At 41.7% G+C, this 60,948-nt stretch overlaps 3 protein-coding genes across 13 annotated transcripts; 2 read left to right on the top strand and 1 right to left on the bottom strand.

Annotated features, from left to right (window-relative positions):
• The first annotated feature begins 3,364 nt into the window (after window positions 1-3,364).
• Window positions 3,365-11,062, top strand: CDCA4 (cell division cycle associated 4). Of its 2 annotated transcripts, XM_030452632.1 has the most exons (3): window positions 3,365-3,452; window positions 7,130-7,210; window positions 9,096-11,062. In XM_030452632.1, exons 2-3 carry the CDS (start codon window positions 7,172-7,174, stop codon window positions 9,849-9,851), a joined length of 795 nt encoding a protein of 264 aa, XP_030308492.1. In that variant the 5' UTR covers window positions 3,365-3,452; window positions 7,130-7,171; the 3' UTR covers window positions 9,852-11,062. The 2 variants fall into 2 exon arrangements, with proteins under 2 accessions (XP_030308492.1, XP_008499286.1); XM_008501064.2 differs by lacking the exon at window positions 3,365-3,452 and having other exon boundaries at window positions 7,128-7,210.
• A 7,657-nt stretch (window positions 11,063-18,719) lies between these two features.
• LOC103535045 (SERTA domain-containing protein 2-like) lies at window positions 18,720-33,486 on the top strand. 9 transcript variants are annotated; one of them, XM_030452201.1, is made up of 6 exons: window positions 18,746-18,899; window positions 20,778-20,834; window positions 21,569-21,686; window positions 21,897-22,015; window positions 28,436-28,522; window positions 29,856-33,486. In XM_030452201.1, the coding sequence occupies exons 5-6, from the start codon at window positions 28,506-28,508 to the stop codon at window positions 30,709-30,711; spliced, it is 873 nt and encodes a 290-aa protein (XP_030308061.1). In that variant the 5' UTR covers window positions 18,746-18,899; window positions 20,778-20,834; window positions 21,569-21,686; window positions 21,897-22,015; window positions 28,436-28,505; the 3' UTR covers window positions 30,712-33,486. The 9 variants fall into 9 exon arrangements, with proteins under 9 accessions (XP_030308066.1, XP_030308061.1, XP_030308058.1 ...); XM_030452198.1 differs by having other exon boundaries at window positions 21,532-21,686; XM_030452197.1 differs by having other exon boundaries at window positions 20,778-20,876; window positions 21,532-21,686.
• Window positions 33,487-38,198: 4,712 nt separating this feature from the next.
• CLBA1 (clathrin binding box of aftiphilin containing 1) lies at window positions 38,199-48,030 on the bottom strand. 2 transcript variants are annotated; one of them, XM_030452308.1, is made up of 6 exons: window positions 47,950-48,030; window positions 46,129-46,750; window positions 42,650-42,798; window positions 41,069-41,198; window positions 39,794-39,901; window positions 38,199-38,381 (listed from the first exon to the last, which is right to left on the bottom strand). In XM_030452308.1, the coding sequence occupies exons 2-6, from the start codon at window positions 46,537-46,539 to the stop codon at window positions 38,214-38,216; spliced, it is 966 nt and encodes a 321-aa protein (XP_030308168.1). In that variant the 5' UTR covers window positions 46,540-46,750; window positions 47,950-48,030; the 3' UTR covers window positions 38,199-38,213. The 2 variants fall into 2 exon arrangements, with proteins under 2 accessions (XP_030308168.1, XP_030308169.1); XM_030452309.1 differs by lacking the exon at window positions 47,950-48,030 and adding an exon at window positions 47,447-47,615.
• Window positions 48,031-60,948: the final 12,918 nt, after the last annotated feature.

Below are 60,948 nucleotides of genomic sequence, written 5' to 3'. Positions count from 1 at the left end.
ACAACAACACCACAGTTTCAGCCCTGCTCCCAGCCACTGAGTTCCAATTAACTTCTGTGGTTTTATAAACACTGTCCAACCCTACAGCAGCCTTCCTGTCACAGCCGATGTGTGAAAGCCTGGCCAGCTCAGCAGGGGCTGAGCAGCTCTGAGAATGGAGCAGCAAAGCTCCCGAGGCATCAAGCACAGCCCAGTACAGCCTTGCTCGGGAAGGGAAGGAAGGGGGCTGGGAAGGAGCGAGTGGTGGCTGATTTCCAAGGAGCGTGGCACGCAGGTCACACACCACCCGGTACCAGCCACAGCCAGAGGAAGAGGCAGGCTGGGCTTCCAAGAGAGAGGGCAGGCTGTGGGATGGGGAGAGCTGGAGGACAGCGTGGCTCCCACAGCTGCTGCTGCTCCACCATGGGGGAGGCTGTGTGGCCACAGCCCCTCTGCACATGCAGCTCTCATGGGGATGAAGCCAAACCCATCCTTCATCCATGGGGAGAGCAAGCAAACCCCTGCCCGGCCAAGGGAAGGGGCTCAGCTCTCCTACTCTGAGGCAGGGGCTCCATCTCAAATAGAACCCCACCATGTGCCAAGGATGGATCTGCACCTTGGAGCAGCTGAAGGCGGTGAAGCGATGCCTGCTCCTAGTAAACCACCCCTGTACTTGCTGCTTTCACAAATAAAAGGATCCCATTCACCACTCCTTGGCTTTTATAAAGGCTGCCACTGCCCACTGCTTTTAAATCCCCTCAGGACTGCCACTCACTGAAGATTTTGCCAAGTGCCAGTACCGGCCCATCTTCACAGGAGACCCTTGCTGGGCTGGGAGCTTCATTTTCTTCCCCATCACCCATATTGGTCATTGCATCAGCAAGCAGGTTGCTCTGCAGGATCTCGCTGGCTACAATGCCTCTCAATTGTTTAGAAGCTTTGAGTACAGATTCTAAATCTCCTTCCCGTTTAAGGTCTCCTGCCATGTCTGACCACTGAATCTCCCCCTCCCTCCCCTTTTTTTTTTTCCTTTTGTATGCAGTTACTGTCTTCATTTCAGTTTCCCCCACCAGGCTGCATTGCAGACGTTTCTTTCCAGTTCCACTCAGTGCTTTGTCTCTAGACCTTCTACTTGTTAGCCCTCGGTTCTGCTTTTACTTGCAGATTGTCTTAGCTGCAAAAGTTTCATGGGCCGAGACAGCTTTCTCATTATATAAATATCTGTTTTGGAAATTACCAGTTTTTCACCTTTCTTTTCAACTCTGTTGTTAAAATGTCATTTACTGAAACAAGTAGGAGGATGAAACACTTCAGCATGTAGCTAAAATTTTATTCTCTTTATCACATTGTGGTTACAATTCAATGAAATTCTCTACTACTCTATTTTAGTCCTGAGTTTGTTTACTTTCTGTTAAATTCTTTCAGCTGTACCGTTTTACATAGGTCTGTCCAGACTTTTCCATTTTGACTTTTCAAGTTTTGTTTCTCACACGTGAGAGGTTTTTTCTTGAGAACAATCAAATGTTGTAATACCTTGAAGAAACATTGATAATTCATCAGCATTTCAAATATGACAGTGCTTAGAACCTTTCAGTATTTTTCTTTCAGTGGCTGAATCAGAAATACAGATTATGCAGGTTTTTAAGCCATCAGACATCCTCTCATTTCACTGGAGAATTTATAGGGGGAAAAAAGACCCCACAAACAAAAATGTCAAGACCTTCTAATGGTATCTAAAGGAAAAGAAAAAAAAAAGGAGAGAGGACCAATGTACTTTACCCTATAGATGATGCTATCAGTAGAAAGAACAATCCTGCAGGGAACAGGGGAATAGCACTCACACTGCCTCGAAAGATAAGTCTAGAGAGGCTCAAAGGTTATTGCAGGATTTATTGTGGGATTACCTATTTCAATTCTTTAAAACAAAACAGTAAGTCACCAATATCAAGCTAAATTAAGGACGAAAATATCTATTTGAAGCATTTTTCTTTCAAAATTTTTACTTGTATTTTTGCACCCGGATGTAATAAACACGGTGTAAGAATGGGAAAATAAAAAAAAAAAAATAAAATAAAAACGGGGAAAATACTGAACTTGGTAACCAGTCTTGTCCCAGAGGCTCATCTTGCTATGCTATGGCAACGTTACTTCCTACTGCTTTCTCCTATCAAGCGACAACTCGGTTGTTTACAGCCTTTCCAACTCAGCCTCAAGCCCAGCTGATTCCTTCCCTCCCCCCCCCCGCTCCCTAGCCCACCCTTTCTCTATTTTCTTTCTCTCCCCCTCCCCGCAGCAGATCCTCCCCTCGCCCAAGCCGCAGGATGGAGGCAGCAGCTGCTGTGGCCCTGCGGCTCCCTCCCGGCAGCCGCAACCAGGACAAGCCCGGCTCCCCCCCCTCCTCCTTCTGGATGCTTTGGAGGCAGCCGGCACGTAGCTGCAAGACCGGGAAAGCGACGAGAAACGTTTCATCGGCCTAAGTACTTGCAGATGTGCAGCAGCAGCGAGTTGGGAGTCATGGCAGCGTTTAAAGTTTTGGGGTTTTTTGGTTTGGTTTTAGTCGGTGTATTTTTTACACTCAGCAGGGCGCTTGGAGCTTTTTGGAACAGAGGCTTCCCGAGGAGAGGGGAGGGAAGCTTCACTCCTTCCCTCCCCTCCACCCCAAGGAAGCGGCTTCCCCGGCCTCTGACTCCGCGGCCTGTGGCTGGGAGGCCAGGCCCAAACAGGAAATGCCAGAGGCCTTGCTAATGGAGTCATGGGGCCTGGCACCCCCCGCGGGGCGGCAGCGCCGGGGGGGCGAGGGTGGGAAGCGGCTGCTAGGGCGGGCCGGCAGCGGGTGGCGCCGGGGGCTCCCGGGCCCTGAAGGAAGCGGCTGCCGACAGCAGAGAGCGGCTGGGCCCTGCGGGGGAGGCTGCGCGGCGCGGCGCGACCTCGGGGTAGGAGGGCCCCCCCCCCGCCTTGAGGCTCCCTGAGAGCCTCGCAGGCAGCAGCGGAGCCAGGTCTGAACCTGTTCCCGCTGGAGCCGGTGGCCGGGAGCCCAAACGCGCCGTGGGGCTTTGCCCGCCGTTTGAAATCAAGGCCCCGCCTCACCCCCGCCTCCGCATCTCGGCAGCCTCTCAGGGCTGAGGGGAAGGGCTCGGGCGCCATGGCAACCCCGCAGCCTCCCGGGGGCGGTGCCTTGGGGCGGGAGAGCCCAGGCGCCATGGCAACCGCATCGCCAATCACAGCGGCGAGCGGCTTCTGCGTGGTCTGGTGACAGCCAATAGCGGCCGCCGCTGCTCTACAGGAGGGGCGGGGCGGGGAGGCGGGGAGGAAGTGAGTTCCTTTGTGGGCCCTGACAATAAGATGGCGGGCGGAGGAAGGCGGGGCCGCTCTGTACGGTTAGTCCCGCCCCCTCCCTTAAGCGCGGAGCGGTCGGTGAGGGGAGAGTGGGGGATTCTCCGCTGGCAGGCGGCGACGGCAACAGCGGGGAGGAGGTAAGTCGACCCGGGTTGGGCTGGGCTGGGCTTGGTCGGGCGCGGCGCGGCGTGAGGTCCCGGGCTCGCCCGCCTTCCCCTGGGGCTCCGCGTGGCGCCCGGGCGGGCGGGGGGGCAGCCGGTGTCGGCAGAGCCCGCGGAGGAGGGAGCGGATTCAAAATGGCGGCGGGCCGTTTGCCGGGAGCGCGGGACGAGGAGCAACTGCTGCCTGGGGCCGTTCGCGGTGCGGGGGGCCGGTCTTGGCGGGTTCAGGAGGCACATTTCCCCGTCGGCGCCGGGCGCCCAGCTCCTCCTCTCAGTCTTTTCCGTAGCCGCGTACTCTCTCATCCCTCGCTTCTCCGCCCCCAAGCTCCCATCCAGCGCTGCAGCACCCACCGCCGGCGTGCCGTGCTTGGGGACCTCCCCCGGTTCCCGCATCGCGTCTCACCCCCACCTCGGCCCCCGCCGGGCTCCCTCCTTTCCTCCCTCCCCAGCCTGCCTACGCTGGGTTCGCTCCCCGCCCCGGCCGCGCCCGCCGGTCACGCCTTCCCCCGCCGCTCAGCTGCTCCGGCGTCTGCCTTTCCACGAGCCTTCTGCTCCTCTGTCTTCACCCCTGCCCTGGGCCTGAGGCTGCCCTGCTCCTCAGCCTGCCTTTAGCGGGAGTTGGTTCCCATTCCCGAAGCCCTCGCGTCCTGGAGAGTCGCCTGCCAGACCCCTTCTCTCGGCGAGTGTACCAGACAGTGCTTTATAGGTGCCTTTGTTCCGGTTCGAATAGCAGTGGTTGGTCCAGCAGCGTTCTGGTGTGTCTGCATTCCACCTTACAACTCAAAACCAATGCATGCATGCATGCCTGAAGAAGAGTACCTGGCTTTACATCTTGCCAATGTTACATATAGCTCTTATTTCTTCCCACAGTTGTTGTAAAGGATAATTTTGGACCGGGGATGGGTTTAGAGTGGTAGAGCTGAGGGTCAGTGCCTTCCCATGCTAACCATCATCACTATTCTCATGGCTGTACAAGAAGGAAAAACCACCTGGCTTCAGTGGACCTCCAGCACTGGCCTGACTAGTTCTTGTCTGCTTTCTCCTAAAGATTGAGTTCTGAAATCTCCTGTTTTCTCTGTTATCCTAACTCTAAAGAAGTGATGTTTCCCCTTAAGTATATTTTTGGCAGCATATTGTTACATGAATCTGAACTGAGCTGGATTCTGGAATGTGTAAGTTGATGCTCTAGTAAGAATTGGATCAAATTTCAAGCACCTTATTTTTAAAGCAGACTGGATATTTGTCAATCCCAAAAGGAAGACTTTTAAGGAATTGCATAATACTGTGCTACATTAGTGAAAAGAAAAAACAAAACAAACAAAAAAACAAAACAAACAAACAAAAAACCCTAGACCACCCAAGCTCACATAAACCTTTTTTTTGCATACTGTATTGTGCTACGATAGATAGTGTCTTCTTGACAGCATTCTTTGTACAGCTATTTCAAACAGCAGTTAACTTTAGCACACTAAGTTTGTGCCCTTGACACTCAGCAGTATAAGAAGGGAGATTATATAGCTAGTCTGGATATTGCTTCTTGGACAGACAGATGCTGCTTGAATTTATAAAGGTAATACTGAACACCTTGTTTCTAAAACAGCGCCATCAGTCTTGCTGTTGTGTACTGAGAGGTTTTGCACACTAGCAGATTCATTTTTTAGTATGTTAATATGTAAATCAATAGAGAAACATACTTTGAACTAATTAGGTTTTAATTTAGTGTTCTCTTGATGATGCTTGTTGGAGGTAGTGCAGGGAAGGCTGGGGAAGGTTGTTTATTTGCAAAGTTTTGATTGCATCTGATAAATGGCTATGAGGTTAATATTTTCTTTTTACTGAGAACTTGCGTTCTAACACACACTTGTATGCCAGTTAGTAGAATCTGAGGAAATAATTGTTGTGATGGGCATATGCTTTGAAGTTTATGCTAATGATTTGTTTATTGATCCAGGAAAGAACCTGAAGTCCCATGCAGCAGATCTTGCACATTATTATATTGTATAGGAAACCTGTTTTCTTCTTAAGTATGTTAATAGATAACAGACTGGATGTGATAACAGCTTTTTTAACAAAAAATTGACTTCTCATCACCTGTATCAGCCTGATCTTGTGGGAGACAGATAGCTAAAACCTCTGCCTCTAGGTTGCCAGCCAAAACAGCACCAGGAAATATTTTAATTTGTTGTTCTTGTGACTGCATCATCTTACTTGTAGTTGTGGAATTTTGTTTGATTGGACTTCTGAAACATTTATGTCTTTGCCAACTACCCTAAACTAAAAGCACATCTAATAGCAAGAAAGGAATTCACGTAGTTACCATATGCAGGCTCTGGAATAGATGGCTCTTTATTTATAGATTGTTTTGAATCTCAGGGAATAAGAACTTCTGAACTTTAATAGCATCTCAAGGTGTTTGAGAGAAACAAATACTTAATTGGTTTGATATTGTGGTGTCTCACTGGAATTGTAGTTCATATGCCTCATAACCCTGTCTTGAAGGTTGATGTGAGCTCATTCTGTAAAAGAGAATGAGATTATGAATTAACTGAAATACAGTTTCCACTACATGACAGGCTAAATATTTATGGATCCAGTAAAGAGACTTTGGCTTTATAGAGTGTTCAAGGTGGGTTTTAGGTTGTGGTATTTTAGCAAGTGTGCAGCTTCCTGTGAGCAACATGTTTTCTGCCTCCACCCTCTCTTTAAGTCCTGTGTAAGTCATCTCCTTCCACCCTAATTTTGAAAGCAAGCACTCTTCAAAAATTTTTCATGACTAGCCACAGTAGAAAACAAAAATGGATGCATCCTTTTTATATGTTTCTTTTCTAAGTATGTGCTTCAGTTGCAGACACTGAACTGTCTTGCACTGTGCAGACATGTCTAGAAAAGTATCTGAATTGTTTACATATTTTATCATGCAAGTTTTTTGTAGCCTGTTGAAATGGAGCACTTTTGTTTGTTTCAGGAATTAAAGGAATTCTTGCCTGTGTTTAGTAGTTGTATTTAAGTATATCAAATCTTACTTTGCCTTAAATGTGTTTTTAAAACTTAGCCTTTATAATTAGAGTGATTTAATTACTGTTATTGCTTTCATTATTGTAATCTTGCAAAACAAATGTTAGTCATAAAGTTTCTGAGCTAGTAAAGGAGATTTCTCTAGTTTTTCTATGTTTCAGTTTTCTGTTTGTGCCTGCTTACTCTTTTTCTGTAGATGACACAGAGATACATGGTTTTGTACATTGAAGGTGAAAATTATGGTCTTGTGTTAAAAGTAATGAGGGCTTGCTTTCAGTATGCTTTTGTGTGCAATTTTTCAGATGGTCACTAATGATTTTGTTTGTTCTTTCAATGGCAAAGGTGTAAGGATATGGGAGAGGCTGGTCCAAAGGTTGGGTAATAATAGCCTAGAACTTGGACTTAAACTGGCAGTTTTCTTCTCCTGCCAGAGATTTTATGTGTTGGGCAAATCACCTTTGTGCTCTAGCTGTAAACTGGGTTTAATAGTACTATTCAAGTTTGCAGTGGTGTGGTAGAGGATACAGATACTGAAGCAACTGACAAATTATAGAGGTGTATAATTTTCTGAAATGGGAAACGATTTTGTTGTGCATCTCCTGAACTTGGCTGACATCTTGCTTCCCCGTACTTGGCAGGTGATGCCCTAAGTGTTGCTGTATGGACTCTTGCTCAGTAGCATGGGAGAAGAGGAAGGACTGCACCAAACACAATTACTGGTTGGTCATTTTTTCCTTAAATCAAACTGTAATCTAGTATTCTGTGTAGTCTCAGGAGCATGGGGACAAAGAACTGGACATCAGGATTAACAAAAACTCCAGTAAAAGCTGTGGAAGGTTTATCTTTAAGAATCCATGAATGTTTTTTTCCTCTGCTTCTACACACCCTAGTCAAGTTTTCTGCCGAGTTCAGTTTTTCTGTTGATGTGCCACAGAAGGCACAATCGAGCAGAAATTCGGGCTGTTTGACAGTATGTCAGGTTACTGGAGAAAATTTTCAAAGAAGCTTCCAAGCCTTTTAATATATTGGTAATCCATGGATAGTTTTTAAGAAGTCTATGAAAAATTACCGTAAGACTAAGTTAGTATGTTCTATATTATAATCTCTGCCTTACAATTTCCAAAGAGCTTTGTACCTTTTGTGCAGTCTTTACAAAGAATTGGCAAATAAAAAAAAGTTAATTCATAGATGTATTCAGCAGTGTAAGAAGTGTTGTACAGAGTCAGACCAAGTGTTTATCTAGCTGCTGTGCTATCTCCAGGTTTTCAGAGAAGATAAGTGTGTAATGTATTTTGAAAGGAACAATGTTGCACTTCGATGGATTTTTAGTGACTCTGAAAAAGCTGAGAGAGCTCTTAAAATATATGGAACATTCTGTAGCAACCAGAAAAGCAAGGTAGAAGTTGGGGCTTACCAAGGGAAATGGAAAATTATATGGAAAGACACAGTGATAGTATTTTGTATTTATCAGCTTTTAGTTGAAAAACATAGTTTCGTTTAGGTTACTATCCTAAAGAAAGTCCCCAGATGCTGGGCAAACAGGTATTCTAAGGACAGAAGACTTGGAAGGGGCATAACAAAGGTACAGAAATTCAAAGAACAGGTACTAGCTTTAATTTGCAGCCTGATTTTTGTAAGACTAAAAGAAGTGACACCCACTAAATTAAAAAAAACAGAAGTATTTCAAGATATCAGCTGCAATATTTGCACTGTGTTCTGTTGTCAAAATTAGAGCAATTCAGAAGAGAAAAGGCCAAGTACTTGAAAGGCATACATTGGAAAATTCAGCGAGTGATTTATAGATGCAAATAAGAAGCCTGGATGCACCCCACTTATTTTTAGCTGGTGAAACTAAACTGGGAATATGGAAAACTTGCTTTCAACTGGGAAAAAAGTACAGAAGCCCATACAGAGTATGACTACTTATTGGACTTGCACAGTTTGTATTAGAATCACACAGTTCTGTTACTCATCTGAGCAAAGGAACTGGAAAGATTGCGTTAGGCACTTCAGTTGGATGTCTTAAGTTGTATGGAGCAGATGTACATCTTTTTCTCCCTATAGCCAAAATAAGCTAACCTTTTCAAGTATGCTGCCCATAGTGGTTTTTTCATGTTACTCTGTTAGACATGTTGATGTTCTGGAGGGGTCAAATATTGTGCCAGGTTGTATTTTTATTTCCAAAACTAGAGATTGAGTATGCTAGCAGAAACTCAGGAGGAGTGAGGAGAAACTGCCTCTCCAGTAGGTGAAGTACAGCTGTTGAGATGTTTGCTTCAGTACAAAGCAGTGGCTCCTGACTTCCATCAAGTATGGAGCTTAATGGGAGCCAGGAGCTGGGAGCCCCTGCCTCTCTCCAATGCCAGGACTCGTGGACCTGCTCACCCCTGGTTCCCAAGTGCCATCTTTGGGAGCCAGTCCATATGTTCCTGACCCGTGTTGTACCAGACTGGCCATGCTATAACCTGGTATGACAATTCTGATGTTCCTCTCTTAAAATAAGTTGGTGTTTAAAGTTTTCGGTTTCATTTTTTTAGTCTTTTTTTTCCACCTTCCTCTTGAGCTGTAGGGTTGTACAAGAATTTTTATGTTTTTTTTTAACAGGACACAATGTTTGTGCGAGGATTAAAAAGAAAATGTTTTGATGGCGAAGAAGATATTGAAGGAACTCTGGCTGGTATTAAGGCTATTCCTTCATATAATCTTCAGCGGCAGTCACTTTTAGATATGTCCTTGGTTAAACTTCAGCTGTGCCACATGCTGGTTGAACCAAACCTTTGTCGTTCAGTACTTATAGCGAACACGGTACGGCAGATCCAAGAGGAAATGACTCAAGATGGGACTTGGCAGATGGTTAACACACAAAGTACAGGGCAGGCTTCCCTGGATCGTCTTGTTTCAACAGATATCCTCTGTCGTTCATCTAGGGAACAAGCTGAGGGAAAGCTTGTTCCAGACTATAGTACTTTCAATAAAGACTTTGAGAGTGACCAAGCACAAGATAGTTCAGAAACTATGTCAACAGCCTCTTCAGTGCAAGCTCCGAGAAACCTGCAGAGCAATGTGTGGGAAATGGAGAACCCTCAAGAAAATAAAGGAAGCTTTCAAAAATCATTAGATCAAATATTTGAAACACTGGAGAATAAAAGTCCTAATTCTGTTGAAGATCTCTTTTCAGAAGTTGACAATTCTTACTATGATCTTGATACTATGCTAACAGGCATGATGAGCAACTCAAAAATGGGACACTGTGATGGACTTGAAACGTTTTCTTCTCCAACAACTACAACTTCTAGCTCTAATTGTAAATCTGATCTTAATGAGCTTGATCACATTGTGGAAATCCTTGTTGAATCCTGAAACTCCTTGTGCAGGAGAGAAGGATCTGTTAGTGGGAGGAAAAGACTCAAGAAAGCTGTTTCCACAGTTTGTTCTATCAAATCTGCACGTGTATTTTATAAATATCTATATATCATATAGATATATATTTTAAAAAAGCACTTCATATTGCAAAATAGTGTTAACTCTTAAAGTTAACCTGCAACTTGTAGTGTAATCAATTTATTGTCCATTGAACTGTAAGTACATATGGTAAATGGTTTTGAGCTTGTCCAAGGCTCAAAAACAAAAACCAAAATTTGGTTCCTTTTGCCAATTTTTTTTTTAGTCTTTCATGGAGGATATGCTCAGAGAGAGACAGTGAGAGTCTCTTGTCTTTTCTTACACTTCTCCCAGTATAATGGTAATAAAGGAGAGAAGTTTGATAACTGGTTTCCTATTTTCCTCCAATTTCCACTTTGTTACACTGCAACTCCTACCACATCTGCTGCTTGTGTTCTAAGTCGCTACATGGCTCTTAAAGAGCAGTATGCAATAGTTCCTGTTATTCTAGCTAGCTTATTCTGGTTTTTGCTACAATTTTTACTTCAAAAGTAGTTTTTAAATGTTTATTGGTGTTTAGATTTTTTTCAGGTATTTTCTTAAAATATATTTTTACTACAGATATTATGTCAGCTGCTAACTTAGTAACTTTTGATCATATCTGCAGTTGATGTATTTTTGGAAAGATTTTCAAAAAGGGATGTTTTTTTACTGTGAGCTACCCCATGTAGTTCAGTAAAGTGTATGTAAATGTAAATACACAATTTTATACTTTACATTAAAATGTAAGAGCTGTTTTCATGGTTCTGTTTTATAGAGTAGTAATTTACTAAATTGAGAATTGTATGGTTATGCTTGTCATACCCCATATATCAGAGTATCATTAGAGGAAGAGCTTTGATCCAGCTAGATACAATTACAGACCATATTTTTGTTAACTACAAACCTAAATTACATAGGTTTTTATTTATGTGTATTTATATGTAAATGTAGTCAAGTGAGTTGTTTTATCACTGAAGTCAACCATCAAATATTTGTTTATTTGATATAACTATCTTGCACTAATTACTACAAAAAGTGTTATTAGCGGCCTTTACATCTCAGCTGGTATGTCATGATGTCTTGTCATAATTAATATGCTCCACTCTTACCAAGGGTTTCCTCTTGGCTTTTTTTAATAACAAAAGATACTGCAATGTGGGGTGGTGTTCCTTTCTTCAAGTACTCACGATTGATTGAGAGTGTGTATATTTACATTAAGTTTATTCCTATGAGATTTTGGGGGGGAAGGGATAGATCAAATACATTGTATAAATTTGGTATAAAAATGGCAAATATTTATCTTCACCAGGTGCTACTGGGTAAATGCCCTGATCTACCATGAAGGTAAAAACAGGGGGGAAAGATTGAGTGGATTCTGGAATGTGTCAGCTTTGGTTGTGCCAGGGGAAGAATCTGCCAGTAGCTCTGTTGGTGTCTGTAGACCTGAGCCACACAAGTGACTAAACATGAAGGGAGTACATTCCTGCACCTACAGACTTTGCCTTCCCATAAGTGACCTTACCTATATGCACTGTCCTTTTCAAATTCTCAAATCCCTAAAAGGGGGAGGATGGTAGGAGGGGGGTATTCAGGACATTCCTGGGTCACCTCGATAAAATGAGACCATTGAGCTTACCACTTCAACAAGTGCTGTAGAAATACCTGGTTTGTGAAAAAATTTCCAACTTCATAGTTGGATGAATGCATCTTTCCTCAGTCACATGGAGCCTTGCAGTGAATTTGAGAACATTCTTTTTATTAAGAATACAAATATTGTATTGGACATGAGATAATCCATAGTTACTGTATGTAGTAGTTAAACATGTCTTCCTGAATTAAAGTTTGATTAATAACTTTATATTAAATTATGAAATACCATACAGGTACTTCCAAGTTCAGTCTTCTGTATAATACAGCTGGACCAAACATACAAGCCCATGCTGTGTGTCTCTATAATCAGTAGAGACATCACTCATTGCTGAAAGGTGTTGCAGTAGTATAGCCTGCTTCAGGAGGGTACAAATGTGAACTGATGTGAACTGCCATATCTCACAGTGGCATGACAGTCTTACTTGGCAGCTGTTGTTGCAATATCAGAGATTCTTCCTGCAGAATTGTAAATCCACAGGAAATCTTTCTTGATGCTTTTGTGTGTGTGAATAGATTCACTGAATTGGACAGCAGGTGCCTTAGGGTAAAGCAGAAAGCCAGGCCATTCCAGAGTTTTACAAAGGGTACATCAGCATTGAGTTGAATAGCTAAATTCTTTCTGATCCTATGGGAAAGTTCCCCAAAACTGCTATGGAACTGTGGTTCAAACCACAGATTTGAATTATGGGTATTCCTCTCTGCCTCTTGTTCCTTCATTTTCACTAAATGCACTTTTGCATGTGAAGATATTTTAAAAGATGCTTTCCTCTCCCTCCTTAGTGCACATCAGTCTCCATGTTACAGGTAGGAATTATATACTTTGTTCATAACTCTTAAACTATATGTCAAGTGTACAGCTGTAAACACATCTGTGTTGGTTTAAGAAGCATCTATCTGGGTGTATTCCTTTACCGAGGGAGCTATGCCTAGTGGGTGCTTGGCTTAACAGGAAAGGCACAAGGTACGTACATGTTTATGAGGTTAAGCATTGAAACAGAAGTATATATCCCAGTTTATTATCTTCCTAAAACTTCTGTCTCATCCAGTGTGCTTTTACATGCCTGGTATCTTTGCTCAGTTCCTCAGCAGGTGTAAGAATTTGTGTTGCTGCAACTTGCCCAGTCTCTGTACAGAACTGCTGTGTGCCTAGAGCTGCTCTGACTTTGCAAGCACCAGTCAGTGAAAATCAGCTTCTCTCCCTACGTTATTGGGGTGTCTTAGTCTAATTCAGCTGCTTGTTTGCGGTAGCTTCACTTATCCTGTTAAAAAAACAAAAAAACACAAAAAGCCCCACAAACCTTATTTTCTAAATTGCACTGTCATTTCTCTGCTAGTCCAAAGAGGTCTTAGTTAAATAAACATCACTCAAAGGTGTTAATACAGTATATTTTCCCTCTTTGTATTCCTCTAAGATACTGAGAGACATCAGAAATTACAGGGTGCCTGTAAAATGAATGAATTTTAAATTACTTACTTTGTGAATTGTTAGTACAAATGGCAAGAGATGTTATTTGCTGGCGATTTTCTTAATTTCTACAAATAAATGGGAAATTATTTAACCTCTGTTAAATTAGAAAAGGCTTCTGTAAAATTTTGCTCGCAGGTTTTTTTCTTTTTATGTGTTCTAGGGAAAAGAGTCATGAAACACACATGGCAGTCAACACCGTCTGAAACAAGATTGTTGGTGTGAATGACATATGCCAGCTTTAGATCTGAACAAAAAGGAAGTATTTTCAAGAGAATAACTAACATCAAATCTGCTCCCTTCTCAGGTAACCTTGAATATCTTACCCCTTCAGCCTGTGGTTTTATTTTCCTCTCTCACTTGCAAGAACATCCAGAAACAGAAGGAGCTTCTAGAGCTGGGGCATTCAGGAAAGGCTCTGGTGTGAGGATCCAGCCTGCCTTAGCAGCTCATGTGCCTGAAAGCTCAGCTGGTTATCACTTCCCTCTTTAGTGTTTGTTGGGTTTTTAATCTGCTCTCTGTTGTACAGGTATTAGGTTATCTAGCAAAAGACATTTCCTGTCTCCAGGAATGTAGCCATATTTGCCTAAAGGACAAATCTAGTCCATGAAGAGGGACTTGTTTCTTTGGATGAGAAGCACCTTTCCAGGCTGCCTCAGCAGTGCAGCACAGAGGGGTTTCAGCCTTGAGTGGGTTGGGGATTTCACATGCCAATCTTCACGCTCACCAGGAATTACCTTGTTCTCAAAACTGTCTTAAGAGAAGTTTTAAAGTCCCAGGTATACCTGGTCTGCTTTAGTAGGAATTGTAAAAAACATTATTGTGAACTGGCAATTCAGTTTTCTGTTGTAATTATCAGACTGTTACAGATGCCTTGTGCCTCAGAATATTGACAGTGTATGACTGCTTTACAGTTCTGTGATTTATTCCATATTCCTACATAACTAAACAAACTGTCAAAGCCAGGATGAAAAAAAAATCACACCTATTTTTTGACATCTAGGATAAGACAAAAATGCTTTTAAAAGTGACTTTTGTTCAAAGTGAAAGTACAGTTATGTCTCAGGCCTAGGATGTATAGTCCCTTATGCAAAACCACCAAAAACCAACATGACTGATCACTGCAAATTTTGATTGCTCATCAGCTCTAAAATGAGTGTGAATTCAAATTACTTGAGTAATACCAAAAGTACAACACCACCTAATTGCAAAGAAATTGAATGTACATCTTAGGAAAATACTTTTCTTTTTGTCAGTTTCTCTCACTCAACTATAAGCTTTCACAAAGATTGTCTAAACTCCTTTTGTTGGCTCTTGCAAGGTTGACAGTTGAGATAAATTTTACTATTTTTAAGAAAGTTTCAAGAAGAGATGAAATCCTGCTGAATAATTTGATTTGTCAGGAGAGAGATTTATTTCAGATGTCTGTGGTGACTTGGCTTTTTTTTAAAGCCACTGAAAAATACTAACATTTCATTATCTGACATTTTCAGAAGTTTGTATGGTATCTTTTTATGAAAAAAACATCAATCAATCCTTTGATTAACCAAGATGCCCTCAAAATGAATGTTTTATGAACTGAAGAATTACTGTGGTGTAAGTGTTGGTGCACACTAAAGCTAGAGGCAACTTTCCGTTGCAGGGAAAATGTTCAGTAATGTCAACTGCCATCTTTTTAGGGAAGTATAATTGAAGATACAGGTGATTACCTGACTTTTTGCAAAAACAGAATTAAAAAGAAATTACATCCACGTGTCTTCTGTATTTGTAAGTCCCTTAGGGGCATGTGGGAAGCTGCAAGTAAGTACTGTAGGAGTAAAATTTACAACAAGGGAACAAAAAACCTGTATTTTTCATGGTCAAGTTACAGGCAAGTTTTGGAGATCAAGAAAATGTAACTTGGGTTGTGCAAGCTTTTAAAAGACTTCTAAAGCTAACAGCAGGTATATGGCTAAAATAAAATAAAATTTAAAAACCCACAAACAAAAAATACCCCAGCCATCAAGAGTTTAATACACACAGAACAAAAACAGTACTTTTAACAAATTCACTTCTCTGTTTTTGAGATCATTACTGACAGAAATGCTAGGTATGGAAAGTACTGGGGGTTTTTTTGCATAGCAAGCTGACAAAAGTTTAAAATAAAATTGTGAGTGGTTATTTGTTTTAATTAAAGCCCAGTTATGTGGTTTGCTTTTGTATCTGCTTTGGAAGTTACAGGGACAAAGTGCTTTTTCTTGTAAATCGTGATTCGTTTGACAGAATAATTGCTCCTTTAGTACTCTGACAAATACTCAATAATGTGTTGGCTTTTAAAAAAATTAATATCTTGAGTCATGGTTTTGTTGGTTTTTTAAACTTGAGTGTAGGATTATTTAGTAGTTCACAGAGGGTTTACCACCAGAAAGAACTGACCATGCTTTAGTGCAGTAGGCACTACCCTTTCTTACTTTTCAATGGAAGTATGGCATTCAGTCACTCAGAATTAATTTAAATCAAATCTGGCAGATCTCACAGTCACTACATTTTTGGAATTATTTTTTTTTCAAGTGTGCAGGTAAATGAGAGATAAGAAGAAAACTGCAGTCTGTATCCAGTAATCCAGATAAGGGAGAGATGAATTTCCAGGCATGAGACCAGCTTCAATTAGAGCTTGTGCCTTAGACACAGAGGCAATTAATCACAGGTATAAATCCATAGGAAAGCAGTCTTCATTAGTTCCTGTGTTCCTGGAATTTTGTTTTTGAACAGATGCCTAGTACAAAGGTAAGTAGAAGCAGCAGACCTCCAGTCATCCTTTCAGATGAATTATATAGAGACCCTGATTGGTTTGGGGGTTGTTTTTTTTTTCTAGTTTGTGTGAAATTTGCTGCAAAAGCAAAACTGCTCATGAGAATTGTATCCTGGGCTGCTGCAGTGAGTATAGTCATACTGAAAGAGCATGTTTTAATAGAAAAAGAACTCATGTTGGCAAGTCTTCTGTTTGCCTTGAGGTTAGTTTAAGGCAAAATGGAAGAGCACTGAAGTCTGCAAGAACATGACCTCATTTGAGAAAGTAAGGGCTTTTAAGGAAAGTTTTTGTTAAGAAAGTCTTTACATGCAAACTGAAGACTTAAGAATTCCTGAGACAAACACATCTCTAGGTTTAAGATGTGAGTTGCACGGTCATGAACGTAGCTAAGTTGAACTGGGTTCCAGTTCTCTTACACAAATTCCACTGTTTGATATACCACAAGGGAAAAAGTGACAAGAACCTTTGAAAATAATTGGTGGACTGTGTAATTTCTATTAACTTCTTTAAATATTAGGCCATAAAGCCAAGGTTCTGATGTGTCTATTTAACGTGTCCATGTTAAATTTTTTCATAGACCTTCTCAGCATGTATGAAACAGAATGGACCTTTCTACAAACTCCTGCTGTAGAAGGCACACACATCCCTTTTTAAGTTAAAAATTGGGTACAAAACATCTGACTGCACAGAAGTGAGGAAAGCAAAGATGGTGTCTGCTGAGTGGGGACAAATGTGCTTCACCCATCCAGGCTCCTGGCAGTTGGAATAAGGAGGACTTGAGGACCAAGAGGGCTGTGAGAAGGGCAGGGTGGCTCAGGAATTGTTTTCACTCACTGTAGCTGTAGAGGAATGAATTGACTGCTACACCAGTGCTGTGGGCTTGCTCTGAAAGTTCATGGTTTCAGCTGGCCTCCAGTCTAGAAAACCTAATTTTTGCTTAAGTTACTAAAATATTTTGGTGGTGCTGCTGGTTACATTACCCCTTTATGTGCTTCATTAGACATAACCCTTTCAGATAATGTCCCTTCTACACCAGCTACCTTGTGTGTCTATCCTTTGTTCCTCTGAGATAATCCCTAGCATATGGCAGGGATTGGTCCTGGTGGGATACTCATGGTTGTCCTTGGCTGACTTGAGCATACAGAAAAACCCTGGACATCTTGGAGTCACTCTTCCAATTAAGTCACAGTGCATGGTGGGAAGGGAAGGGGTACAGGGGATATTTGGTCCATTCCTCTTCCCAATAGCACTGCCACTGGCCCCCTGCTTCTGGTGCAGCAGATGGACCAAAGGGGTAGGAGTGTCACCCCTCAGCCATTCAGGGACTTAGCCCTTCTCCCACAAAGCCCTGGCAGTGTGTCAAAAAGGATTCATTAATTCTTGTGGCAGCACTTGCTCCTATTCTGTGCTTTGGGGCTGCTGGCAGCGAGGTCAGAGCACAGCTGGGGTCCAGAAATCGGTGGCAGCAGGCTGCAGGAGAGAGGTGGCCTGTGGAAATGTCCCCTTGCCCCCAGCAGTGGACCGGACCCCACTGGGGTCAGTTACAGTTTTCTGTGCATCTGCCCTTTGCCCCTTCCTTCAAGTCCTGGGCCTGGACACTCCTACCCCTTCACAAATGCCCACAGGGAGACATGAGCATCAAAACCTGTTGGACCCGAGGAGTTTCCAAAAACTGAGTTTTCTTTTTCTGAGTAATGACAAAAAGCAACTGATCTTTCATCACAGTTGTTATTTTATCTCCACCGACAACTGCAGGTGTTTCTGTAGTGTTTAACAGACCAATATGCAACCTGTGGGTGAAGCTGGTCTGGACACACGTGCAAGGTAGGAAATCCTGTTTGCACAAGTGAGCTTGATTTTTGTGTGTTTTTACTGTCCTACAGACTGATTTAAACCCATTTCGGAGAGCAGAGCAGCTTTCTGCAGATTCATCAGGTATGGTAGGGTTGAACAAGGGCTCAAAATCAATCCTTACAAGCATTTGAACATCAGATTTTGAAATCTGCTTTGTACAAATGCTTGTACCAATATAATTTGATTAGGCAAGTACCCGTGGAAAGCAAACAGGAGAGGTTTGAGCGTGGCCAAAGCCACCTCATCTTTAAAGAAGGGGAAAAAAAATTAAGTGAACATTTCTGGAAGAATTGTGCAATGTTTGATGTAGGTCTATCGCTTGGTGAGACGTGGTTGCCTTATTTCCCAACTGCTCTGGAAACGGGAGCTGAAGGAATGCGGCTGTACGGAGGCCCTTGCGAGTCTTCCGAATGAAATTTGGCAATTTCCGTCCAGAGTCTAAACCACAAAAAAAAAAAAAAAAAAAAAAAAAAAGAGAGGAGGGGGTGGGCGGGGCGCGCAGGGCCTGGGTCGAGGGTCCTGAGTGCCGGTATCGAGCCCTGCCCGCCCGGTGCCGCCGCAGCTCTCCGATACCACTCATTCACCATCTTCTTCCCCCCTCCCCCCCCCACACCGCCGGTCCGGGCCGTCCCTCGCTCCCTTCACGGGCGGCGCCGCGTGCAGCCGGCCGGTGTCCAGCCCTGTGCCTGCCCGGCAGCTCCGCCTCTCCTCACCCCCCTCACCCCTCCGTCCCCACCATCCCCCGCCCTTCTCAGCGGCACCCGCGCCGTGCGGGAGGAGCCGCCTCCCGGAGTGCCGAGCCGGGGGACTCTGCGGCGCCCGTCTCCCCATTGGGTGAGGCAGCAGCGCGGCCCCGCCTCCCTCCCCTCTCCTTTGCTTTCTCATTGGGCGGCACCGCTGGGCCAGTCGGAGCCCGACCCCCTCAGAGCGCCGGCCAGTCAGAAAATGGTTGCTGGGCAGGTTGAAGGGACAGCTGGCCAATGGGAAGGCGGCCAGCTGGCGGGCGCGGTGCACGCAGCGCCCCCCCTTCCCCTCCCTTCCTTCTCCGCTGTAGGTGCCGCGGGCGGAGGGAAGGGCGGAGCGGAGGCTGCCGGGGCCCGGCGGGGGTGGCGCTCGCCTCCGCCTCCTCCCGGTCGGAGTCCCAGCCCCGTGGTAGGGAGCCCGGTTGGCTGGCTGGAGAGGGCACGGGAGGCTGCGGAAGAACGGGGGGTTCCTCCACTCCCAGGTGAGGCACCGGGCAGGGCAGGGTCGGCCCGAGCCGAGCGGCGGCTCTGAAGGAGGTGCTATGGGGGGGCCGGGGCACAGCCCCTTCCTCCGCCAGCGTGGGGCTGGCGAGCCTGGGGGCAGGGAGGCGGCACGGCGCGGGGGGAGGGCAGCGGCGGCTGCCGGCGGAGGGTTGGGGCCGGGTGGGCAGGGGCAGTGGGAAAGCCCCCTGAGGGGAGCAGGGGGCCCCGCTGGGGGGTGGGGGCGGGGCACGGAGGCCGGGCGAGGGGAGGGCGGGGGCCCGGCGGAGCCCGGGGACGAGGCGGCGGAGACAGGCGGAGAGGGATGAGGACGGAGGAGGGGGGCACGGTGAGCCCTGAGGAGTCACGGCTGGGTCCGGGGGAGCGGAGCGGGGCCGGTGAGGCCGGCGGTCAGGGCGGGAGGAGCGGCGACTGCGGTGGAAGTTGTTAGCGCAGTTATAATTAGCTCGGCCGGGGTCTCTGGTAAGCCGGGGAGGAGGAAGGGGGAGGAGTGTAACTTTTCGCAGCTCGGGAAGCCCAAGGTTGTCTCTGGTTACTGCTGCCCGCTGCTGCGGGGGGAGGCGCGGGCGGCCGCCTGCAGGAAGTACCAACTCGTTCTCCTTCCACAAAGGCCAAATGGTGGCAGGCTCCCCCGGGCTGGGCTGGTACTGGTGCACTCGCAGGAGTGGCTGCGGGGAGGGTGGCAGGGAAAAGAGGCTTTCCCTGAATCGCAGCTTTTTAAATTCTGGCACTCGTCGCTGCCTCTGGAGAGTTGCGACCTGCGTGTTTGCGGCAGTTAAGTTTTTAATGGCAGGTTTTGTTTGTCTGGATAAACGTGTGCGTTAGTCTGAACTACGGGTAGGTGGATGAGGCTGGAGGAGCGTAAGCTTCGTCTCATTTATTCATATCGTAAATTCATCTCGGTAATAGATGCAGTTAATAGTTTTTGCCCATAATAGGCCTGTAAATTTGCGAACTATATTGGAACAATCCAAAAGCATGTAGGAGCCCTGTGTCAGTAGTTCTCTAGTTTGATTTTGATTCAGCTAAGGTTCCTTAGCTCAAGCAGTCATCTGTAATTTGGAAAGCACCATGAGCATTAATGCTATAAATGCTATAAGGTCAGATTTCTAAAGTAACCTATAAACAAGTGATAGGAAACAGCAAGGGAAAACGGTGGGAAAAAAAATCTGCACTTATAACTCATAATGATTTACAGCTACCACGTGTCTTACATAGTTTAGGTTTTTTTAACAAATTGTAAAAACTAAACCTTTAGTTCTTCAATTCTGTGCTTCTTCCAGACACTTGACTCACTTGTGAAGTCATATAAAAGGAAAAGCATAACCTCAGCAGTTAATTTTGCAGGAGTCCTTTAAAGGATATAATGCATAAAGGAATCAAATGCGTTAACTTCTTGGATTTAAGATCTTTCTAGCAAAAGGTTTGACTTCTGAAATACAATTAACAGTGTTAATTTTCTATCAAGTGCTTTTAGCTTTAAACATATTAGTATGTTTTTAGGGCTTTTTTGATTCTTTAATGCTAAAGAGTTCACATTCTGAAACATTTGTTAATTTATGTTCATTGTATAGAAAATGCAATGAATGTACACCTCTCCCTATGACCAAACAAGTAATTTTTTATTTAACCTCAGCAGTGACCTTTTGACGTTCTGCTGTTTCAGAAGCAAATATGTTGTCTTCGTTTGTCTATTTGGTTTTATTTTTTTGTTTATAAAAAGGTTGCATCTCTTTACAAAGAAGTCAGCTTCTAGGAGGAGGAGGAGGAGGGAGATAGTAATGTGTTTATTGCTGTGGGTTAGATTTGTTGTTTTTAGTTTGCGGGCATTTTACTGCTGTTTTACTGCATCTTTACAGTTCCGAGATTCTGTAAACGGAGGAGCCCTTTGCTAGCATCAGGCTATGAGTTCCTATGTAAGATGAACTGTATTCGTTTACCTTTCCATCTGTCTGAATGTAAGACTGCCTTTCACTATGTATTATTTTAAGATTTGTAAAATAATGTATGAACATTTGATCCTTGATCATGAAGGACTGTTTTTATCTGGATAAGTACTGATCCTTGCTCTTGTGGTAAATTTGGGAAGTAATTTGTTTGCTGTAGTTGGGGGACAGGTGTCTGTGGATCTATGTCTACCCACAACATGCTAACTACAACCCAGATGCTAGGCTGTTAGCCTGGATAAGGTTTTAATTCCTGCAGTAAAAAAAACTTTGATTCTTCAGGTGTAGTTGAGACCTCAGGAGCATGGATCGTACAATTCACAGAAACATAGAATGCTAGAATTCCCTCCACATCTCCTAGCCAAGTCCATTATTAACTGTCACTTTTTTGCCTTTCCACATTTCCCAATGTCCAGTGCCTCAGTCTAATCTGTAATTTAATCTGTGTGGTCTCTAGCCAAATTGTAGGTGTTGCTTTATTAGGGGTTTTGTGAAGATGATGCCACACTGAATATTATATGGAATCATAGGACATCCTGCCAGCTATTTCCTCATATTAGCTTTGTGTATGCGGAAAATGAGGAAAGTTAGGAAGCTTAATAAAAATGTAACTTCTGTTGCACCCTGTAAATGTTAGGGGATAATTCTGAAATGTACTTCTTTACAGTTCATGCTTTTGTCTCTCCTGATACATGGTTTCTGAGATGATTACAACTGTAAATCGGTGTTCAGTAACCTGAAGAAGTGTCAATGCAAGTTCTTATCCTAAAGCCTAACACTTAGAGGATCAGCGTTCTGTTCTGTAGTATTCATTTATGAAAGGTAATTTCCACATTTTATGTGTTCCTAGGTGAAACTATTAGGTCTTTTTACTTCCTTGTACTCATTAATTTTTTCTTATCCAGTTTAACTGCTGTTATAGGATTTATGACAAATATTTTTAAAAGTTGTATTGAATTGTGTTTAATATTTCTGGTTAAAAAAAAATTCACTTAATAATGAAATACTCTTTTTGTTGTTTTTCCCCTTAAGTCACATCATCCTACCGTGGTGGATGGCTTGGCCTCTTGAATAGTTCAAGACTCTTGGATGACCACACTTTATGCAAAATTTGGAATCTTCCTGCCTGGACTCTTTCCTGTTTTCTAAGGGTAACTACTTGTATGCTTTTGTGATATCATATTGTACATTCTTACTGCATGCTTTGATATCCAGCTGTGTATGTTACTATTGTGAACTAGAATGGTGAACTGGAAAGTAATTTTTCAAGCTGGAATATAATGTAAAGTGGGGTGCTTTAGGCAAACTAAATAGTATAAGCCCTTTGAGTATTCTGAATGAATTTGCATTACTTTTCCTTTATATTGAGGAAGTTCTATAATGTAACAAAGACTTTAATACTCCTGTAAGATCATGTTTCTTGGAACTTTTGACAAAGACTTCAAGCTTTTAGTGAAGTCCACTGTTCAGCTGCTGAAGTTGATGCTGTTTCTGTAATACCTGCCCTAGAACTTTGCACAGTGTAAAAATACTTTCTTGTAAGGAGAGTGCAGTCTGACACTGCAGGAGGGTTGTGGTGTGTTACTCTGTTAGAGAAAATTTAATGTGATTTCTGATTTGAATATTGAAAAACACTTATCTAAATATCTTGAACAGAAAAGCTGGAGTAAATGCATGACCCTCTATGAGGAAAAAGAAAGGGTTTTTAATCTTTTTGGTTGCTTTGGTCTGAGTTTTCTGTTAAAGTAAGATATGCTGATTTGATGCAGTTAATAAGCTACAACCTTTGTTATTAATGGATCTCTATTTAGATCACTCCAACTCTAAAGTATATGTTAGTGTGATGTATATAAATGAATCCAGTATCTCTGTCTTTGAAATAAATAGATACTGTGAGGAAAAGTGATTGAGAACTGTTCAGTTGATCAGAACAAGCTGTGAAGAGATATGGCATTGTATTTGCCATTCTAATGATCATGTGTTTCTCCAGTGAGATACTTTGGTGGCACTGTGGTGGCTTTGTTCTTGTTGTTTGGATTCCTTTATGTTCTGACGTAATTACAATTTAGTTTAACTATAGAAGTTTCTAGATTTAGTAACACTTCATCATGGGTTAGCATTTGCTAAGTACTATTGATCCTTAGTTTAAATTATTCCAGGCCCTTCTTCTGCTAAAAACAAACAAACAAACAAAACCAAACAAACACATGAAAACAAAAAAAGAACAACACCCGAAAACAACCCACCCAAAAATTTCTGGAAAAAAATGTCTGCTAAACCCACTGACACTAAAAATATAGACCTGAGAGTTTTATTTGTAAATGAAACTAAATACACAAGTGTAGAGGAGGAGAGGATGGAGAAGGTAGAGACACTGGTTTAGTTTATTTTCTTTTAAAGGTGAAAGTTTTTCTCTGCTTAGCACTGGTAATGCCTCAGCAGCTTTCCATATTAGCCTCTAGTGATAGGTAACAGCTTCCTAGAGTGGTTGGTTCTGTCTGTAAACAGCACAGATCCACTTGTGTAAGGTTCACATCCCAACAGAGGAGTTTCATTTCTGGAGTGAAATGTTGTGCTCTGGTTCTTAGCTGCACTAGTTAGTACAGCAAAGCACTTGTCAGTGCTTCATGAGATAAAATGGGAGTAGCAAACCTGGGAAAACATCCTTTAAGTGCAGGAATTTTCCACATTGCATTAGAACTAATATAAACAGGTTGTGTGTGTGTGTATGGGGAGTTCAAGCTAACTTAAATCAAGGTAAAGCCTACTCCCAAGTGCTTTGTAAACATGAATTCATCTCCTAAAATATTACTGTAGGATAGGTATTTATTCTCTACTTCCACAAATAGTGAAGTGGTGGTGGAAAGGTTATAAATTCCAGCATACTCCTGTACTAGACTCACTCTTCCTCTCATTCCTTTCCTCTACTTAATGAGTACTATTCAGCCTACTCTTCTTTTCAAAATGAGGGAAAGGATGTTAGGGCCATCCATGGGTGTGGGATGTTTTTCTGTAAGCTTTTGAGGTTTGGTTTGGGGGTGTTATGTTTGAGAACAGTAGCAATCTTGGTTCTGTGTTCCAGCTGCTCTAGTAGTGACAGACTTAAGTGTATTAGAAGTCAGGATTTGGTGCTCAAAAACCTGACATTAGTTCTCCCTCTTTTGAGCAGCTATTTTGTGATCACTTCTAACTCCTGCAAAGTTGCTGTTACAGAGGAGTTTAGATATGGGAGTAATCTGGCAGGACTGCACTCCTCCCTATATGCACACTTTTAGTCACTTGTGCCTTCTCCAACAGTTACTCATCTTGGCTAAACTGGGGCAGGGCTGGGGGTGGGGAGGCCAGGGACTTAAATACATTTTTGTGTATCTTAAAGTATCTTCTTCAGGTCCAAATTGCTTTTGTACAAAGGTGTTTTCTAAGATGTTTAATCCTCCTTCCCTCACTATCTGTTAATTTTTGCTGAGAGCCAAGATGTGGTGGGTATCTCTAGCACTTGCTGAGGACACACGTTCAGAGCACAGTCTGAGAGCTTACTGTGTTATGTAAGTCATGTTGAAGTGATCAGTGTTAAATCCAGATGGGAGGAAAGGATTTATACTGTGTCTCTTCACTGAACCTTCAGCCTTACCTTTTTCTTGCGTGTGTTCTTACACATGGAGTGCTACCTGCAGTACTAGTCCAGAGCCAGCCCACAGCTTAATTAAAACTGTTAACAAAGTTGAGCTTGGCTAAGCTAAAATGAGTGTCAGATGGGGCAAAGTTTATCATTACAAGCAGCAAATATTTTGGGGATATAACCATAGCTATAGGGGTGTTTGTTTTCTTTTGGACTTCTGCGGATAGAGGTGTACTTGTGAAATGTGTGTCCATGGAAGAGAGGAGAGAGCGGGAAATCAGGTTATTGGTTACAAACACAGGTCTGCAATCCAGAGAGACTTCTGTCCATTTTTACTGTTACATGGTCTCTGCAGTTACAAGCCAAAGGAGACTTTGAAAGGGAATTACCCAAATTAACATAGAAAGGAGTCTTTAATTTTTATTTTAATATGTGAGCTGTGCAAGCTAGACAGACAGCTTTCACTTGTGAGGTGCCTATACCTGTTAAAATCTGGTATTTATGTACTATAAGAAAAAGTAATTTTTCACTTTGTGAAAAAGTAATTTTTCACAGTCTTAGGCTGAAAAATTCAAGTGTGGCTGTATGAGACAGATACATTAAGTCTGAATTTAGTAGTATCCTATAAAGAAAAGCCAGAAGGGATCCCTGCCAATGAAATTTTGACCTGCATAGCGCAGGCCAAATACTTTCTCAATAATCTTGCTATTTAAACCTATCCTTTAAACATAAAATTGTAACTTGTGTGTGTTTTACTATAGTTCTTGTTTTGTGCATGAAAAGTGTATTCACAGTGCAGTCTATGTTTTTGAAACTCATATTTTTTGAAACTTTCTCTGCTGAAAAGTAAAGCAGTTCTGAGTTTTAAACATTGTTAAACTTGCTGTTGAGACCTTTTTTGGAAGGTAAGGGGAAATTGAGTCGTTTGCCCAGATAGAAGTAATTGAGCGTTTTCACATGCTGCATTCTTCTTTATGACTCTTTCCAGCTGTACCTCCTTACCATGTGTCAGTGGCAGCTGCACTGCACTATCAGACCCTGTGACAGATGGAGCTGTGTTTTTCCTCTGAAATGGTGGCACGAGTCCTGTATTGTCCACAACACATCGCAATGTGAAATTGTCTTGGTTGCCTGGAATGTTTCTTCTGAGTATCTGCATCCTCTGACCAGGCCTGTTTGATTGGTATTCTGTGTGGATTTGCTGGCCAGGGATGTGCTTGTTCCCTCCATGTTTTTTTCAAACTATGGAACAGTGTAGGATTACAGTGCTTATTGCCATCTTAGCAGGGGGAGGAGTTTCTATGAAATGTCTTCTGTGGATCTGGAAGGAACTAAGGAACATGCTTGATGAGCAGAATTTGTGTGCTCACTTTTTTGTACTTCAGTGACAGGGTTAGAGAGTTTGTCACTCCTTAACATGGAGTTCACTTTGCTTCTTTTTCTCTGTATCTCCAAATAGTTTTAATTTAAAAAAACATGCTGCCATAAATGGCCTGTGGCTCAGTTTGCATTACTGTAATGAGAGAAGATGAGAAAATACCAGTAAAAAAAAAATTCTTGAGTTGTGGTTTTCTTCATTGTTCTTTTTCATGACAAAAGGTTCTAAAATCGAGCATCTGAACTAAAAAAAAAAAAGTTGTTGAACTTTAAAGTCAGTGACTTACACATTGCCTCTTTTGTTATGGAACAGCTATGTATAGACCCTCATGCTTGAAGTTGGCGTAAACTTTGATTTTATTTTTATATTCAGATTTTTTGCTTACAGCGTTACCAGATTGACACATTTCAAAATCCTACTACTTGATCTAGTTTACTGACATCTTATTAGGTTCCTGGAATCAGGCAAGAGCAAGGAGAGTGCTGTTTCTAGACTCTCTTTGTGCCCAATTTGCACTTCTTTGAACTGACAGCTGCATAGCAGTCACTGAGTAATACTGGGTTGTCCAGGCATGGAAGCCTGGATTTTTGTGGGGACTTTTATTTGTTTTCCTTAGTATCAAAAATCAAAGTGGCGTGGGGGAGCACTGCCTAACAAAATGCTGTCATCAACACCTTGTATTGCAAAGTAATGCTATCAAAAGATGCTGTTTGATTGGTTTGGGAATTTGGAGTTTGGGATGTATGTTTGCATAGGCAGGGCTACAAAAAGACAAGTTACTAAGAAAATGAGGATTAGTTTAAGGATATGACCCTATCAGAAATTCTTATACTAGAAAACAGAAAGGCCTGATAACATGTAGATTAGCTGGTAACAAAGGGGCTTTGTATCTTTTGTAGGTCAGCAGCTGAGTGTGTTTGACAAGAACTGAAATTTAATGTCTCCTGTAGCAACCATGACACTAGTCATTTTTAAATCCACTGTACCAGTGGTATTCTGGTTTTCACTAGCCTTTTCTAAATTTTTATGTAATCTCTGCAGTCATCTAGCTTCTGGAGAGAGGCTTACAGATCCTTGCAGTGAGGCAAAAATCATACTAAACACAAAATTTCTAAAACATGTCAGGTTTATCTTTGTATATTTAAAAAAAAGTGAAGAATCTTTGAGATCTAGAGAGTGGGGAGTCTTTTACGTAGAAACATTTGAAGTTGGAGCTAATAATGCACTTCATTTTTATAAATCAGAGTGCTGCTGTGCTCAAGCTTTGTTACGCATTTCTGGAATACTCTGCAACAAATCGTGACAGAAATTTGAGGAATGGAAAGGAGGGTGTCTGCATAAATAAGCATGGACTATTTAGTCCAAGTAGACTACTATATGAATTTAAGAGTTAAGCATTCCATTAAGTTGTTTTTTTGAAATTATGTATCCTTACATATGATCGTTTGCTCTTTATGCTTCTCTATAGGATTTACTTGCTCCTTTTTGAGATGTTAGAAATTAACATTATTTATGTAATACAAATAGGTATGTCTTTGATTTACTGTGTAGCTAATAATATACTGTGTGCATATATATTCTAAAATATATTAAAAGTTAGAAATTGTCAGTGCATTTTGAATGTATAAATGTCAGTTCCTACTCCTTTTATGGTCTCATTTTCATTCTGCTGGGAGTGTGTGAATTTTGGTTTGCTTTAATTTGCTAGTGGAGAGAGAAAAAAAAAAGTGTGCAGTGTTTTGGAAGGATGGTGCTTAGTGAACAAACAGACATTTTGATGTGTATTTTTATTCTTTACAGCAATGGTAAGGGCTAATGCCTTAGGTAGTACGCAGCATTCAAATGCTACTTAAAATGGAGTGTTAATAATTTTATTGTGTGTTTCCACTGACTTGCAGACACAAATTGTCTTTATTATATGTTATGAGTTGGTATATTTAGTCACAGTTTTACTTTAAAGTCGTGTGTAATCTGTAGATAGTCTAAAATTACTAGTTGCTGACAGTGTTGTCAATAGTTTGAGGATGCTTGAGGCGTGCACACACGCACACACAAAATATTTTCTATTATTTGATGCCTAATTTTGTATCCAGAATTGTTCTGGTTTTGTTTGTAATGGAGTGCCTGCTATGGTCTTGAACTGTTTGCTCTATGTGGTGGGCTGTAATAGGGGAGTTACACAAGTGTGGAAGATCACCTAGGTGAATAGGCATGCCCATCCTGATACCTTATGGTTTTTTTAGAGATTCAGCTGGTGCTGTGGCAGTTTAGCAGAAAACTTTGAAGTAAAAGAGGCTTCCAAAGTTTAAAGTGCAGCACAGGTTAAATTATTAGTAATTAATTCTGTTGGTGTGTTAATGGTGAACGTGTTAGTAAACTGTGCCATAGGAGTAACTACTACCTATTACATAAAAATGCATTCTTATGACAAATTTAATTTCATATATGCCTCTAAAAAAAAAGTGGAAATGATCGAGAAGTCTTAAACCTAAACTCCTCCAGTAACTGTTTTTTCCTGTGTTTCTTACTGAGACATATGCACTGCTTGCTTTTTTTTTTCTTCCTCCACCACAGCAAAATTCTCCAGCAGTCTTCTCTAGACTGATGGACGTAGCCATGGAGCCCTGCAGTGCTTCCTGCAAATATGGAGAAATCCCAAAAGTAAGAGAGGCTTTATCCTGCTGCCATCTCCTTGTCCCCAAAAGTCTAGCAGCTGGCAGCTGCAGCAATCAGCTGAGCTTTTGCTGGCAGTGTCCAGAGCTCACATGAAGAGGAAGTTGGGAGGCCCTCTGCAGCATTGCAGGGTCTGGATCGTTGTGTGTGAAAGATCTGCCCTGAGTCTGCCACTGGGGGTCTAAGTTATGACTGCTTAATTATTTTTTTTAATTGTTTGGGAGTGAGGTGTGTGTGTGTTCCATGGACATATCAAGGTGTTTGTAATCAAGATTTTAACAGTGTTTCCTGTGCATGGTTTACTCCTTTTCTGTATTTATACAAATGATACCAAAGTGCTTGTTGCCCCCAAGAAAACACTGTATATTGTGAAGGGCAATTGCAAAGTCTCCAAGCTTGTGTGTGTTTGGATCACATGTGTTTTAGGTGTGTGTGCATACAGTATATATACTCTCTAGTATATCTCTGTCTCTTGAAATGAGGAGCCCAGAACTGGACAGAATACTCCAGATGTGGTCTCATTAGGGCAGAGTAGAGGGGGAGGAGAACCTCCCTTAATCTGCAGGACACGGTTCTTAATGCACCTTAGGATACCATTGGTCTTCTTGACCACAAGGGCACATTGCTATCCCATGGACAACTTATTGTCTGCCTATACTCCAACAAAAACAGTTTTTAAACAACTTTTAAGTCATCAAAGAATTCAGAAAAAAAGTTCAACAGAGTTTTCAGAGACACTGAGCAAGGCATTACAAATACCTGAATGAGAAAAATGGGTGTTGAAACTTGCTTTCAAATCTTGTCTACTGTACCTAGTAATGAATGTTAAAATGAAAATGTTGGAATATTCTGTATAGTTACCACAATCCTTAGCATAAATGTTTATTTTATTTCATGTGGACATTCGGATATTTCTCATTAATGAGTCTTTGTATGCTATGCAATCTAAATGGATAAAAGGCTAAAAAAGCTCTCCTGTTAAATATTTTCAATAATTAATTCACAGTCTCAGAGTTAAAAGTAAATCTTAAACCCAAAACTTAGAAGTACATAGCTTTTTTTTTTTTTTTAAAGTTCTATATATCTTCCATGTTTTCTGCTAAAATAATAAATTGCCTTGAAACAACACAGCTGAGAAGTGCAACTTCTCAATGGAAGTGGGATCTCATGTAGGATTTTACTGTACCTTTCAGTGTTCTGTGGCATTATAATCTAAGTTAATCAATACCTTGTGCAGTACAGACTTCAAAAGTGTCTGTTGAGATCTTGCAGAAGCGGTGCCTTCCGTGCCCAGGGTTAATTCCTTATTTTTCTCTTTCAGGTTCATGTTGGGGAGAGGTCTAAAGCGCAAGCTAAGTGACTATGAGGAGAACATGGCTGGTCTCTCGAGTGCCTTTGACTCCAGTCGAAGTCTCTCCTACCCCCTTAAGAGGCAGCTGGTGCTCAACATGTGCCTCACCAAGCTACAGACCTACAAAATGCTGGTGGAACCGAACTTGCACCGCTCTGTCCTCATCGCCAACACAGTGCGGCAAATTCAAGAGGAAATGAGACAAGAGAGCAGTCAGCAGCCAATTAATGTCTGCCCTGGCATTACTCCTACTTCTCCCAGCTACCCAGGGATGGAGTCATCTGGGATTTCTCTTCAGTTGCCTTCAGGTATCAGTCAGCAAGAGTCTAACTGCTGCGACTTGCGGTCTGTAGAAGACCCGATTGAAAATAGCCTGCTGATAGTTTCAGATGATGATATGTCATCTGCTATTTCATCTATTCTGAAGGATTTAGATTTTGTAGAAGATATAAGCCCGCCTACTTGCTTGGTTCCTACTGGAGATGACCAGCCAAAGTTTCCAGAAAATGCTGGTCTCAAACTAGAAGATGATAGACAGGATTTGAAGGGAGCTGAATGTGTGTTTGGTTCCTTTGAGATCTCAAATTCAACTAGTTACTTGAAGGATTTGGCAATAGATGACATTTTTGAAGATATTGACACTTCAATGTATGATTCAGACTTCTGTTGCCCTCCACTAATGCCGACCAGACCACCATCTCTTGCTACAGAAGAACCATTGAAAACCTTTCCATCTTGTAATTCTTCTTCAGCAAGCAACATTCAGATATGTAGAACAGATCTGAGTGAGCTGGACCACATCATGGAAATTCTTGTTGGATCCTGATCCTTGTTTTACCCAAAGATACTTTTTAACTGCCGCTTTCATTTGGTTTCAGGATAAAAGCCACTGGAAAAGTTGCAAAGAGCTCTTTAAAACACAAACTAAAAATAAGTTTTAGAGAGATTTTCTAAATAATTCCAACTTATAACCAAACAAGTGGCAGATTTTTTTTAAGAAAAGAAATATTTATTTATAAGAACTGTGCAATCATCTTTTTCCTTCCAGGGTGTATGTGGAACAGTAGGCACATACCCTTAATCACCCCTCATGCCTCTTTCAATAAACTTTTTTATGTGCAATTTTTAATTTGTCAGAAGAATTTACATGCAAAACAAATTTCATATGAGATGATCTTATACAAAGCCTCCACTTTATTTTTAATATCAAAGTCTATGCCAAGTGGGCATACGTCAAGTTGCAGAGTTGGATTGCATGGATTGCAGGTGCAGTACTAGAGATGGGTATATTTTAAAAATGAGACATGCTTTCTTTTGATCCGAAAAGCAGATCAAGACACTTGTCAACAAAGTCTCTTGCATTTTCTAAAGCATTCAGAACTATTTATTTTTGTAAATTTTATAGTCTTTCTACATTTTACTACGTTATTTCGTCATAGTTCAAAGATAATGGACTTCTAGTTGGATGTGTTTAGCACTACCTCTGAGCTGAAATGCTTTAACTCTTTCCAGTGCTTCATCTAAGACTGCAGATCTTTGTGTTTCTTTTTTGTTTTTGTTTTTTTCTGGGGGAAAGTACTTTTAACTCATTGAGCTGATCCTTTGACAGTGACCTAGCTGATTTGTGAAATCAAGGGTATTCAATGTTTAAAAACTTTGAAGTATTTACAGATGTAATTTATATGTAGATTGTGCAATTTAACATTTTTCTGTCAGTATTACGTGCTTAGATTTTTAATCTTGGCGTTCTTTAAATTAAAACTTATTATGTACAGGTAGCTTTTAAATCTGTTTTCAGAAACACTGTCTTTCAACCCTGCTTTCACTACGAAGTTTAAGATGATTTCTATGTGCAATATTATTTAAAAAGAGACACATTTGTATACCTGGCATTGTAGAAAGAAAACCTTCAAGCTTAAAACTTTTAGCACCTTGGGACGATACTTCTTACTCCACCAGTGCTTACTGCTTTGGATACTCCTGAAGTGCTCATAGATGGGTGGTGAGTCAGTGCTGATGACTCAGAGCCATCCTGCAGCTGTGTCCCTGAAGGCTCAGGGGTCTGGGGCCTCCGAGGGCTCAGGGAGCATCATCCAGGTGGTTGCTGCTGCTGCTGCTGCTGAGGGTGCTGCAGCCTGCACTGGGGCAGGAAGGGTGCAAGGGAATGGCAGTTGTGTACATAGGTAATGTATAAACGCACTCAGTAACTGAAGATGAGATTTGCAGTGAGGACTTACATATATATATATATTTTATTTCCACAAGACAGTTGGGATACTGTGTTTCAGCTTGAACTGAATTCTGCATTGATCCTTGCTATCATCTTCTGAGCTGCACACTTGCACACTAGGATTTTGGGTTTTATTTTTTAATGATGAAAGTTTTGCCTGTTCTTGGAAGCTGCAGCACCTGTCTTGTAAGAAAATTTGCAGTTGTAAAAGCTTTTGCTTTGATTTGTTGGGTTTTTTTGGTTTGTTGGGTTCTGGGGTTTTGTTTGTTTGGGTTTTTTTCTGTTCTGCTGAGACTTTTTATGAATGGGGCATCAGCGGAGGGAAAAAAAAATGTTGCCTGTGTCTTGTATCTCACAGAATTTGAAATCCTGGCCTTGCTGAAGGGTCCAGGGTGTCACCTGCTATTTCTAGTCTTAACTGATGCTGTGGCACACTTACCTTGTGCAGAGATCTCCATTTTTTACTGTGACTGCTGTGGTTAACAGCTGCCAACACGATTTGGTGTCCCAAACCAGTGGAGAACCAGTTCAGGTCACGTCCTCGCAGCCATCTGGGTTGTTAAGCAACCGAAGGGTGTAAATGTATTTATATGCATATAATGTATTGATTCTAATATAAATCTCCTGATCTAAAGTATTTTGAATTGCTGGATAAAGGGATTTGTTTGAAGAGTGTATAAATAGTTCTTGAAGAGGTACAGCTTCAGAATGTACACAGATTGTGCATTGTGTATAGACTACTCTGGCTTTTCCTCAGCCTCTACTTTTGTATTAAAGATATGACTGAATAAATCCTTGAAATATTAATGGCCTTCTGCACTGTGATGAAGCAGAGTTGTCGTTAAAAATGTCTTTAAATTAAGTGATGAGGAATAAAACAAAAAGACTGCATCTGATTTCTTTTTGCGTTTGAAAATACGGAATGTTACTATGCAGTAAAGATATTTTGGTATGAAAATTGTATCATGTAGCAAATAGTGAACACTTAATAAGTCTACTTACTCACCTTGCAGCCCCTACAGAGACGTAAGAGAAGACAACATGCTTTTCAGCATTTACGTGAAGGTTTTTCTATGCTTCAGAAATAGATTAAATTGTTGGTAGATGCTTTATCAACAATTCAAAATGCAATTTTTGTTCAAGTGCTTGCTACAAAGCTCTAATTGGTTGCTTGCATCACAGTGCCAAGACCATAAGCTGGTATGTAATGCAGTTTGGTTATGTATGGAATTATGTGCAAAGGGAAGTTTAATTTTTAAATATGCACAAACTAATTTTAAAATCCTTCCATGTAAAATGAAGTTAGAGGCTAGTTGTGGTGGACCTATTTATTGTATGTTTGGAAATAAAAGCCACAGTTTTGCAGTTTAATCATTTGTATTGAAGCCTTCAGTATTTGACTTCTAAAAACAAAAAACTGCAGTATCTTGTTACCCTTCATTTGATCTTTTGCTCACAAAGAGAGAACATTTTCCCTAGGTGATTGCTCTTTTTCTTTTTTTTTTCTTCCCTTACTTTCTCCCCAGAAGCACTGAATATCTTACATGGCTTTTCATCTCCTGTCCCTGCAAGACAAGGGATGGTCCACAGACCATTTTTACAGCTGCTGGGGTGGGGGGAATCCTGTTATGAACAGCTGACACATGTTTGTTAGCACTTGGCTAACAAGCTGTCCTCTGTTTTTTATCCTCTGTCATTCTTCATGTTGCTTCAGGGGTTGCCATGCTTGAACACAAGTTCCAGGTACCAGTGTCCTTTATGCACGTACTGCTGGCACTTAGGTTTGTATACATGTCAGTCTGCAAGAAAAATGCTGCTACTCAAGCAGAGCTTTGTTGGCTCATCTGTGCAAATAAGAAATTACATCAGCAACGTCAGGTTTAAAAATTCCCATCTCCCTCCTGCTGTAGAGCTCTGAGGTAAGATCCTGATTCTTTTGCAATCAACTTTGTTTATTGAGGAATTTACTGCATTGGCTGCTACTTACAGGCCAGAAACTGCTCCTTTTTGTCCTGCAGCCTGCTGACCACAGTGTGAGATGCATACTTTAGCAGTAACTTTTTCACAGAAAGCTGGTTTTGGCTGTGAGGTGGCTTCCATCATGACATGAGCCCTGTGACTGCATTACTGCAGTACAAGCCTGCTCTTGTACTGATGGCCCTTGATGTTCAGCAGTGGAAGCCCCTGCCTTTATAAAGGTGTACTGCCTTCAGTCCCAAATTTTTCAAAGTACTGCTTTTGGATCATATGGAGACTCTAAAGGTGGAGTGGGGTTTCATCACTGAAAGACCTGACCTCAGTGCAGTGCTGGTGTAAAACAGAGCTCGTGAGGAGATGCAGGAGTGCTCTAACTCAGTGTTGTGTATGCTGGAAGTGAGACTTTAAATATTTTTCCAGCTCAAGCAAAAGTAAAGCACACGAGAAAATAACCTACCCATCAGTTCTGTGAGGAAGATGAATTACAATTAGTTGCAAAACTGTTTTTGAGCTATTGAATTAAAGCTATTAAGGTGCAGAGGTGTGTCTATATATGTATTGTTATAGTAGATGTTCGGGAAAACTGGGAGGTTTTTTGCATTTAAGTGTTTGGCCAGCACTGATAGGCATCTTGCCTTGACCAAAAAGGAAGAAAAATATTGCAACTTCACTCCATGCATTTTTCCCTCATTAGGACCCATTTTTCCCAGGAGAATTAAGCTGGACTGGCTGTACTGTGGCACCCAGGCTGCACCATGCGGTGACAGTTCCTGAGGTTTTCATCTGTATTTCAGTGGAAGGAATGGAGAACTTCAAGATGTGACTGAAGTGAGACTGTTACATCTGCTGGCTGGCTGGACTGGTTGGGTGTTTTCTTCTCTTTGTCCACAGTGGATCTGGGAAATTAAACTCAGATCCACAGTGAAGTTTAGGGTTTAACAATTATTTTGAATGCATCTCGGTTTTAGCTGAATTCTGCCATCTTAGCTTGAGTAAAAAAATAAGGGACTACTAAAAGTCATCTTCGTTATTAAAAAAATGTTTAAATATGCTTTTAAATTCTGTAATGACCCTGCACTTTCCAAAGGACCTTCAGACTTTCACAAGGTTTTTTGTTTGTTTTTAACTCCAAATCTGCCTATGTTTTTAACAGTGGGCTTATGGTGTACTTGGAAATCATCCTATGGTCTGGAATGCTTTGGGTTTTTTAGTTAATCAAGTTCTACCTACTATTTTGACTTATAAAAAATACAAATACTAAGAATATTCTGGTTCTAAAACAAAACTTCCCCCAAACTACTCTGTACAATGTTTGCTGAAGTAGGTTCCTTAAAATTTTACATATCTTACAGCTTTGAACAGGGTGTGCATTGAAATGTTTTAATGTTTTCAGTCCTTCAGTCTTTTGCAGTGTCATTGGGCGATTTTTTTGTTTGTTTTTTCAAAACCATTTACAATGTTCTCTCTATGAAGGAAACATTTCTGTAGTTACGTTGCCAATTTGAACTCATCAAAACTTAGTTCCATGGGTATATTTTCCTTATGATCTCAGTGGAAAAAAAAGAGGCATTTCTGTCTAGTTCTGTAGCTCATATCTTGCTTTAGTTTTCACCTTTTCAAAATCCTAAAGCAAATGTCAAAAGCCTGCGGTGTTTGCTTTCCACAGCCAGAGCACAGTAAGATGTTTAGCTCATCAGAACTCAGCACATCACAGCTGAGAAACAATGAAATTCGTAGCTTAAAATGTACTAAGAAAGTTTTACTTCTTTGGTGTATTTCTTCGGTGGCTTTAATGGATAATGGAATTAACCATTTTCACAGAATAAGCACCTGCTGCCTCCTCTCTTTGGGGGGGGGGGTGCAGGGCAGTGGCTGGCACGCTTGGCTGGGTGCCAGGTGAGGCAGGAAAGAGCAGGAAATGACAGAAGGAAATGAACAGCCAGGATTTCTGCAACACACACCAGAGGGGTTTCCGGCACCCCTTGTTTCCCGGGATAACAACACAAGGCAAGGCTACTTCAGACTATGCAGTATGCCTGAGAAAACATCTACTAAACTTTAGTTTGTCTGCCCCAGCATGCTCTCTCATCAGGTAAGAGAAACAGAGTGCAATTTGTCTCTTTGTGAATACTCCCAACTCTGCAGATTGTGTTTAAATTCTGATGAGGGCTGCCAGGGCTCCTCAACCTTGAAGATGAATTGAGTTAATTGTGATTTTCATTGAAGAGATGGACTCATTCATCTCGGACTGGAGACAGGAGTAAAAAATTCTCAGCTGTCTTGTGTGCAGCAAGGGCTCGAGTGGCCAAAAGCATCTGTCAAAAAAAACCAAAAAAACAACAAAACAAAAAAAACCTGGCATCTGGAGCCCCTCACCTTTGGAACTCCAAAACTCTAATAATATTTTTTTCCCAATGAATTGTAAAGGGATGAAGCCTTTTCCCCATTGTGTATTTTGGAGAGGGCTGTAACACCTGTTACTATGAAGGAAAAATTACATATTCAGTCTTCTGCTGGGGTAAGTGCAAAACATTCTTCAGTACATTTGTCTGATGTTAGTGACAGCAAAGGCAAACTTGAAATCTCAGAAGAGGGGGCCTCTGGAGTATGGTGCTTCAGCTGATGACACACATGGTACAGATGTCCCCTTTCAAGCCCCTCTGCAGGGCACTGCATGTCTGAAAAGCATATAAATGTTGTTTTATTCTTATAATTTAATTGAACTATGCTTATAACTAACTTCAACTATCCATTCATCATTCACTGTTCTGTGAGTTTATGACTACAACCTATTTGACACATGTTTAAGTGCTCTGAAAGACTTTCAAGGGAAATTGAAAATTAATGTTAAGTGGAAAAGTTAACTCTGCTCTTGCACCCACATGGAGTTTTCAGTCTGGCACTGCTGAGCTCCCTCCAGGGCTGGGGAAGCTGCTGAGCTGTTCTGAAATAACATTTTTCTAAATGCCCATTACCATTTACTGAGTAACCAATAGACAGTTCACCCTGTGCCAATAGCACCGAGGTATCATAAACATTTCTGAAAGTTCTAAGTTGTTAAAGCCATTGTAATTTCACTGCCAAGCAGTTCACTAGATTAAGGGTTATGGTCTGCCAGTGATTTATGGTATGCTCAACTCTAAAAACAGAACAGGCACATCATTAATCAAGTTAGTTTAGGAATATCCTAATTTGTTCCCTGCTTTTAACACATACATCAGTTGCAGTGCTTAGCAACTCTTTAAAATAAAAAGACATAAATAATTCTCATATTCAGAATGGCCAAAGCAGCAAATGGATTAGTAAATTGCCTAAAAGTTATTACCAATGAATACATAAAGCTGTTGCAGCTGGCAAGGAAGCAGTATGGAATATATGAATGATAGCAAAGTGCATCCCCCATGGCATGCAGGAAGATGGGCAACACAGTTGATAGTTAACTATAACATTTTAAAAGGGCAGCAATTTCCAGCATTGTGGAGAGCAACAGAACTACACCACTGCTCAGCTTTCACACGAGTGGTTACGTGTGCTGTGCTGGGTAGCTGAATGAATCCAAGCTGTTACAATCAGCTTCAGAGAGGCAATTTATTTCACTTGGAAACCAATGCCAGAACAAAATGTTTCACTGACTTGACCTGTCCCACCACAGCAGGCTTTATCAGACAGAAGTTAAAACTTTCATTTTCCTAAATCTGGGTGAAAGCCACCCAATGTAGAAGGCTCCTCCTGTTACCTTAAGCAGTGGCAAAGGAACAGATCTCAGCGGACCCAAACCAGACCAAATATGAGGAGAGAGAGGGTGACAAGGCAGACTTCACAACACACCTGAGGTGTGTTTAGATTTTTGGCAGGAAAAGGAGGTTTTTGTTTGTTCAGAAGTATAGTCCATGGAGTATCCTGAGAAAGTGTGATTGCAGCAGGACAAAAATACACCTTTGAGTTCACAACTAAACAGGACAAACATCTTTAATAACGTGGCTTTAGGTACTTCATATACCATAATAGGTCACTTTCCTAAAGAACATACATTGTCTATAGTACCAAGTCAGTAACAAAATGAAAGTAAACTGCATTTGGTTCAAAAAGAAAAAAAAAAAAGGGTCAAAAGTGTGTTTGGTTCAACAAACATCACTACTGAAAAATTTCATTTTTAGGTTGTGTGTGTTGAAAACTTGCTTCTTCCTTGGGATTGTTATATATTGCATGTTTCCATTTGATGATGTGGTTTTCAAAAAGAGGTTACAGGTGAAAAGATGACCATGTCTGGAATCCGGTGATACAGCAAGCTGAGTGAAAAAGAAACACTAAGTTAATTTTTTCCCATCCTATGCTAAGGAAGTCACTTCACAAATTTTAACCTATTTTTTTATATATATATAGTTTTCATAAAAATAAAATTAGCACAAGAAAAAAGAACATAACTAGGAAGATAACACAAATCATCCCACTATGATTTAACTCAAATTAGAAATGGCAGCATTTTTTAATGAGCTTTACTTTGAGAGACCAAGCTGCAGAGCTGCTTTCCCTCCAGAAAAATACTGACCATTTACCTTAGTTTTGTATCATGATTCTTTATACTTTTACTACTTCATCTTCCTTGAACCAGTTCTCCTTCGCCTAAACCCTACCTCTTTATTTTACATTTCCCTGTGTGCCAGCTGCTGGGATCCCACCCTCGTGTGTTCACTGAAGAACACAGAAGAGAATGATAAAGGAAGAACCTGGACAGTCTCTTTTGACTTTCTTTCCAAGTTCTCCAGCCTAACATCTTTCAGGAACAAGGTTCCCAGACTGGTTACACATCTTCATTGCCCAATGCAGTAAGTAGAATAAAATAGAGCAATGAAAATGTGCCTTAAACTATGTATCACTGCAGCAACAACAGTTGCTGAAGCTCAATCTCTGCTGAGGGAGATACCTAGTCGAAGATATCTATTAAAAATACTGTGTTAAAACCAGATTGTGACTAATGTAATGGGGAATCAGAATTTTCCTTCCAACTTGAATTACTTTAGCAAGAAAGAAACAGAGCTTATTATGGCCTGACTGGAGACATAAACACAAAACAACATATTTCAATGTTATTTTTCTCTGTTTTGTAAAACAGCTTAAAACCAGTAATGTTTTCAAATCCTTGTAATTACAATACCAGTTCTGCCTTCCCCCTTAAGTAGCTCCTCAAGTGAACAAAGCAATTCTGAATAATTCTGAACATCTGTAGTGCAAGTTTGAATGCAATTTCTTCTCTACCATCTTTGCTTCTAATGTCTCCCTTACCAGACATTTTAGGAGTGAGCTACTATCATCATTTTCTCAGTGCTCAACATGTTGATCCTTCAACAGACATGCTAATCTTCCTTTGCCATGAGAGCATCCTGACTACATTTCATCTATCACTGCTCTCTCTAGAACAACATGTAATTTGGCTGAAAGCCCAGTTTATGTAATGAACAACCTTGGTGTCCCTCATGTTCTGTTGCTTTGAGTTTGATACATCATGTTGTGTCTTTCCTAAAGCTCTCAGATAGGTTTTGAAAAAGAAAAAACAAAACAAAAAAGACTCCACTTTCAAACAATTGTATCAGGACCAAACAATTCCATCAGGACATTTGCTACAACAGCTGGCTACAGCACAGAGGAACCTGTAATAGACACTCAGGTTCTCCAACACTCTCACTTTCAGAGCAATTCTTACCTTGGTCTGGATCAGTGCTTTGCAGTCATTAATAGTTAATCCATCAAATCTGAAGTCCTCGTCTTTAACATCTGATTCCTCAAAAACATCCTGACTCTCTGAAAAGTCCTGATAAAACATAATTTACATCTTCTTAAATCATTTCTACCTGATCTCAAAGTATATAACTTGTTTCCCTCAAATAATAATCACTAGATTTTACTTTCTGAAGCTGTGTTCTGATTTATCATGCCCCCCCCCCCCTTGCATTGCAACAATTCTATGCCAAAACCAGTTCTATACACATTAATCTAATTGTGACTTAAATTTATAAAAAAGCCATTTCCAATTAACTTCAGCTTTAACCCACACCAGAAAGTAGTTGAGAAATACATCTACATCAGTGCTATCACAAACAATACAATTTTCCAGTAACAGAAAAGAACTAATGACATAAATTCAAGCTGCCTGGCCATTGATTTAATGCCAGTGTATCTAAGGGCAAGAAAGGAACAGAAGAGGATCTTACACTGGAGAAATGTCTCCCATTCTCTCCTATTCAGTGACAGTTCTATAAAAGTGACTTTCAAGTGAAGAATAGGTCCCATACCTTCAGCACTGTTATTCTGTTTGTATATAACTTGCATGAAAGGTCAAACATGTCCATAAAAATCAAAACTGAACGCAGGACCCCTCACCATGCTTCAGCAATTCAAACATCAACTGAAAGTTACTTCTGAGAATATGTGACTAATTCATCCCAACTAAACAACCAGGTTGGATATAATAACCAAATCTGACTCTTCCTCAGGCCTTGCAAAAGGAAATAGATTAATCAGAGGAAAAGTGAAGTGGAACACACTTATAGTTCAGATACAGTAAAAAAATCTAGTTGTTACTTTAACAGCTTCTCTCATTCAAATCAGACTTCCATTTAATAGAAAAATATCAGAGACTAAAAATTTCTCATGCTCTGAATGAAAAAGAAAACCATCTTACCACACACACAGCTGAAAGCTAATTCTCCATCCATGCTACACCTGAAACTAACGAAAGGGCTCTGTGTAGTGCAGACTTCAATGTAAGGGCAAGGAAAATTTGAACCTGCACGATTTCATCCTTACTTACACACAAAAATGAAAAAACACTTGATTATAATTTTAAAAGGTGCTCTGCAAAAAAAAAATTGGCCTCACCAGATCCAGTTCCTCATGCATCTGCACATATAGCTTACAGAAAATCACATTCATAACCAAGTAGTTTTGCTGCCATGATAGCAAACAATTGTTCAACTACCTTTTGATTTGCATCTATTCCAAGAACACTCAAGAGATTTTCTTGGCAATGAGATTTACTCCAGTGATGTCTTAAGCTGGGGGTATTATCAATATCTTTAAGTGTTCTCCATATGTTTTCAGAGTCAATGCTAGGAAAAAAAAATCAACACAATTTGACATTATGGGGTGCACAGTGAACATTTGTAACTTGGTTATTTTCACTACATACAGCCATCACTAGCTTACCTTGTTCTAAAAAGCAACTTAATCTTAAAATTCCTGCTACATTCATTCAAGCTATCAATCCAATGTACTAGCAAGTGTGCACGACCATTAGCAGAAAGAGTTAAATCAACATAACTGTGTGTTTGGGCTCCTCAGATAAGAAGTACATTAGAGGCGTATTTCAGAGATTGTCACAAGCCAACAGCTCAGATTATCCAATCGCTTCTGTGAAATCTGGGTAGAGTTCAGCCTTATTAATTCTGCACTTTGCCTTTTCTGTCCCTCAAACCTTTCTCCTTCCTATCAGCCATGCTTCTCCACTGCAGCAGCCCCTGTCAGCTCTGGGCACACAGTTACTACAAAACAAGCCAAAGCCACCTGCTAACAGTGAGAATTAAAGAGTTCTCTCTACACAGTACTTAGGGTTCTTACACTGACTTCATATCTATTCTTCATTCTGTTCTTCATCCTATATAAATCCAGTTGCTTTTTTGAAGTAGAGGATGCAATTACTAATCTCAGTTATTCACCACAGTAAATCGGGGCTTTTTTGTCTGAAGTTGGTATTCTGCTGTAAATTGAAGCCCCTTTTACACATATATCGTATTTTTCCACAAGTCTGAGGCTGATTAAAATATAAGGCAGATACAAAGGACTTGCTGAGAGGATACCCACAGAAAATATTTTAAATATATTTCTTGTAATTCTTACATTTCCAAAGCATGGTTTGACCTAGTTTTCTAGATTTATTAGATGTGTGTAAAAATAACTACAATACCGATCAGAAGATGCTGATCCTTCAGAAGCATGTAACAAATCTAAAAGCATTCCAGCTGTCTTAAGTGAAAGCCAAGTTAATGACACTAATTGCTACTAACATAACTCCAGGAAAGAAGCCAGAGGCACCACAGATTCTGAAGCACATCTGGTTAAGCATGAGTAGTTGTTAACACCTGGGAAAACTGGGGAGGGAGAAAAAAAGAATCAAGTGGGTTGTCAGCAGAAGCAGCAGCAATGCTCCTGCCTCAGATGATAGAGAATTAAGTCAGATGTGTTGTAAAGAAAGGACAAGCAAACAGGAAGAACAGGCTGCCTGTTAGGTGTTCCGGCATTCCAGAGGCTTAGTCATAGGAAGGCAAACCAAGAGCAGGGAAAACCCCAAGGAATCTGTAATTTTGATATATTCCCTTCCTTGCTTTCCAGTGTCTAAAACACAATCCGTTTACTTTAACAACACAACATTGAGAAAACCTAGATGCTGAATAAAAATAGTGAATAAAAAGGTTTCTTAAGTTCACATGCAGCTACCACTGGTTTTTCAATTATGGCATGCCTAGGAATTATTTTTTTTTTTCTGTTAACGTAATATCATTACCAAAGTGGATTCTTCGTAAATTCGGGAATTCCAACATCTTCACTGTTTGTATCAAGTAATTGATCTAAGCTTCTTATGTTCTCTCTGGACTGTGATACAAAGACTTCGGGGAACCCCAACTTAAATATATCCTCATAGCTGTGGTTTGCCTAGAAAAAACAAAGTTTTATTACATATGTTATACAGGCCCCCCTCACAGTCCATGAAGGACCTCGTCCAAGGACTACAATGTTTCTATAGGCTGTATTTTTTTTTTTATTAATTTGTATTAATATTAATGGTGCAGAGGGACTAAGTCCATAGTTCAGTGTTTCCTGAACTATAGTTCAGTATTTACCTTGAATTAGAAAAGGGGAAGCAAAAGTCCAAGAGTTTATGATTAATCTTATTCTCTAGCTTTCCAGCTCCTAAGCTGTAGAGTGGTTTGCCTAATAGCATGCAAGATTCCTTCTGCTCAGCTATTTCTGTCCAGATCAAAACTGATGTATACATCAATTCTAAAGCTTGTTTTGCTAACTTGGTATTCAAACACACCCAATCCAGTCACCTGTAACATAACTACTAAATGCCACAGTTACCCACAAATACTTGCACTGTTCAGTCATAGAATGGTTTGGGTTTGATGGGACCTTAAAGACCATCTAGTTCCAACTCCCTGTATGGGCAGGGACACCTCCCACCAGACCAGGTTGCTCAAGGCCCCATCCAACCTGGCCTTGAACAATTCCAGGGACAGGGCAGCCACAACTTCCTTGGGCATCCTGTTTCAGCACCTTACCACCCTCACAAGACAGATTTTTTTTCCTAACGTATAAACTAAGTTTCCATTTCTCGAGTCCTAAACCATTGCCCCTTGTCCTCTCACTACACACCTGTGCAAAATGCCCTACTCCAGCTTTCTCGTGGGCCCCCTTCAGATATTGGGAAGCCACTACAAGGTCACCTCCAAGTCTCTGCCTCTCCATCTTGGGCAACCCAAACTTTCTCAGCCTACCTTCACAGGGGAGGTTTTCCAACCCTCTGATCATTTTTGTGTCTCTCCTCTGAACATGCCCAAGGAGCTCTATGTCATTCTTACATTGAGGATTTAAACATAAGTCTGCACACAAACTGAGGTATGTCCCTATATCCTTGCATTTGCACCCATCTTCTTCCAGCCTGTGTTAAAAATCAATTTACATGCTGCTTCCTCCTCCAGTAGTGGTGAGGAGGATTCTTGGAGGACTGAGCATCACCATATGAGGGATCCAAAAAGGCTGACTGGAAGTAATAAGGTTATCTGAAAATTATGAAATACTTACACAAGGATAAATGTCGGTAATTTACATCCTATCCTAATGGGATTTTGCCATGACACTTGGTCCAGAAGCTTTGCCCTTTTATTCCTTCAAAGAAGGAATTACTGCAGTTTTCTTCTAAATCAAAGCAATTAATTGACTTCAGTATGCTGCAGAGGGACTTGAGGCCAGAAGCAACAGTGTTGTGTGAAAACTAGAGAATGAAACTAGTCAGTCTGTTTGCCTTACCAAGCAATGAGCAATTTAATCTGAAAAACATGAGTATGGTAAATTATTTCAGTAGACTTAACTTACAAGAGGGATACAACATGGAGGAGAAAGGCCTCTGAGAAGCAGAATTCTGGGAAAGCACATTTTAGTACTGTCTACTTCAGTGGGTGTTTCTAGAACAAAATTTGGGTATGTGCTTTGTAGCTTTAATGCTTTGTACTAATCATTAAATTATGAATGCACAAATTTCACATTCATTCATTTTTACTAAATTATATCAGAAAACTGCAGTGCTTAAGCAAGTGCACTAGTCCCTCTCACAAAGCCAGGATTTAAAGAACACATCAAAAAATACTTAAAGTTATTCAATCATGTAGGCAAAGCATCCAGGTACTGCAAGGAAATCAGTGATTATCTTCATCTTAAAATATGATTCTGCTCTGGGTGGAAATAATTTCATTAGATATTGAAGGTCAGACCTCAGACAATCTCTAGAGGTCCTTTTGAACCTACCTGCACTTTCTTCTATTGACCACACAGAGATAAGAGTCCCAACCTGAACAGTTTATAATCTCAAACAAACATTACAGAAAACACAGGTATGAAGAAGAAGCTACACATAAATTCTACACTGGAAAAAATCCCAACCAGCTCTGCAGCTGTTTCTCTACGCCGAGACAAGAAAAGACAGTTTGGAACTCTGGGCATGATTAATTTATTTAGCTTGTACTGGACATTTGCTTTTGCCTGCAATAAATGCAAAAATGAAGCAAAGGCTTCAGTAAGATTAAGATCTACTGCTTTTGGAAAGATACCAAACAATCTGTTATATCCTGTATCAGCTCCAGTCATTACATCCTCTCTTTTTTCCAACCTAAGACTTCTTGTCCCCAGTTTCCAACATTTTGAACAATGTAAATTCTCTACTCATGCACACCAATAACGAGGCATCTTGTGATCTCCACTCTAACAGTGCTGGTCAGCTTATCCCTTGTGTAATCTCTGCAGACGTAAAGTTCCCAGGCAAGGGCAAGGAAGCCTGTTTTTTGAAAACCCTCAGTCACCTACACATACTAAAACTCATCTAAAAGACTTTAAGCAGTTAAGTTATTACTGCTACTGATTAACTCCAAGGAAACTGATTGCTATCTTTTTTCTTTTTTTTTTTTTTTCCAAGTATTTTAATTTAGGATAAAAGCAAGCATGAGTGCATTTTGTTTTGTATTTGTACATTTTTATTTTTCTTTTGTTACTTTGCTTCACTTTGGTGATACATGCTTTGATAAACATGGAAATACAATAACTGCAACAAGGTACAGCCCTTAACCTGAACCCTTTTTTTTGGTGCTGATAAGGACATACTGTATTATTTATTCAGACTATTAGATCTAACATTTTATGAAAGAATGTAACCTCCTGTGCTAGAAAGTGAATACTATGAAATTATTTCTATTAATCTTTTTCTATTATTAACTTCCAAACACAATTAGTCGAAAGCTCCAGAAACGGATGGATAATTTAAGCAGTATAAAAGTGATTTTTTTCCCAATTTCTAATTCAATTTTATGTTGGTTTATTTCAATACACTTGCAGGCAACTCAGAACTTCTGTCCACTATTTTTGCTACCCGCCTTCTCGACTATTTGTTTCCTACCCTCATTCCTCTCTAGCTTTTAAATTGCATGTGTTTCAGGCCAAGGTTCATAATTTTTAAGTGCTTACTTAGTCCAAGTGTCTAGAAGCAAAGTAGCACATTACATTCTTTAAAGCTTTTCAGCAGGATAACTTAAGTATTTGTCAAACACTGTAAAGAAGTTGCTTTTGTTCCACTTTAGTTATCTGCAAAGAAGCTTGACAGTTCTCTCTCTGTACAGCATAATCCTCTACACAGAAGACTTTCAGATACAAATCTTGAGATGTAGGAAGCAGTAACACAAACACTTCTCCTCTTTGGTTTACTATTACACATACCTCATTTATAGAGCTCGGAGCCTCCTGTGTCCCACTGGGTAGAGATGGCTCAGAACAAAAGTGCCCAGCAGAAGCTCTGCTTAAGTCTGTATCAACTCTAGAACTAATTCCTGTTGACTTCACCAAAACTTCAGGATCATGACCGAATCTCTCTGATTCATCTGATGACTCCCTGAAGCCTTCAAAATCACCCCAGGAACCACTGGCTTCTGAGGTACTGCAACTGCTTTCAGAAAAACCCTCACAACTCCTTTTGCTATTCACTACAGGGAGGCTTTGCTGGCTCAAGTTAGAGGCACTTTCACCAACAGACATACGGCCTCCTTCAACTGGTGGGGCTTTTAGAGACATCCAGTAAGATGTGTCTGCATTAGGAAGACTTTCTACTAGTGACACGTTCTGCATCTTCATTTAAGAAAAATATGCTGAAATCTGTACTGCAAAAAAGGCTACTGAAGTTCAGCTGCATCAGAAATACGATTATTTCCAAAAGAGAACCCAAATCTTCATTTCATCTCAGAGAAAAAAACCTGCTAAATCAAAACAGGATGTCCTTCAGCCTCTCCTCCAGTAACCAGCATGTGCATGTTATTCAGTCTCACTTTCTGTGTGGGATCCTAGCCTGCAAAGAAAAAACTATAAATAAGTATTTCTGTGATAAGAGCTACGTAGGAAAAAAGAAACATAGATGATAAGGTAGGAGAAAGAATGTTCACGTTAAAATAAACACATTCCAGTATTATACAATTGAAAATCACTGTAAGTGAAATGATTTAAAATTGAGACTGAACTACCTGTCCACACCAAAAGACATTAAATTAGTGAACAATATTCAGAAAACACTCAACAGCTGTTGGGTATTGAGTAATGGGTGATTATACAGGAGAGAAACCAAAATAATTATAAACAATATCAAAAACGTAATAAATATTGTCTATAACTAATCCATCATCTCATGTACACTCAAGCATTGCTCTTTTTGTTTGCATAGGCTTTCCCTGTCTGACAGATTATTGAAGAGGTGAATGCAACTTGCAGCAGCATGGGAACTGGCCACTTAATCCTTTGGAAAATAGTGTGCTTCCAACTACTTATGCAATTAAGGCAGATTTAAATAAGTTCAGTTTGGCATCTGTAAATTGTACAGGCAATACTGCACTTATTTTAGATTAATCACATCTCCTTAAGCACTTTTCCGACTGGCAAGCTGTTCTGGAGAGCTGCACTTAAAACCCCTTGTGACAGATTGGCTGCTGCCAGGTATGTTCTGCGATGAATACACAGATCTAGACGATTGTGGTTTTTCCCCCCAGTTCACCTCGAAGGTGGGACGGGACCTGCAGGGGCCCTCGCCCGCCCCGCTGGGCTCTGGAGAAGCTCGGGAGGGGCAGCCGGGATCCGGGAGGACTCGACAGGACCGGGGTCTCGGGGGGGCAGCTGGGACATGCCCCGGGACGCCCCCTCCCCAGATGGAACAAGGCAGGGGAGAGGGGGGGCAGCCCGTCCCCAGCCCTCCCGAGCTGGGGACGCCGGCGCTTCACCCGAGGTTGCCGGCCCCTCCACCCCTGCTCCCGGCCGGCCGGACCCTGTAGCCCGGAGGAGGAGACAGGCAGGGGGAGCACGGCGAGCCGCCGCGACCCACAGCCCACGGGGAGCGGAGAGCCGCGGCCGTGCCTCGGCTTCCCCCGCCGCGGGGGACGGAGCGGAGTGGGGGGGAACAGCGGTGCTGCCGCGGAAGAGGGCGCGGTCCTTGAGCAGCGCTGCCGTCACAGCCGCCGGGGCAGGTCCGGAGCCCCCCACCCGTGGAGGGAACAGCCTTACCGCACATCCACGGCCCCGCTGCTGCCGCTCTCCCCGCCGCACCGGCAGGTCGCCATGGGCGGGCCCGGGGTGTGCCGGGGCGGGAAGAGGGGCCCGGGGGCGGAGCGGTGGTGGTGGTGGGGTGCCTGCTGCGCGGGACGGGGCGGTCCGTAGAACCGCAGAGGCCCCCTCCCCTCTCAGATACCTTCAGGTGGGGGCCGTCCAGCACCGTGGCGTGAGGGTGGGCCCGGCATAGCAGCCTCAGCCCCTCCGTACCCCGGGCTCTTGCCGCCGCGCCTGGCGGCGGCCCTGGCGAAGTCCTCGCTCTCTCCTATTTCTCCGATGTGACAAGTGCTTGCCGGGTTCTCCCCCCCTTCCCCTGGGCCGTCACTGAGTTTGCCCTCACCTGCGTCTCCCGTAGAGACAGTCCTGCCGTCTTCCAGACAGAAGTCAGCCCCTGCCCTCCAGGCAGATTGATTTTAAAATCATGACGTGAAAAAGAAAAGGACTCACATTTCCCCCCCCCCCTTTTTTTTTTCCTGTGATCTGTCAGTCTAAGGACATACTGTTTGAGGGTGATGGTTCGTGTTTGCTTTTAGAGAATAGCTACAAAACTACAAAATTCCCGGATATGTACAAATGTAACAATCTATCTGCCCAGTAATACAGGCTCATGATCAAATAGGTCAATAAGGGTCTCCTGGGATCTCCTCCTCTCCCTCCTGTTGCTCCATGAGATGTTTGATGAGCTAGGACCTGATCTGCTTGCTGTATCAGATAAAGGCAGAAGCTGTGGGTCTGGCTGCAGCCCGGGGTGACCAGCTCTTCGTGCCCATCTCTTGGGGAGCAGAGGTGTGGGCTGGAGGCAGCACACCCAAGGTAGGCTGCTCTCCACACCTGGGTGGCAGAGGGAAGAGCACAAAGAAAACTTCTCAGCCTCCCCATCCCCAGGGTTTAGTTTACCATCTGGGCATTCCCAAACAACAGGGGACAGTTGGAAAAGCAAGGAAAAAAGTTTTCCTGGAGCAAGGCCCAAAGCAAAAAGCATTTTCAAGGCATTGCAGTGCATAAGTTTCTCAGCCCAGGCAGAGATACGTGCACTCCCCTCCCACGCATCTGACTCGCATTCCAGGCTGTAGTGCTTTATCTGAGAACAAGAGGCTGGATTTGGGAGCGATGCCCAGACACCAAGCCAAAGGAACTTTTTCTGCCAGGTCTGTGGAGGATTTTTTTATATTTGTTTTCTTTCTGCTTTGGGGGAGCTTCTTACCCTCCGTGGCCATCCTGAGGCAGCCTAGAGCTCTGAGGATATCTAACCTGTTCAGCAAGACTATGATTCAACCCCAAAGCGTCTGACACTTGTTGGGATAGTGTTGTCATCGTGTGCTGCAGGAAGCTTGTGCTACAGGGACCTCTGGGGTTCCAGCTCTTCTAAGTTTTGAAGAGGGTGCATCTTTTTTTTCAGCTACTGAAATTGTTTTGCACAGCCTTACATTTTCGCTTTTGTCTTCTCAAAGGAAAAGGTTACAAACAGACCAGACAGAGGCTGAAACACACCTCTCCATAGCAGACTTTGCATCTGAATGAGAAGGGGTGCATGGATTTTGCAAACCTGCCCTCTGCCCTGCCAAGTTCAAGCTGGTTTTGCAGTTGTGTTGAGTGGTGGGAGACCTGGTGAGCATCAGAAGCTGCTCTGGATATCAGAAATCTCAGTGTAGGAACAGAAGAAGCTGTGGTGTCTTCTTCCCATCAGTAACTTCATTAAAAGGACTTGCCACATAACAGTGTTTTTTATTTCTCACTCCAGCACACCTTATAACCCACCTTGGGAAAACCAGTTGTTAACTCTGAGTCCCTGCAGAGGAAGCAATTGGCTGCACCATCTGCCTGAATTACCCCTGCTTACAGGCAAGCACAGCTGAAAACCAACAGAATCTCCCTAAGAAAAATCAGCACTGATGGGTTTGGGGCAGGTTTAAAATAAGGAATCCACATGAGGTACAGCTGCCCTGCAAAGTGGATTTCACCTGCCCTCCCTTGAATTCTGTTCTTGACTGCCCAGCTGAGTGTGGCAGCTGCTGCTAAGGTCCCTAACTCATATTTTAAGTGACACCCCTCATAGCCTGTCTAGTTTAAGTTAAAACCTTTATCACAGTTGAATTAAGAGTTTTCCTCTCTGAAGGATACTGGGGAGAAAAATCACATTACTTGTTTGGAGTATAATACATATATTTTAACATATAACAGGCCTTTGGATTTGCCCCTTAATTACTGCATTGAATCAGTAATTTAATTATGAACTATCGTTTTCATCTTTTTTGATAAGTCTTTCTCTAAAGGCTAAATACACCAAAAGCTTCAAACATAGACTATAAGCTTATATTTAAGACACTTACTAGAGAAGATCACAACTCAGAAACTCAGTAACACAAATAATTGAATTGACCAAACTCTCATCTGCAGCTGCTATTGCTGTTTCTGCCACTATTCCTACTGGAAAATTATTTGAGTTTAGTACACATGTTCTAGATTTACATATTTATTTATTTATGTCTTTTGGAAAAATATTAATTTGCAAAGTTAGTAGTATTCAGTAGAATAACAAAAATATTTACTTTCACAGCAAATCAGCACCACATCACTGTAATACAAACTTTTAGAGTTCAAATATATATCAAATATAATCCAAATCAGATATAATCTAAATGTAATATTTGGATGTCTTTTGAAAAAGGGTAAACTTCAGCCAAACTGGCTTAAAATGTCCTTTCGAAAGTACGAGTAAACATGTTTTTAGAAGCTGGTAAATAATTTTTAGTAACTCAAAGCAATTTTTTATTAAAACATCTGTCTTTTCAGCAGATGAGCATTAACTTTTTCCTCACCATAAGCATCCAGATTTTAGGTGTGTAGGACATCTACAAATCTTTCCTTTCCCCAGTAATAGTGCTCAGTTTTATTAAACCATTGCAGATATCTGGTCTAAATAATGATTTGATTGACTAGCTATGGCTTAAATTTGAAAATGTGGTTGTTTATTCCATTAAACTCCCTCCTAGAGGCACAGCAGGTTTTGCCACACCTTCCAGCTTTGCTTTCCTCTTGGTATGAGTGGTTCAAAATCTCAGCAAAATCCTCTTTTTCCCGAGTTAGAAATAACCTCAGGGCAAACTTTACTTCTCCCCAGTGTCTGATGGGTGCGGATTTCCTGGACCTCCAGTGAAATCCTGCTCTGTGTGCTAAAAACCCTTGGAGTCGGAGTCGCTGGCGTTCAGGGGTCACCTGCAGCAGCTGGCAGTGCCTGGGCTAAAAGATGCACCAGGATCTTTCCGACAGCAGATGGCAGCTCTCACTTGTCTCTCTTGCTCGCACACGACGCTGGTTTCCTCCTCAGCAGGGGAAATAATTCATTCCCACCACACACTGCATTAAAAAGGTATCAGGCCACCTGCTTTATGAGCTGACCACAGAGAAGCCATTTCCCAGGACCCCCTATACTGATGGGCTGTCATAGAAAGACCTGCTCATAAAAAAGGCAGAAATGCTTTGCTGGGAGGTGAGAGATACAGTTTTAAGTCCCTCTCTTCTTTCAGGTGTAGAAGATAAGGGAATTGTAACCCACTCTTAAAAAACCTAGAGGTGCATACATGCCCTGGGTTCAGTGGCTGCCTTTAGTGCTGATGTCTAGCCCAGTAATGTGGTTTCAAAGCAAAGCTCACGTTTGCTTCTATGGCTAGTCTGGTTCTCAGAGTGATTTTGAGTAGCACAGACTGGGTGTTTTCTTGGGAAAAGCTGTGGAATGTCATTCCAACCCAGCACTTCATACAAACACCCTCTTCCAAACCCATCTGTGGGCTGCACTACTTTAAGATCCTCCAGCCTGTTACCTAGTACATGTGCCAAAAGAAGACTCAAACCATTCAGAACTCCCACAAGATCTTGAAGCGGTTCTTGTGCTGTATGTCAAGGGCCAAGTGCCGTAGGCACCTTCCTATTTGCCAGCATCTGCCATCCTTCAACTGGTTGCCACCACTCCACCATCCACTGACAGTTGTAGTTTGAAATCCCTTCTTGTCTTAATCTGCTTTCCCTTCTGTTGTCAATCCCACTGCTGAGCCTCTTGTTTCCTTTATCAGATCTTTTTATTACTATCCACTTGCTAACTGTTCTGTCTTCTGCCTTTAGCCTCCTGAAAGCTATGGAAGTGGCAGTGCTTCTGATTACAGGGGAGGGACAAAGGTTTCCCAGGTAGCAGAATAATTTGATGGCAGAAGCAGGAGGTTGCTAACATCATGACTGCTCTTGGTATGAGAGCAGTGGCAAGCAACAGTGTACAGGTTTCAAAAGAATAAAGGTGATCCTCTTGCAGTCCCATTACACATCCTGGAGAGCCTGGCAGACACACACCTACTATAAGAGCACAACATGGCAGCAGCTGCTCTGCTGGGCTCTGTCACCGTGGAGAGAACCTGATGAAATTACAGTGCTTTGACGTGGCCCCAGGACTAGGTTCCTGTCTTTGGATCCCACAGATCTCTTCAAGTAATGCTGTAGGATACCTTTTTTACCTTCTGCTCCCCACAGCTAGCATCAACATCCCTGTGTGTACCCAACACATCAGGTGTGCTGCTTTTCTGTACCTACTGCTTGGCAGGGGGAGCAGAGCTTCTGGTCGGATTGCAGCTTTGGGCTTAGATCTGCAGGGAAGTGATAAATATCATCAGACTGCCCAAGAGATGGCAGACTTCTAAAAACAATTCCCAGGGGCTGGGATCAGGAGAACTCATTCACACAGCAGCTATATGAAACTACCAACCATGACTGGAAACCGCCTGCCCAGTCCTCACTCAGTATAGGGTGACTGCAATATGTGTGTGAAACCAAGGGTAGAACTGCTCCTCATTCATTTATTCATTCATTCAGTGGGGCTGAGAGCTCTGTGAGATACCAGACTGGCTACTCAGGAACAAAAGCTCAGGAGATATTGCTTGGCCCTACAATACTTTGTCCCTCCAAAGCCACCAAGTTGCTGCATGCACATCTTGCACTCCAGAGCAGGAGTGAGTTCAGCACTGTCCAGTGATAGATGTGTAGTTCCAGTCCTCAAAGAGATGCTCTTATTTCTTTAAATTGTTTGCTCCTGTAGGCATAGCCAATGGCCATCTAAAGGTCTTGCTTCTCATGATTCACCCTGCTATGGAAAAGATCCTGAAGGCAGGCAATTACGCATATCTTAAGCTCTGAAACCTCCAGCTCCTGCTTTATTTATTACCATTTTCTTCCCCTCCTTGAAGTTCTTTTCCTTGTCCTTAGGTAGTGAAAGCAGAATAACTAGGAGCATATCTCCTCCTCACGGTATCCCTTCTGAGCACAGGTGAAATTGGGCTCTACACATCCTGGACCTTCCAGAGTTTTCAGGCAGTTGCTACATATCCTGTATCTTCAAAAAGGTTGTTATTTAAATCCATGGCCATAGAGTGTGGTACCAAAATCAAGTTGTATTTGATACTTTGGAGTCACCTACCTATACCTGCTCCTTGCTCTGATTTCCCAGTGAACTCCTGTTGTGTGTTGCTTTTTCCACTGATCATCTAAAATCATCAGATACAAATATTGAGAATAAATCTGACAGTCTGTGCTGCCCACAGGGAGTTTTCAGGTACATAGACACTAATTTACTGAAAGACTCCCTTGTAGTTTTCACCAGTCCCCTGCACACACTCTAAACTGAGTTGTGATCACTGCATTTTGCAGCTTGCTAATCCTCTATTTTAATGCCTGATTAGGTCCCAAGTCCATTATTGTTAGGGAGATGTGAGTGTGAAGAAGACATGAGGATTTCATGCTCTCAGCTGAGGGTTAAGCTGCTAGAGGTACCCCCAGCTGCTGCTGCACCAGTGTCTTAATTAGCTGCCTGGAAATTTCATCAGTGCTGCTCAGTGAGGTTGTTGAAAGGTCAAACACTCCATTAGAAACGTTGTGCTTCAGCTTTTAAGTCGTAGCCCTTGACACTTAACAAACCTCTCAGGAAAAAAAAATAAAATCAAATAAAGCATTAGCATAAAAATATTTTTAAAACCTCAAGTCCCCACTTCAAGCAGAATTTGAAAGGACATTGAATCATAATAATTTCCATCTTTGTAGCTCCTTCATTACGTGGATCTTTCTTCTTCATCCTCCAAGTGAGCTTCATAGAAGTTTCAAAGTATGTGGAGTAGTGGTCACCATCGTACTTTGTACAGGGGAAAACAGAATTATAGATTAAGTTATCTGCCCCCAGAATAAGACAGCAAGTCCCTGGTGGATATCTCAATGTCCCAGACCCTGTGAAATGAAATTAATAATCAGTAAAGAAGTCATTTTATTGCTTAAAATGAAGCACTGCTGTATGAATGAAAAAAAAAACTTCACACCTTTGCAAGAAAGTAAAAACATGGAATTAAAGGGCAAAAGGGCAGTATTTTTGTGAGTTTTGTATATGTGTTAAGGAATCATCTGCCTGTCCTGCTGGATGGTGTCACCACTCTGTTGAATCAGGATGAGTGTGGTACAAACAAGCAGGGGCTTAGATATCAGATAAAATAGGTGACGATTTCTGAAGTTTAAGTGAACTACCAGCTGGTATTTCAAACTCTTGCTGCACCTGCTCTTACTCCTGCAATGTGGGAATCATAGAATCATTAAGGTTGGAAAAAAACCTCTAAGATCATCAAGTTCAACTGTCAACCCAACACTGCCATGCCAACTAAACCATATCCAGTGCCATATCCACATGTTTTTTGAACATCTCCAGTGATGGTGACTTCACCACTTCCCTGGACATCCTGTTCCAATGCCTGACAACTCTTTTAGTAAAGAAATTGTTCTTAATATCCAATCTAAACCTCCCTGGTGCAACTGGAGACCACTTCCTCTCATCCTATCACTGGTTCTGTGGGAGAAGAGTTTGACCCACATCTTGTTCCAACCCCTTCTCAGGTACATATATAGAGAAATAAAGTCTCCCCACAGCCTTCTCTTCTTCAGACTGAACAATCCCAATTCCTTCAGCTGCTCCTAGTAAGACTTGTTCTCCAGACCCTTCATCAGCTTTGTTACTCTTCTCTGGACATCCTCCAGCACCTTAATGTCCTTCTTTTCATGAGGGTCCCAGAACTGAACACAGTACTCGAGGTGTGGCCTCACCAGTACAGGGTCATGATCAGTTCCCTAGTCCTGCTGGCCACTCTATTTCTGATACAGGCCAGGATGCTGTTGGCCTTCTTGGCCACCTGGGCAACATTTCTGGCTCATATTCAGCTGGCTGTCAAGCAGCACCCCAGGCTTTCCAGCCACTCTTCCCCAGGCCCCAAGTTGCATGGGGCCGTCATGACTCAAGTGCATGTCATGACCCTTGGCACTTGGCCTTATTAAACTTCATACATTTGGCCTCAGCCCATCAATCCAGCCTGTCCAAGTCTGTATGCAGAGCCTTCCTACCTTCAGGCACATCAACACTCCCACCCAACTTTGGCAAACTTACTGAGGGTGCACCCGATCCCTTCATCCAGATCATGCTGCCTCGGACCTCTCACTCAGCCTTAAGGTAGAATCCATGTGTCTCATAGCCAGATAAGCTGAGAACACGTGTCCATGGTGTTACAGCAGTGCTGGGGACAGCTGGCAGCTGGTGAGGCTGCAGTTGCTTGGTCGTGTAGGGCTGAGGATGATGCTGAGGCCCCAGGACAGGCTGCCAGCTGGAGGGTCTGCAGGAGCAATCCTTTCCATCCCACCTTCACTGTGAACATCCTACGTGTGCTCTCAACTTGCCTCTCCCATCACAGCTAAAAATAAATCATGTGCCATGCTCTGATAAGTGCTTCAGAAGTGTGTGTGTTGCACGTATAACATCTAAGCCTTATTCAGCTGCTTCCTTGAGCCATGTTTCCAGATGCTGCTGGCAGTGTGCAGGCAGTGCAAAGGCAGGCTTTAATCTCATTGTGTCTCTGTTGTGAGTGGGAAGCTAAATACAGCTAAATGGATCACAGCCTAGCTGGTTTGAGAAGACTGTTTAAACCCACAAGGTTAGAGCTAACAAGGGACAGGAGGCAGCTCTCCAGCTCCGTGTGTGTAGCACCATAAACATAAGGCTGGAAAATTTACAGGAAAGATCAAAAGAGGGCAGGCGAGGGCACACAACCAATTCCTCTTGAGCTAACAAGGCTATCACAGCTCAAGCTGGAAGAGGGCAGCATGAGTTTTATTTTATGTTTTATGTTGCTGCATTGCTGAGGTCACATTTCTGAGAGCAAAACAAAGCAGCTGGAAAAGCAGGGAACCTCTGCTGCAACAGCTGGGTCTGGCTTGGAAATTCAAAGTTTGGATCTAGATGCAAACGCTCCCCAGATGCCCAAGGACTTTCATTTTAAGATTTAGATTGTATTCATTTCTATTTATGAAAAAAAAAACAACAACCCAAACCCAAAACAAAACAGAAAAGGCTTAGCACACATCAAGGCAGATCGCCGAGGCTTCTTAGGGTACTGTAAATGAAGTTAGCAGGACTCTGCAGAATATAATCATAAGGTTGTAATTAGTGATTCAAATTATGCCACACACATTTTACATAAAGGAAACAGTTGAAGTAAGAGGCTGTTCAATTCAGACAACATCAAAGCCTGCAGCTTGTGTAAATTAATAACACAGCAAAATACAAACTTGAGATGTACAGACACAGCAATAGCTTATTTTTAAAAAAGCTCTCGATGAGGCATCTGGTCACACTTTAAGTTAGTTTTCCACATTTGAATATTTTCAAAGGGCACTAATTTTTATTATTTTGAATACAGACAGGATTTATTTGGGTATGAATGTGTCAGGGAAAAATATGAATTATATGGATATGAATATGTCAAGGAAAGGCATTTTGTTTACTAAATTCCTAAAATTACTTTTGTAAATTTACTGAGCTACTAAATTGTATAAAAAACTTAACCATGTACTAGCCCATCTGTCTATTCACCAGTTGCTCTCTACTTACAAGCTTTTGAAATCTTCTAATTTTTCAGTTTACAGCCAACACCTGTATATTGTTCTCCCTACAGGCAGTGAGATTGGGTCATTAGCTATAACTGGAAAAAAAGATGGGGTCCTCTCTTCTGAAATAATGAAACTCAGATTTATATATTGAAATCAATGTATATGAAAATGCTGGTTGGCAAAAATATTCTGAATACAGAGAGGACTGAACTGATTACAGTGAGTAACTTTAGTGCTTTCCATCTTTGCCTTGTTGAAAATTTAATGTATTAATTTTGTCTGTACTAAATTTAGTTTCAGTGAATGCAAGCTCCACTAAGCAAGTAAGGACCATTTGACAACATCTTTACTAGGGTTTGTAACAGCATAAAACACATTCTTGCTGAGAATGGAGGCTCAGAAGTCAACAGCTTCGGATGGCAAATGCACCCAGGCAGCACATCTGGATCAGCACATCTGGACCAGCACATCACAATAGCATTTGCTGCACAGCATCCTCCTGAGCCACAGTCAGATTCAAGCTGCTTTTTTTACAGGCAGAAGCTTCATGGAGGACAGCAGGGACCTGTATCCCTTCAGTTGAGTCTGGGGACCTGACCCCACGTCCCTTTCTTAGGGAGTTAACAACTGTGTCTTGCTCCTTGGGTGAAGCAGTTGGGACCCACAAGAGACTTTTACCAGGGTTTTTTGCACTTTAATGCCTTTTGGTGTTGATGGCCACACTTTTCCCAAAACTGTGAGTTACCAAGGTTGAACTGCCCAGGCCAGTTGTGAGCTTTGTGTTTATAACAAATGTAGTTTGTGCCTATAGAGCCATTCTCTAAGGTCTCAGGGTGCACAAGGAACCAGCACGTTTCACTGTCTCCATGTTTCACTAAAAGCATTCCTTCATTTGCACAAATTTTCCAACAACTTTATCACGATTTTGTCATTACTAAACTGAGGAAACAGGTTTGCAAAGTCTGTACTGAAAGGTTCTTCCCTCCTTTTAAACAGCAGTTTACCCCAACATCAAATATAAAATAATTGTATGATATGATAAATTCATACCAAGATTTGGTTGTTTCATTGATCCAACAGTTTTCCCCAGTTCATGACAAATTTTTTTGCTGTAATATCAGAATGATTCAGTTAATTTTACAGACTTGCAAGCTGTGATTTTGAGTGGCATAGTACAGAATTTTACTATTCTGAAGTGGATTCGTAGTGTTAAAAGAATAGGTGTATATGCTGCAGTTTAAATAATCAGACTAAATAATTCACAGTGTATATATAAAGTTGCAAAATATTCATCTTAAGGAAAAGACATGCTTGAAGAATACTTCATTTTTATTTTCCCATTATTTGAGTAATTTTGAAAGGCATTTTTCATGGCTACAGTCTTAAGTAAGAAAGATGACAATATTTTGCCTTAGGGGGATTGTGTTCTTATCTTCTGACTTGCAAGAGGCATTGGGTGAAATGTCCAAGCTGTTCTAGCTGTCGTAGATACATAATACCACTTTGAAGTATGTTAATATTCTTTCTGAGCTGTTTCACTGCTCTTCACTGAAACCCTCCCATCACAAGTTGTCTTCAAATAATAGAAACAGTTTGAAGAACTCTTAATCTGCAGGGCTGTGCAATGCTGCTTTAGGCATGTTGCAAAAAGGTACAAGAAAAGACAAGAAATTAGTTTTAACTGATGTGGTTAAGCTGTGGAAATTCATGCATTTTGAATTCCATGGACTTATTTTAATCAGTTCTGTGATCTCTTTAGTTAAGCTGCTGTAAATCCTCACATAAACACCACAAGGGATATTTAGTAAGGCTAAGACAGGGAAGACTTGTTTCCCCAAACTGTTTCCACAGTCATGAGAGAGAGAAAAAGGCTTTTCTAAGAGAACAGGGGCTGTGGCTGATTTAATTAAAAAAGGTGCTGAAAGAGCCCCATCTCCCTTCCTCCAGTCTGTCTGCTGCCTCCATCTGGCTCCTGTACTTGCTGGGCTTTCCCACCAGCCAGATCAGCTTTCTAACACAGAAGAAAACGATGATTTATTTTCTTGCTGGGTTAGAATGCTGCCAGGCTGGGGGCTGAATTGTCGTGGGGGGTGATCCAGCCACAGGTAGGGACTCCCCTCACAGGGCATTGAGCCACACTTTGATCACAGAACTCTGTGCCATACAGGGCTTCACTGTCATGCTGCATTACATACACATACATACAAATATACACAGACAAATATACAGATATGTATCAATATGTATATATGAATGTTTAAATACTTACTATAGAGGCATACATACCCCTGTATTTGCCTAATAAGGCCTAAAATAAATGTGTAAGAACTACGCTTAGGAGCAGTTTGTTTAAAAAAGTGTTGCTATGGCTGCAGTGGCTTTTGTATATGGTTACTTAAAAATGGGCTTATGCAGAATGAAGTGACAGACAGATGTATATCTTTGTGTGATACATTGCCAGTCACATTGCCACTGGTTGTTGGTTCAGCTTTCCAGTGTCCAGAGTGAGCAAGTCTGGAGCTTACTACTCAGGGCCACCTTTAGGCAGATAGAATATTTATACTCAAATGACTATTCTGAAACTGTTCATTTGCTTAAGAAAGGAGGTGGATGTGTGTCATTTCCCTACATAGACACAAAAGCATCATTTTACTTTTTCCTTTTTTTTCTTCTTTCTTTTTTTTTTTTTTTCTTTCTTTCCTACAAGATGGCCAATGTCTTGGGACCTACAATGCTGTACAGATTGCTTAGGAAGCCCAAGGCTTTTGAGTGGGAAAAGACTGGAGGTCTTTTTAACAGGTCTTCATTTGAACTCCTAAAAAAATCCCAGCGGCACCTGAAATGACAAGGCACTTAATGTTGTCCTTGGATTACAAAGGGGGAAAGCAGTCAGTGAGCTCACCAAACAAGTCATGTAATTTAACTTGAGAAGCACAGGAAGGAAAGATGGCATGGAGTCTGGGGATGAAGGGACCACAGGAGAAGCGATTTTAAGGAAGAGCAAGTGAGTGCTTAGGAGACACAAAAGGAATATTTGTTCATCTCAGTGGGGTAGTCCAGACTCCCAGAAAAAATACTTTGATGGTCTGATATTTGGAATAATTTTTTTCCTTCTTGTTTGTTGTGTCCTGGGGAATTAAATCAGTAAATCGGTCAGTGGCATAATCACAGATCTGAGTAGTATGATCCATATCCTATGTGCTGTAACAGTATTTCCAATGCTCTGCTCATTGCTCCATTGCTTTCCATTTTAGTTTACCTTCTTAAAAAAGCACACACAGGAAAAGGCAAAAATATGGCAATGAGAAAAGGGAGAGAAAGGAGGACAATCATTCAAACTACATAGACCTCAACACAATCAATAAAGCCCTAGGAGTAAAAACCAAAATATGTATTACTCCTTTCTTTCCTTGCTCTTGAAAACATTAATGAACATTCTGCCATTTTTCACTTGCTCAGAAAGCCCAAGTCCAAGAACTGTGTCATTAGTGGGGTGCAGACAGTGCAGATCCCCATAGCATGTTAGCTGAAGTTTGCAGACTTGCTCATTTGTAGGTTCCTGTTTTGTCCATAGAATAGGTAAGTAAAGTTTTGAGGTTCATGCTCTGCATAGGCTGCCAACAGGCTTAATTCCTCTGGAGAAGCAGGCCTAAATAACAGGCCAGTCCCAAGCCACCTGTCTGTGTGGGTCAGTATGAGCTGGGGCTCTGTATAGACCCTCAGCTTCCCCAGGAGTGAATGGGCAATTTTGTGTGCAGAAAACAGATCCAGATCCCATGAGATGCTCTCTGCTGCTTGGGATCAACTCTGCCAAAAACCAATTTGCAATTTTTTCCCATAGCTGTTTATTTATAACGGAATCATTAATTATCCTCTGTGTTATTTATGAAACAGTTCTAGTGATTTTCAGCCTTGGACTTTTCATGCTGACTTCTGTGCTACAGAAATATATTGACCAGGATCCTGATTCCTTGCAAGCTCCACCTGGACATACTCTTGATC

This window comes from Calypte anna, chromosome 5A, assembly GCF_003957555.1.
Source record: "Calypte anna isolate BGI_N300 chromosome 5A, bCalAnn1_v1.p, whole genome shotgun sequence".
Lineage (NCBI taxonomy): Eukaryota > Metazoa > Chordata > Aves > Apodiformes > Trochilidae > Calypte > Calypte anna.
This window is presented reverse-complemented; position numbering and strand designations above follow the sequence as displayed.

Bases quoted from the DNA above. Each gene is read 5' to 3' on its own strand.
- CLBA1 (XM_030452308.1), bottom strand. From the start codon at position 46,539: ATGAAGATGCAGAACGTGTCACTAGTAGAAAGTCTTCCTAATGCAGAC. The intron at 41,199-42,649 runs GTAATGATATTA...TTTTTTTCCTAG, and splicing joins TTTACGAAGAATCCACTTTG to CATTGACTCTGAAAACATAT. The intron at 38,382-39,793 runs GTAAGAATTGCT...TTTTTCACTCAG, and splicing joins AAGCACTGATCCAGACCAAG to CTTGCTGTATCACCGGATTC.
- CDCA4 (XM_030452632.1), top strand. From the start codon at position 7,172: ATGGGAGAAGAGGAAGGACTGCACCAAACACAATTACTG. The intron at 7,211-9,095 runs GTTGGTCATTTT...TTTTTTTAACAG, and splicing joins TGCACCAAACACAATTACTG to GACACAATGTTTGTGCGAGG.